This window comes from Sus scrofa, chromosome 9, assembly GCF_000003025.6.
Source record: "Sus scrofa isolate TJ Tabasco breed Duroc chromosome 9, Sscrofa11.1, whole genome shotgun sequence".
NCBI classification, from domain to species: Eukaryota; Metazoa; Chordata; class Mammalia; order Artiodactyla; family Suidae; genus Sus; species Sus scrofa.
In genome coordinates, this window is record NC_010451.4 from 14406542 (window position 1) to 14478630 (window position 72089).

A 72089-nucleotide genomic window follows, 5' to 3' on the forward strand; every position below is an offset into this window, starting at 1 on the left:
GACATTTTTGCTTTCTTCTGAAGATCTACTCTCTCTCCCTTTCCACTCTGCCCTTTGTCCGCTTCGTCAGTGATCTCCTCATGCTCTGGCTTCTTGTGGGTTTGGTCAATATGTGTCCCAGCAGAAGAGGAGAGGGGCGGAGGGGAGATAGTAAAGCTGTGGTATTTATTGCCAGGCTCCCTTCCGCCAGGGTCACCTGACAGGCTTTACTCCTCTACCAGCATCACTGACTCTCTTCAAAAGCCAGCTCAGTAGTTTTCTCTCCTTCCTGCTTCCAGTGATGTTTCTGTCCTCACTATTCTACCTTTAAGGATGGTGCATCTCACCGTTGTTACCCTTGGACTGTGCTGCAGTCCTGTCCACACCATTTTAAACAGTCTCCTTATTAACCCCACCTTGAATGAACCAACTTAATATGCCATTTGTTTCCTGTCTGGCTCAACTCAATACGATAACATGATCAGATCTGGTGGCCAAAGTGGGACACACATTAGAGAAGATGTGGTTACAAGGGAGGAGATCAGGGTAAATGTACCAATTCCAGAAAGAGACAGAGATGGCCTGAACTAGTGCATGGCTACTGGAGCCACTTAGTTTATCTCTTGCAAGTGTAGCATCCATTCCAGACTGTAAGCAGCTCCTTCTGAATAAGAACTTTGCCTTATACACTCTACTCCGGCCACACTCCCTTCCTGCCTTCATTTCTCCATCCCACTCTGCTTCTGCCCACACCACCCAGAAGCTGGGCCACCTGGCACAAGCCCACCTTGGAGAACAATGAAACCCTACAATAATGAAGATTTGGATTATTGACCAAGGATTGGCTTTCAGACGCTGCACCAAGCTTGCCCTAGTCCTATCATTCACCTCGTCATAATAAAATTCTGCACTTTGTGAGGCAGATTTAGGGTTGCTGAAGGAACAGAGGGGTGACTGAATATTGGGATTTGGAAGGAGGTTGTCTGACCTTTAAAAATGTGAAAAATGGCATCAGCTGGCAAAACAAGCACCTTAATATTCTTAGAAAAAGATTATGTTTCACAAGAGGGAGGTCAGGTGAATTATAGATTAAAATGTATTTTATCAGTGGCCACAACTAGAGGAGAAATAGTAGCTGTCACACAAACACTTCATCAGCCCTTTTAACTTTTTAGTTCACAAAAACTCTTTTTATATCTTTTATTTTGTTTCCAAATTTATGTCTGAGTTCTTTAAGTGAGGAACTAGAACTCAGACCCAGGACTTCTAATGCCCTGCCTTTCTGAACCTTCAAGAAGCCCTCTTTCCAACTAGCCTTGATGCTAAGTGTGAGATTCTGCTTCCCTAAATTGACAAACGTTAGAAATAGAGGCCCTTTGGTTGATCGATAAACTTAGGACTCAACAGGAAGGCAACCTGAATTAGTGTCATCATTAAGCCATTATGAGAAACAATATATTAGCATAACATCAATACCTCATTTAAAAAAGTCTGTATTTAATAGTCTTGCATTTAACAAGCTCCACTCACTTAAGTTCAATCTTTTCCTTTTCCAGTTCTGAAGAGTAAGAAGTTATGCTTGACATAACTGGAAAAAAAAATGTTCCTTGGGGAAGGAGAAGAAGGGACAGAGTCAGGGACAGAGCACCAGAAAAGTCGTATCTGTAATACTGCACGGAATGCTGGTTTCAATATTTGTTTAAGTGCTCTGAGGATGTAGATAGGACACAGATGGGACCAAATTTCTTGCTTCACTGTTTACAAGCTGGGTAACTTCTCTCAGCTTCCTGATTTGTAAAATGGAAATAATAATGCACCCCTCATTGAGATGCTGTGAAGATTAAATAAAATAACACTTGAAATTTTTAAAATCAGTGCTATGCCTGTGATGCATGATCCAGCTTATACCTTTAAGTCCTTTAAGTAACCCAAATGTCTCTTGTGCCACAATCCTGCAAAACACCTGCATATTTCCAAGTGGTGAGTTGGAGGAGCTCTTTCAACCTTTCCTGTGAACCCTGAGGACCCTCCTGGCTACTGTGCCAGTTCAATCTCTGCCTAGATCTTGGCACTTAACCATGTCTTCTCCGGATGAACATGCATCCTCATTTAGAATATACTCTTGGCATTTTGTTTCTCTAGACGGCACCTGCATTGCTCCCTAAGGTTCTGGGCCTGGCTCATCCCTTCGCCAGCTGTCTCAGGGAGGCAAATAGGACCACATTTCAACTGTTGGAATCCCAATTCTCTATGACAGTTTTCCTTTTTTAGCTGGACTATTCCCTGGAGATAAGAGGACATGCAGATTTCTAACAGGTACTTCAGATAATTCGTAAGGGTTGAATTTGAAAACAGACTTACATTTCAAACTGCTGCAAGCCCCTTCTGAAGTTATTTGATCCCTCTCTCTTTTTCTTGGTTTTTTTTTTTTTTTAGGGCCACACCTGTAGCATGTGGAAGTTCCCAGGCTAGCAGTCCAATTGGAGCTGCAGCTTCCACCCTATACTACAGCCAAAGCAACACAGGATCCAAGCCTCATCTGTGACCAACATGACAGCTCATAGCAATGATGGATCCTTAACCCCTGAGTAGGCCAGGGATCGAAACTGTGTCCTCATGGATTCTAGTCTGGTTTGTTATCGCTGAGTCACGACTTGAACTTCACTTGATCCCTCTTTCAGTAACATTCTCACTTTACTGTCTATGCCCTTCTGAACCTCACACTGGCTCTCAGTGCTGAGTATTCAGAGCTTTGGAAACAAGTGGGATAATTCAGTCATGGAGGGGACATGGCCCTGAGCAGTGTCAGCCTTCCAGGTATGTATGCAATACCACCCTAGAAGTCATTGCTCTTTCTTTTTTTTTTTTTTTTTTTTTTTGTCTTTTGTTGTTGTTGTTGTTGTTGTTATTGTTGCTATTTCTTGGGCCGCTCCCGCGGCATATGGAGGTTCCCAGGCTAGGGGTCAAATCGGAGCTGGAGCCACCGGCCTACGCCAGAGCCACAGCAACGCGGGATCCGAGCCGCGTCTGCAACCTACACCACAGCTCAGGGCAACGCCGGATCGTTAACCCACTGAGCAAGGGCAGGGACCGAACCCGCAACCTCATGGTTCCTAGTTGGATTCGTTAACCACTGCGCCACGACAGGAACTCCCATTGCTCTTTCTATTTAGCCCCAAGATAAATTTAATGCTCTTTGGAAACACTCCCCCCCCCACCTTTATGTTGTTTTCATTATTATTTAAAGTAACTATAACTTACACACAATGGCCTAGATTTATATCCACTAGTTATTTAAAAAAAACTAAAGTATAGTTGATGAAAGTGTCCTTTTAGCTCTGCTAAATGTGATCATTAACTGTATGAGCCTGGTCTAATTTCTGAATCCACTGGGGACTCTGTTTTTCTTTTTTGTTGTTGTTGCTTTTTTCTAATGTATAAAGAGAAATAAAATCTACCTCCTAGGTTGGTTGTGAAGACTAAACAAGTCCATCACTCATACAACAAACCTTATTGCACCACTTCTGTACACCTGACTCTTAGTTCAGTGATGGAAACACAAGGATGGAAAGACAGGAGTGAGACCTGGTTCCAGCCTGGCAGGATCTCCAAGTCTAGCATGGGAGAAGCGCATCCTGTTGGGAACTCTGGAGTGAGTGCTGGAATAAAGGAAGAAGCTTGTTAACCCGTCTAGGCCCCCGGGCCAAGTCAGGGAATGCTTCCTGAAGGAGGAGTCTTCTGAGATGACCCTTGAGCTAATAAGTAGAAGTTCTTTAGAGACTGGTGGGCACATGTCTATTTTGGGAGTCATTAAGATACCATTCCAAGTGGAGGAAGGAGATTTTGTGGAGGTCCGGAGGCCAGACAGTTTGGAAGTTCAGTAAAGCAGGAGGGTGGAGTTAGAGCAGTGTGGTGAGGAGGGGCTGGCATTGGTGGAGTTAAAAGTGGGATGAGAAGGTGGAGGCAAGTTTTCCCTCTCTGCCTATCCTTACACCTAGTGCCATGAGTTAGACCCTTGTTTCTCTTCGTAGGGGTTTGGGCCTATCTTCTGGTTTCTAAGCTTGATTTTTCCAAACTTCTGGGAGAATGATTTTCATAAATCTGATGATGTGGTTCGGCTGTTAGGACCCTTTACTAATATCCTTTTCTTTCAGGAGCTGTCCTGTAAAGCTGTTCCTGGAAATGTTTGTCCTGGGAAATTCTGTAGGGTTGGAAGTAGAGGGGGTGGGAGTAGGATGGTGGGCATGAAGGGTTCCATGGGAACACCTCTGGGAAGCACTCATTTTATTCCTACCTTTTGCAACACATATCAGAACCTTAAAGGTTCTGACAAGTCCTGCAGTTAAAGAAACATTTTTGTTTAACTTAGTATTTCATATAATTATTTTAGTCGTTGTATATTTTTATCCTTTCTATCTTTGTTTTCCCCATATTTTTATCTGCTGGCAGGAGTCATTCACAGAGTCCAGTGTGGGACAGGCTGGTATCTGGGATTAAGTGAATTAACTGTAAGCCTCTGAAAAAGGCATTTATGACCCATTTCCTCATCAGCCTCATTTTCCACATTTTTTTCAGCCTATTTTTAGCCCCACTGAGTGACTTTAGGTTTCCTAAACTGCTCATGCTGCTGTGAGGATCTGAGGTGCCTTTTAAACCTCTTGGGAGGGAATTCAGCTGTGAGAGAGAAGGATCCAGATGCAATCAGCTTGACTCAGAGCTACAACCTTAGTTGTGGAGGGAGACAGAAGTTGTGAGTACAATACGGCGGCTGCTATTGGATACTACTCCAAGCCCAGTTCAACAAATAAATACCAGAAGGGGTGGACTTCATGTGCCAACTGTGTGCATTTGCTGAGTTATTTACTTCTCTAAGCCCAATTTCCTCAGCTATGATTGTGGAATAACAATAATTCTCTCAAGGGCTACTGAGGGGATTAAATATAAAATGCCTAGCATCCTAGTTGGCACAGAAAAAAGTCAATGAATCTAGCTATTATCACTTATGAGCAAGCATTGCTAATTAATTAACAATAACATTAATAAGAGCTAACATAAATACAGTGCTTACTTTGTGTCTGTACTGTTCTGAGCATGTCACACATATTCACGCACTTAATCTTCACTACAGCTCTATGAAGTTGGAATTACTATTATCCCCATGGTACAGAGTAATAAATAATTTGAGAAGTCACACAACTAGTAAGTGGTGGAGACAAGTTTTGATCATAGGAAGTTTGACTCCAACATCTATACTCAGCTACCATCCTAAACCATAATAAGCAAAATAATAAAAGAGCTATTACACTAAAAATGTTATAAGTGGCTTGAGGGCACAGAGAAGTGTTCCTATTCCAGACTCTTGCTTCTAGAAGAGAACAAGAAGGAAAGACGGAATGGCAAGTTCCCACATGCTACCAGATACCCCGTGCAGGTTTGGACATCTGTAGCCGGCTAGGTCAGAATTGCTAAATAGCACACAGGGATATAGCCTGGAAGTTTCCAGAAATACTTGTAAGGGTTCTATGGGAAATGGGAGGTTCTGTGCCAGCCAACTGGGACAAATACTTGTGCAGTTACTACAACCCTACCTGTATCTCTGAGGAAATAGCCTGGCTTGTTCCAGGCTTCCTGGTTCTAGGTGCACCATTTTGATTCGACAGTGACCCTTAACTGGGTGGGTTCTCTGAGGGAAACGGCCTGGGTGGACCCTTTCACTCACTCCCTCATATCTTAATGCTCTCAGCCTTAACCAAAATGGCTCTTCCATAAATGCATTTTAAAGTAAATTATATTGAAAAACAAAAGTCCAAGTTGATAACTGAAATGTTCATAACAATTGGTCACCTGATACCATGGGGACCTTATGTGAGCTTATAAAAACCTGTCATGGAATACACATAATTTGCTTCCAAAATAATGGTGTGCAGTTTGGAAGTGACACAAGCCAACTTGCAATATAATAGCAGTTGGAAATTAATGTTCATCTCTCAGCCTTTTATTAAGTTGGCTAAAAACCAATGTAATTGCATAAAAAGTTGGTTTTATTTTATTTTTTAATAGTACTTTTTATCTTTAAAGAGATCTCTTTGAAAGTGGCAAAGCCAAGTTCTGGGCCTTGAGACAAATGAAATAACAAGTCTATTTTGGATATATTTGGTGCCTAGGCATCTTTTCTCCTGCTAAGTACTCTCTGATTTATGATTTGATTAGGTCCAGAAAGCCATATGATGCAGGGAAGATCTGTCTCCTGCTTGTGGGATTTGAATGCCACCTTCCCGCTGGTCCCTTCCTATCAGTAGGGTGACCTTACTGGAAGCAGCCAGCAAGGACCTCCCGTGTCCCCCCTATGTGCAGCCTCAGCACACATTCTAGTTACTGTGCACACAGCTGGCCTGGTCCCCGACCTCCTGGAGTTCATTCTCTAGGAGGACATAGCTAACCAGTTGACCTAAGTCTTATTCCCCTTTACAAGAAAATGAGAACAACTCTAGTGTTTGAGCAAGTGGAAGGGACCTTGCAGAGCACACATCACACTGTATGTGAACTCCATTTCCATCTTCCTTTCCTTCTCCTTCTCCCCGTTCCATCCCTCCATCCTTTTGGCCTTACACCTGGGAACACGGTCTTCCCTCTTCAGTCTCTGAGACCCTGGTTCATCTCCATGCTCCATCCTCTTTGCACCCAGATCCAGATTTTTAGCACTTTCCTGGGCTTACAATTCTCCTGACCACAGGGTCTGCCTGGAGCCAGGCACCCCCAGTGTTCCAGTCCGCTCACAAGTTATACTTCTCTGACTCACCTGGGCTCCTGGCTTCTCTTCCAAGACAAATCCAAGCTGCTCTCACCACCTTGGGCCCATACTTCCTCTCTCCCCACTGAAAAATCCTGACACAAGGGCTGCAACAGAAAAGGTTTCTTCCTAAAAGCCTAAAACTGGACAACTTCATCCTCCTCCTTTTACCTGAGGCTGGGATATCTTGCCCCACAGGTGTCTCATTTTTACACTTGAATCTCAGAAGGTCCTCAACCCCTCACGGTGCTGAAGTTCTCAGACTGTGAGGTGAGAAGAACCTGAGGATACAAGTATTTAGCTCTGAATCATAAACGATGGGAATCCAAAGAAGCAGTTGAGTGGTTACTTAGGAAAACCCCAGAGTGGCTCTGAGGCTCAATGAAATCATTTGGACCTGTGAAATTACCCAGCAAATTTCAGAGAATAAAGGATTCCAGACTGTCAGTGTGTGGTGCTTAATGGCCTGGAGCCAGGGCAGCCTCCCAAAGTCCAAAGCACATTTCGTAGGAAAGGGGGAGCCCTGGGGGCTGGGTTCAGTTGCAAGAGTAGAAGTGACTTGTTTCAACACGCTGGACTGTGGTGATTCAGTCATTCATTCATTCACTGCCAGCAAGGATTTATTCAATGTCTACTCCACTTGCTGTGGCCTTGATAGAACTCTGGGCAGGCAAACCCAGCCCTGGTGCTCACAGAGATGATAACTGTGTCAGGGGAACAAGAGCTAACATCTACGTGAACAAACATGTATGCTGAAATCAGTGAGTCTGATAATGGAATGGTGACTGACCAGGGGGTGCTGTTGGAACCAGACAGGAAGGAAAACATTGATTATCTATTTCCTGCTGGGCACTAGGGTTAGGGGAGGGTTTTTCAGCTTCCACGTTATTGACATTTGGGCTGGATCATCCCTCATTGTGGGGGACTAATCTCTGCCTTGAAGAATATTTATCAACATTCTAGATGCCAGTAGGCCCCACTCCCCACAACTGTGACAAACAAACACACCTCCAGACACTGAGACATGTCCCCTGAGCACTGTGGGTGCTAATGGATTTTTGGCTAATGTCTTTCTTCACATCCTTCCAAACATTGAAGCACCAAATGTGGAAGAAGGATGTCCTTTTGGCTCAAGCATCATGAGATTCCACCATATCTGGTCACAGAGAGGGACAAAAAAGATCTTAAGCTGTAAGAACTCAAGTATCAAGCACAGATTTGGATCCTTCTACTCTTAGATCTGAAGGAAGTCAGAACAAAATAATGGAATGACAATGGGTTTCTCACAGAGAGAGTGGGAATACCAGGTACCATCTGTGTGACTACTAGCAGGTCACTGAGGCTGGCTGCTCCTCAGTTTCGTTATTGGTCAATGGGTCTTATATTGTCCTCCTCATGGGCCATGATTGCAGAAGTTTTGCTATGAGGCTTAAATGAGATGATGTCTGTAAAAGACCTCGATCATAGCAAATGCTTGATAAATGACAGTTTGTATGATGGTTATCATTGTGTCCAGCACGTTGGGTTATTTTTATTTTTTTTATTTTTTTATTTTTTTTTAAATTATGTACCTTGTTTATTAATTGACCATTGATTCTGTTCCTACTGTTCTCAACATTCTGAGTAACTGTTCTTGCTGAAACACTTTGGGTTATTTCTAAATCTATTCTCTACTTTGAGCTCAATCTGAACACTGTTGGGTTTCCTGGGTTAACAAAATAAAGTTGTGTAACTGCTTTTATTTATACATTTGACATTTTTTTCTCCACTAGCTGAAAATCTCCAGTAATACTTAGCACCCCGGGCTTTTGACAAGAGGCCCCAATTTTCCCCACTGCTGGGCATCGTGGCTTTTTGGAGTCTGTGGCTCAGGAAACACCACTGGCTCCAGTCATGGGCTCAGATGTTTGGATTCCAGTGTAGTCAGCAGACTTTCGACAAGCTGTCTGAAGCTTTGGGCTCTCAACCTAAGGAGAGTGGGATGAAATGCAAGTGTGGCCTTGTGGAGTGCATCCTGCCTTGTAGAATGTTTATGGACTTTCTGGATTCTGGTAGTCCCACCCTCTACAATTGTGGTAATTAAACACACCTCCAGGGCTTTAGTTCAGAAAGCCCTGGGCTCACATCGTAACAGTGCTTTGGACCCTTCAAGGTGCCCTGTGCAAGTTATCCTACTCCCAGGGCTCAGCGTCCTTGTCAGGAAAATTGACATGATGATGATGCCTCTCAGCTCATGCTCCAAACCTGACAAAATGCAGCATCTGACATCCTGGTGCTCCTGGAATACTGTGTGCCTTCCTTTGCTGTTTTAGTGCTGTGGAGACTTTGTAGTACAAAAGAATTTTATAAACCAAGACAGGAGCAAAAGGAAACTTTACAAAACACTGGAAACCGTCTGTTGAATTCCGATGACCATAACTCCATTCTGAGATTTCAACTGATTCCCAAGCAGGGGTCTCCCCCGAGAACAGCAGACTAGCTGGCAGAGGGAACATCGCATGTTTGACAAAATCCTTACAGAGCCTTTCTAAACGGTAAGAATTTCGAAGTTAGAATCCTAGACAGAAAACCTCCGGTACTCTTAGACATCATTCATTCCTTTGATTTGCAAATGTTTTTAGAGGTGGAGCCTTTTCCTGGCAATGAACCTTTGTTTGGATGCTCTGTGTATAAAAGTGATACCGAAGCACAGAGGCAGGAGTGGGGTGTACCAATCAGGTGAAGAAATAAGACTTAGATGGTTTGCACGTTAAGTCAAAGGCAAAGCACAGGCTAACACCTGCTTTAATTTTGATGGACTAGGATGTCTCCTATGGTCTTCAAATATGTGATTTTGTATCTCAGTGGTGGGATTTATCCTAAGAAACTCTTGAAAGTAGAAAATACCACCACTGCTTCCTTGCAGAAGGATAGTAGATTGGGGAGAATCTTAAGTCAGTTTCTTTTATATGCCTCATTTAACTTCACTCTATCTCACTCTGTAAGTGGGTGAAAGCCTTCTCAATTTCCTTCAAGGAGCCTCTCCATGTACAAATACCCCCCCCCCTTCCACCAGGGCACTTAAGCTTTGAGAAAAGGGAGGGAAGTACTCAGTGAATTTCTTTTTCACACCCATGCTTTTCTCGGGCCATCCTTCCCCACTTACGAATTTGTTGGGGAGACCAGAAGATGTTTTATTTTTCTGAATAAAGTGCTCAGCAACAGTCCTGTGCACAAAGCCTAAGCATTTGCTAAAGCCCATCACCCCACAAGTGTCTCTTCTTCTCTGAATTCTGAGTACTGCTGCAAAATGCTTGCTAAATAAGTGTGAATAAGATAATTATCTACATCCATTTCCAAAAAGGCTTGATGGCAGGTAGAGGTAGTAAGACAGAGCTCTCACATTCAGTAATAACTTTGGAAATGTGGTCTCCTGTTTAGATGGAATAAAAAAATAATTTCCAGTTTCCACATAAATGTTATCAAGAGGATGTTAATTGACATGAGAATGTCTTATCCTTTACTGTCTTGGTAGCAACATTTTAAAGTAACCAGTTTAAATAAAAACTGTTTCAAGAAGAAAAGAGTTCTAAGGGTGTCGTGTTGAATATGTGGTTTCAGGGAACTGAGATGTAGGCCAGACACTCACAAACAAGGTGAGACATCACTTTTGTGAAGATAACAATGCTGTCCATCCTTATCTACCTGTCTCCTTCTGGGAATCCAGGCAACATCTCTATGTCATCTTCCTAATCCTGCCTCAGCAGAGACTGTTCATCTGTGCTGTGATTCAGAAATGTCCTTAAGGTGAAGGTGGTCAGAAGATCGGCTTATCCAACTGAAGAATCATGGGATTTCTTTCTTTTGAATGTTTGGTCCTTTGTCAAAAGAAGGAATTTAGGATAATTTTCTAAATCTTTTCCCTGAGATTTTCTCCCTAGATCCCTGGATCTAATCTATAATTCAGAGCATCATAATGTCACAACCAAATCTAATCCATCTCCTTCTTTAAAGATAGGAAAATTCAGGTGAGTTCCTTGAACCTGATTAAATAATATGTTACTGGTTAAAGATGGACTAAGAACTGGTCTCGCCATTGTTTTTTCTGTGCTCTTTCAGCAAGGATGCATTTCATTCTGGATTCTAAAATGCATGGCTTTTCTGCAGTCTCTCCATTCTCTGGGTGATCATGAATATTCACTGACAGTCTCTGGCTTAAGACAAAGAAGGGAATCTTACAGTGGGGATGGGGTGCAGGGCCACTGACTGTGTACTTCAAAGGCTGGTAACATAGAGAAGGACCTAGTAGGCCTGTCAGAATGGATACCCTAGAAGATTATCCTACATTTGTTGTTTCTGTTTTTGTCAGTATTCTGGGTTCCACAAATAAAATACATTCGTATTCTTTTGCTAACTGAATTATTTAGAAACAATAGTAAGTTTCTCGTCTAATATGTTCACATGGTCCCTATACTAAAATGGTATCAATTATGTAACATTTTTACCCTGCCCTAGATATGAAATACAGTCATTTTTTCTATTTGTTTTGTAGTTGGTTGGTATTGGATTTTTTTTTTTTTTCATTGTTAGCTTCATTTATTTTGTTTTATCCTAGATATTCCTGATGGGAACATAGCAGGACTCAATGAATGCTTGTAGAATTAATCAATCAATGGCTGACATGTGTGACAATCTTTGCAATGGGCATGAGTCCAAGATGGCAAAGTCAATAGATAAAGGGAAGAGAAGTCAAACGAAGCTTGGGAGTGGAAGGTGGTGAGTAGACAGATTTGATCATGGAAAGGCAAGAGAGTTGGGAGTTCAAGGCTGAAGCTCTAGACTCCAGCTACATTGCAGTAAATCCCGATCTAACTCATTCTTAGCCATGTGAACACGGACAAGATAGTACCACTGAGCTTATTGACACATCTTCAAAAAGCAGAGAATTATAATTCTAACTTCATAGGACTATATGAGGTCTTCACCAAACATAAAAAAACACCTATGACAATACCATGCACATAGTTAAGATGTCAAATAACTATCCTTTATTAATCCCTATTAGTCAAAATATGTAGAAAATACCACAAATTATTTATTTATCCTCCACCCCCAAAAGTAAACAAAATAAAAAAAAATTAGTGACCTATTTAGACCAAGACTCAACTAACATAATTTTGGAGGACCATAACTCACACATAGATTAAGGACACATGAATGTGTGTATATATGGAAGGACACTTCAAATGGCTATTAATTTTGATAAATAGGGTCCTGTAGGCTCACATGTATTATGTCATTGGAGAAAAGTAAAGTAGGCTATTTAAACTCCCCACTTTACAGATGAAAATGCTGAGGCTCAATTTTATATGAACGGAGACTGTTGGAACAAGAATTTCATCTAAAATCTACAGGTATCCATGACCCTGTACGTCCCCATGGCACACCTTGCTCTGCCTTGCTCCACCACACCACCCCCTCTCAGATAGAGGGAGAGGAAGAGGGATGAGGACCAGGTGAGATGTAACTGGAAGATGGAGAGGAGGAACACCAAGGGGACAGGATTCCAACAGCCCCGTCTCCTCAGAAGTGAGAGGAAGACATCTTCTCAGATTAGATGTTCAGAATAAGGGATTGGTGGGTCAGGAGAAAGGGGGGCAGAGGAAAGCAGCTGGGATTTAGAATAGCTGTAAAGGAGAATATGAGAGGACGTTAACATGAGACGAGGGATGGCAGCTTTCTCTGAAGCTTTCTTTGTGATCTTTTCAGAGGCTGTTTGCTTTTTATTGTACTGTATTAAATTTTCATTATTTATTTATTTTTATTTTGCTGAAATAGCACCAGGTCTCATGAGAAGGGCACATTTTCAAGTTCTTCTCCCAAGAGTCACCCTAACTTGAGTAAGTGAAAGGCCTTGGCTTAGTGACAGGTAAGCTCCCTAAGTTTGAAGGACCAGATAGGCAGACATCTAATGGCTTGGCCTCTTGTCAGGGGAAGTCTGCAAGTGCATAGGTGGGCTTCTCCAGTGGATCCTACACACATTCTGAACCTTGGCCCTCTTCAGGTCAGATTCCTTTGCCCAAGTCATCTTTGCACAGTCATCTGCATCTTTTTCTCCTTTTGAGTTTTGGAAGTTAGAAAAAAATCATTTTTTTAATTTTGATAATACCTTGTATTTAACCTAGTATGTCCAAAATACTGTCACCCAACATGTACTTGATATAAGAAATATTGAGTGGTTTTAGCCATTTTCTCATATGTCCCAAGACATACTAAATCTTTGAGGTTTATGTCAGTTTTTGACACTTACACTGCATCTTATTCTGGATGAGCCATATCTCAAATGCTCCATATGCACACCAAACTAGTGGCTGCTATAATAGACAGCATAGCCATTGACCTTTAGATTCAAGGAAACTGGGGGGGGGGGGGACCTTGAGAGATCTGTCTGGTCTTCCCATTTATATGACTTTCATTACATAGAAGAAAGTTGTTTTATGTCCACTTACATATTCCTTCATTCATTTATTCAACAAGCATTTATTTGGTGTGAATTATGTACTCATTGTTTTCCATATAGCCTCTCATTTTCATCTCAAACCTGAACTCTGGGATGGATTTTTCTTCTTGCATCTTACAGGCTAAGCAGCAGGTCCCAAGAAGTGAAGGAATGTGGTTCCACAGATGCCTATCTGTGATCTGATCTGACCTCAGGCTTGTCTCCTTGCCTTTACTACCTGTGCTGTGGCCTCTGTGCTATGATGGGCTACTTTTCTGGCTTGTCCTGGCCTCTAGGACCCAAGGAATTTAGATGGACTGGTATCATTGAATTTGTTCTTGGAGGGCAGAGAACCACACCACATATTATATAGGACTGGTGGGACCAGGCAGACGTATTATTTTTCAACTTTGGCCTTCATTTCAATTTTGCGTCAAGGCCAAGGACATTTTCATATTCTGAGCCTTAATGGAAACACCAAGGCACAGACTTGAGTAATTTCCAATCCTAAGAATTATTACAGTAATTAATCACATTTACTATTGCATAACTTGAGCCTTGCTGTGGGGGTTTTGGGTGAACTTTTATCTACAGGGTATTTTAGCTTTTCTCCTGGATCAGAAATACCACATGCTTGGGAAACAAAGAGGTAAGACGGAAAAAAATTACCCTCCTTTACTTATTCTTTTCTAATTCTATCATTTTTTTTTTTTACTAAGTTTAGAGGTACCTCAGGAACTCCAATCATCAACGTTTTGGCTACTTCTGAAATGAGGGATTCAGAAATATTTAATAAGAGAGAATGTAGATTGACCTTTCCAGGATACTTTGGACTCCTTTCCAGGTAAGACATAATTGAGAGAGAGAGAGAGAGAGAGAGAGAGAGAGAGAGAGAATAAAAAGAAGGAGAAAAGGAGAGGTTAGTAAGAAAGAGAGAGGAAGGGAAAGTAGGAAGGAGTCTTCTCTTTGCTACACTGCTGCATGATCCAGAGTGATCTTTTCTAAAATAAAAATATGATTAGTCTTGTTCCTCTCCTCCTTCATTGTTCTCCATTGCCAGTTAGTGAAACTCCGGACTCCTAAACACATGACAAGGAAGGTCCTTCCAAATCTAACAGATCTACCTCTCCACCCCTCCTGCCCCACCCCTGGCACTATCTCCATTTCACTCGATATGTCCACCATACCAACAGGCCTGCACCCTTCCCAGGAAAGGCTTCCATGACCATGAACCCTGGAAGGTTCTCCTCTCCCCTCATTTGCCTGCAAGATCTGATGTATTCTTCAAGACTCATGTCAAACACCAGCCCCTCCCATGAAGCTCCACCCCTACCCTCTGTGTTCTTCAGTTAGACTTTGGCCTTCTTTTTGCATTATGTATATACCTTCATTCTGGCTAGACCTTCATGTAGCATCACACGTGTCTGTTTGCCTTTCTGTTTCTCCAACTAGGTTTGTAAGCCACAGAAGGTAGGATCATGTTTCTCTTGATTCTGTGCCACCAATCTTAGAATAGGATCTAGAATTTTAAAAAAAGGTACTCATGAACTCTTCAAATACGGGTGGAGGGAAGGAAAGAAAGAAGGAAGGAGTAAAGGAAGGAGGAAAGGCAGTCACATGAGTAAGAATGAGTTTTTCACAAGCTTCCCTAGGCCTGGAAGTGAGCAGGTGCATTTGAGACAGTACCTACTTCAGTACTCACAAGAGCCTTGCAATGTGTTCATTATTCCTCTCCATCTCAGATGAATAAATGGATGCTCACATTGGTGGAACATTTTGCTCATGGTCACCACTGATGATGTCAGAGCTCAGATTAGAACCCAGATGTGTCTGGATTCAGGGCATGATTTAGACCTTCTTCTCAGATGTATCCTGCTTCCACACATTTCACCACCCAAACTCTTTTCCTAAGACTCTGAAACCAATAGAGTCATTCTCCTACAACTCTGTTAACATTACAACTTGAATATTTTGGGGTGAAATTGAAATACTGAAAAAAAATCAGGCTTCATGTGCCCTCATTTATATTTAAAAATGCACAATAAGAACTAATATTTATTAGACACTGTGATAGCTAATTTTTTGTGTCATCTTGGCTGGGCCACAGTATCCAGATATTAAGTCAAACATTATTCTGGTTGTCTCTGTGTAAGTGTTTTTTGGATGTGATTAACCTTTAAATAAGTGGATTTTGAATCAAGCATCCATAATAAGGGTGGGCCACATCCAATCAGTTGAAGGCCTTAATTGAATAAACAGTAACCTCTCCCAAACGAGAAGGTATTCTGCCAGCAGGCTATTTTTGGACTCAAACTTAAACTCTTTTCTGGATCTCCACCCTGCTGGCCTATCTTATAAATTTTGGTTTTGCACTTTCATAATCACATGAATCACTTCCTTAAAATCTCTTTCTCTTGCTCTCTTTAGCTGTCTCTCACACTTTACATGTATACATACACATGCATGCACGCACACATGCGTGCACACACACACACACACACCCTCTTGGTTTTGTTTCTTTGGAGAACTCTGACTAATACAAGCATCTACCAATTCCAGAATCTGTGTGATGTTCTTTTTATCAGCACTTCTAGAACTTTGATATGCATTTGAATCACTGGAATTTTGTTACAATTAAGGTTCTGATACAGTCTTTCTAGGGAGGGACTTGAGATTCTTCACTTTCCATAAGCTCTCAGGTGACTGATGTTGCTGCTGAGGGAATTCCACTCTGTGTGGATTGGTTTAGAGCACCAGATGTGGGATTGAATAGCCTGAGTTCAGCTCTGATACTGGTAAAGTTAAACCAAGATGACAAGAGTACTTACTTTATCATGTCTATCATGTGCCTGTTGTGACAATGAAGTGATAAGGTTGTATAAAGTCTTCAGAAAAATGTCTGGAACACAATATTCATGCAATGAAAAACGTATATAATTTTCTATTGTTGTTGTTTTCTTTAAAATAACCTGGTGGATCTCGATGGTGGTCTGAGGATAGAAGGGGAGCATAATTTTTGTTCCTTGGGGGATATTTAGAAATATCTAGAATCATTTTTGGCTGATACGGGTGGGTAGATAATGAGTGCTGTTGGTATCTAGTGAGTAGAGTCCAGGCATGCTGCTACGTATCCTACAATGCAGAGAAAAGCCCTCACAATAATAATTAACTGGAGCAAAATATCAGTAGTGTTGAGGCTGAAAAACCCTGCAATAATCTTACAAATTAGGGATTATCACTCCCAGTTTTAAGATGAAGGCAAAGAGATCCAGAAATATGGCTAAATGCACATATTTACTAACATCCAACCTTTTTTTTTTTTTTCCCTAAAGCTACAGACCCAAAGGGGATGCTTTTGTAGCCTCTTAAGTCCATGTACATAAGAGCAACAAACCTGTACTTTCATATGGTTGGACTCCCTTTTGAACTCCTAGGACTATAAAGGAGCTTTCAGCCAGTATTGTTCTTGAATTTCAATCAGAAGTGAAGTCCCAGAGGAGGCCACTCAGTCATGAACCATTCTTTGCAGAGCCAGTGGAGTCACACACCACTTGTGCAATTCAAATCCCCTCAGACAAAGGCAGGGCGATTATTGTTTTTTGAGAAAATGAAAATCCATATGGAATAGTGTGTGGGATTCAATGCATGTTTCAGACTTTGCACAAATGAACAACAGGAGTTTATTTTTATTATTTTATAATCGCAGCATGACATATGTAACAACCTCGGCAACTCACTTCTCTTTTCTCTTCTGATTCTACAAATACTTCTAAACTGTCATTGTCCATCTAAAAAGGGTTAGAAAATTTGTAGAAATAAAATCCAAAATTTCTCAGACTGATCCATAAAGTTCAAACTAACCAGCCGACCAACTAAACAAATAAAACCATAAATAAAAATTAACCTGTAACAAAACTCCAAGAACTTTTTGATCACAATGAAAGAGATTGTGCTTTTATTAAGGTAGGGTTGACTCTAGCACTAATTAACCATATGACTTCTTCTTCAGAGCTTATATAAAATATCGGGATGCTACAGATGCATGGTAAACTGTGGAGGAAGGGCTCAAAAGAGAGGTAGCATGCTAAAATATATCTAATATTAAAAATGAAAAAAAACTACCATCTACTTATGTAATTCATGACAGCCCAAAGGACATTCTATTTACCAAAGTAAAAATGAATGCTCCAGTTCTGGGGAAACCAGTATTATTAAGAAGCTCAGCAATAGCTGTTCTCTGAAGTCCTGAGTTAATAGTAATAATGCAGCTACAGAAATGAATTCCCCAATAAAAACCGCAATAGTAAAATCACAGAATACCAAAGGTCAAGTGGTAGATTTTAACTTCCAGGACCAAATGAGTATATTCACTATAAGGGAAAGCAAGATCAGAATGGCTGCCAGGGGAGCCATACCTACAGAGACCTATGGAGGTGACTAATAGAGCATGATGTTCCTAGGGAGACTAAAGATAGATGGACAGCCAACGAGAGTGTTACTTAATATATATACAACCAAGAGATCAGGAATGAATGAGCAGAAAACTGAGGTTGGCTAAACTGATGGAAAGCCATGATATCTTGCTATACATGCATGAAGTTTCTGTATGTGCTCTGGTTCTTGTATTCAAAGTTGACCAATGGAATGGGAAGTAGGATTCCCATGTGGAAGAATTCTAAAGAAACATTGCAAATATCTAATATTATGATTCCTTAGCCCTTCCCCCAAAGAAACCTGTAGCTATTTATTGGGTAACTTTAAACTGAGAAACATGAATATGCAGATGTTTTGAATAATGTTGGACACATGATCCAAGTTGATGCCGATATCTAGGAACTCGTGCTGTCATGGCTTATATTATATTACGGGCATAGTGAGATCAGGTAATAAGTGGAATCCTGACACAGGTTTATTTTGCGGTGTGTTCATCTATCCTGTGTTCACGTCTTTGGATCCCTGAACATCAAATTCAAAAGAACATCCTCCAAAGTTAACAGAATAATCATTAATATTGGCCTTGCAAAGTAAGAGCAAAGGTAGTAGGTAAGACCAAAAAAAAAGGCTCCTAAAATCATTGTACCTATCCCCATCTTGGCCAAGATAGTAAGTAAAAAACAGCATTGTAGATATTTTACTTGAGCCCATGTATCTGTAGGAGTTGTTGGAAGTAGCTGCTGTCTGATCAGGAAGATTCCTCCATGCAGTTAAAAGGAGGTTTAAAGGTACATCAGACCAAACTTATCATATGAGAACCTTGCCAGGTCAAGGAGAGACTTTGGTAATTTTGGAAGAAAGAGTAGTCATGTGAAACCCTACAGATAATAACCATAAAATACTGGATATAACTTAAAAACAATGAATAATATGTAAAACCAGATAGACTATAGAGTTTATAATAAATCCATCTAGAAGGGGTAAGAATTGGAATTTGTGACTCTCTGGTTCAAGGGCTGTCTAACACATGCAGCTCTAGTTGTAGAAAACCTCAGTGGGAAAAACAGCAGTTCAGAAAAGGAAGAGCAGCCGAAATCTTATAGTAAAAGATCAGGCAGGAAAAGCAGTAGAAATTGATAGAATATTGTAAATCAATTATAATGGAAAAAATAAAAATCTCAAAAAAAAAGATCAGGCAGGAAAATAAGAGTTCAAAACTGTCTAAGGTGCTAGTTGGCAACGAAATTACACACATGTGGAAGAAAATTCAGGTATCTCCATGGTGAAGGAGAAAATATCTGAAATATATTTCAGAATATAGAGGTATGTGATGCCAGATATGAGAATGATATTGCCTTTTACTAAGTGTATCATTCAACCATGAGCATATCAGATGGCAGAAACCTAAAATTCAACATTCTTGAGGTATCATAACACAAAGAATAAAGCTGGCAGAACAGCTGAAAATTATGGGGAATTTCCAGAGACAAGGAAATCATAGAGAAGGTAAATACTATATTTGACTAAATCCTTGCCTGATCTCCAAATTTCTCAGGCACAGGGAAGATACAGAGGGAGTCAGACTGAAAGACTAGCAGAAGGATGCCATAGGAACTGATATCAGTAGCTGTATACTTTGGGGGAAAATAAATTTGCAATTTGAATGTAAATAGGTTAGCCACCTAATATAACCCAGTAATCCTCAGGAGAACAAGAAAAAAAATTTCTGAGCCAATAGGGTATTATTGACATGTCTAGACTTCAATCAAAAATTACTAACCCAGAAACAGAAAAGTATGAACCATATCTAGAAAAATATTTTTTTTTAAAAAGGAAGGTAGTGAATAGAAACTGAATTTGTTCAGGAAAAGATGCTGATTTTCATAGAAAAAGTCTTCAAAACATATGTGACACAAATATTTAAGAAAATAAAAATATGTTGAACAAACTGAAAGAAACTATTTCAAAATGAACAGGGAGGAAATCTCAACAGCATAATGTAAACTATTTAAAAGTGGAAAGTCTAGAGTAGGAAAATAAAATAGCAAAAAATTCCCAATTCAACGAACAGAGGGAAAAATTAATAGAAAATCAAACTGACTCTCAAAGAGACCTGTAAAGTAATGTGAAGCATTTTGACATATATTTAATTGAAATCCCAAATGAAGATGAAAGACAATATCATAAAGAAAAATAACAAAGAAAACTAAATTTAAAAATAGATTCCTAAATTTGGTTTAGAATAATAATTTGTATTAATAATATTAAATCATATTAAAATATATAATAGTTAATAAATCTCAATGAAGCATGAATAGGATAAACACCAGAAAGTAATCTTTAGAGATATCAATGCCAAACTAATAAAAGGTCACAGTAAAAAAAAAAAAATCTTAAAAGAAGCTCCCTTAAACAAGTCATTGAATACACACAAAAAAAGCCCAAACCACTGCCATCACCAACAATAACAGACATGTTATAAAGAAGGAATAATGATAAAGATAGCTGATTTATCATAAGAAATTATGGAAGCTATAAGATATGGGAATACTATTTTAAAATGCTAGGGGGAATAGCACTTGGAAAATGAAACCAAAAGAGAACAAAAAATAACAAACCAAAACAAGAAAACCCTGTTACTAAAAGTTCTGTATCTGGCAAATGTATCCTAAATGAACATAAATTTCAGATATACAAAAACTTAAGTAATTTATTAACAGCAGATACATACTACAAGACATTCTAAAATGAGTTCTTAAATCTGAGCAAAATGATACTAGATGAAACTCAGATCAACTGAAAACAATGAAGAATATCTGAAATTATAAGTACATATGTGGGTAAATATTAAAATATCTCTCTCCCCTCCCAACACACAATCACTCTGTTTTTCACTTTCTTTAAAGCATACATAACTATATAAAGAAAAATATTTCACTGAGAAAGTCTAAATTAAAGGAAACATACTGATGCAGGTTCTTATATTTTAATGTAATTAAATATTAATCAATCAGATTGGTATAAACTTAAGATTTATGTTTAATCTCTAGAGTAAACCCTAAAATTATGAAAAATATAGCTAGAAAGCCAATATAGCTACTAAAATGGAATACTAAAATATGTTGAATTAATACAAAAAGGCAGAGAGGAGAAATACAGAACAAAAAACTAGATTAGACAAACAAAAAAAATAGCTCGCCTAAATATAACACATTAAATAGACTAAATATTCCATTTGAAACACAGAGATTGCTGGAGTTCCTGTCATGGCTCAGAGGTAATAAATCCAGCTAGTATTCATGAGGACATGGGTTTGACCCTTGGCTTTGCTCACTGGATTAAGGATCTGGTGTTGCCACGAGGTGTGGCGTAGGTGGCAGATATGGCTCAGATCTGGTGTTGCTGTGGCTGTGGTGTAGGCCAGAAGCTGCAGCTCCAATTTAATCCCTAGCCTGGGAACTACCATATGCTGTGTGTGCTGCCCTAAAAAGACAAAAAAAAAAAAAAAAAAAAAAAAAGGATTGTTGATCAGGATAAAAAGGTAAGAATCTAGTGTCTCCTATTATCTCATTTCTATAAGAGACAGTCTTTAAATACAAAGGCACAAACAGGCTGGAAGTGAAATTAAAACATGTATTAAACAAATAGGAAGCATAAGATAGCCAAAATGACTATTTTACTTTTTTTGTCTTTTTAGGGCCACACCTGTGGCATATGGAGGTTACGAGGCTAGGAGTGGAATTGGTGTTGTAACTGCTGGCCTACACCACAGCCATAGCAATGCCAGATCCAAGTCATGTCTGTGACATACACCACAGCTCATGGCAATGCCAGATCCTTAACCCACTGAGTGAGGCCAGGGATTGAACCTGCATCCTCATAGATGCTAGTCAGATTCATTTCCACTGAGCCATGACAGGAACTCACAAATTGACAATTTTAATTTCAGACAAAACATACTCCAAGTCAAAGAATTTTACCACAGACAAGCAGAAGCACTTCATAATGATCAGGATGCCAATATGCCGGGAAAATGTAAAATTATAAATAAAAATATATGTAAAACAAAACTTAAAAATATATGCAACCAAAATTTATATACCTAAAGCTACACTTGGAGTTTTTTTTTAACTTTTCCTCTCAATAATTGGTAGACAACCAGACAAAATATAGATCAATCCCCTTAATCAAACTGACATTTACAGAACACTCTATGTACAACTGCAGAATATACTTTCTCAAGTATACATAGAATTTTCAGCAATATAGACCATATTGTAGGACATAAAACAATTATCACTAAGTTGGGAAAAACTGAAATCTTAGAGAGAATGTCCTCTGGTCCCAACTGAATTAAATTAAAATTAAATAAAACATCCAGAAAAGTTCCCAAATATGGAAATTACAAGTTTCTCATTTTGGGGAGGAGATTGATTGTATGGCCATACGAAGAAACAGCAGAGTTATGATTAAGTGACCATACATATTTTTCAAAACTCATCAAACTTTACACTTAAAATTGGTGAAATGTACTTTATGTAAGTTACAATTCAATTAAAAATATATCATTTATATCTGAAATATTCTAAATGGCACAAATGAATCTATCTACAGAAAAGAAACAAACTCATGGACATGGAGAACAGAATTATAGTTGTCAAGGGGAGGGGGAAGGAGTGGGATGGACTGTGAGTTTGGGATTAGTTGATGCAAATTATTGCATTTGGAGTGGATAAGCAATAAGATCCTGCTGTATAGGATACAGAAGTATATATAGACACTTTTGATGGAAAATGATGGAGAATAATGTGAGAAAAAGAATTACCAAGGACATTTTTCAAAGAACTCAAACAAAATATTTTAAAGTTTGTTTGGAAGCACAAAAGACCCAGAATAGCCAGACATCCTGAAAAAGAAAAATGGAGCTGGAGGAATCAGGCTCCTGGACTTCAGACTATACTACAAAGCAACACTCATAAAAACTACATGGTACTGGCACAAAGACAGAAATATAGATCAGTGGAACAGGCTAGAAAGCCCAGAATTAAACCCATGTACCTACAGCCAACTCATCTATGACAAAGGAGGCAAGAATATACAATGGAGAAAGGACAGCCTGTTCAATAAGTGGTGCGGGGAAAACTGGACAGCCACATGGAAAAGAATGAAATTAGAACACTCTCTAACACCATATACAAAAATAAACTTAAAATGGATTAAAAATCTAGATATAAGACCAGACACTATAAAACTTAGAGGAAAACATAGGCCAAACAGTCTCTGACATAAACGACAGAAACATCTTCTCAGATCCACCTCTTAGAGTATTGACAATAAAACCAAAAATAAACATATGGTACGTAATCAAACTGAAAAGTTTCTGCACAGCAACGGAAACCCTAAACAACACGAAAAGACAACCCACAGAATGGGAGAAAATCTTTGTAAGTTAATCAACTGACAAGGGATTAATCTCCAAAATTTATAAGCACCTTCTGCAACTCCATACCAAAACAACAAACAACCCCATAAAAAAATGGGCAGAAGATCTAAACAGATAGTTGTCCAAAGAAGACATACAGATGGCCAAAAAACACATGAAAAAATGTTCAACGTCACTCATTAGAGAAATGCAAATCAAAACCACTCTGAAATACCACCCTACACCAGCCAGAATGGCCATCATCCAAAAGTCTACAAACAATAAGTGCTGGAGAGGGTGTGGAGAAAAAGGAACCCTGTTACATTGTTGGTGGGATTGTAAATTGGTACAACCACTACAGAAAACAGTGTGGAGATTCCTCAGAAAACTAAACATAGAACTACCATTTGATCCAGCAATCCCACTCCTGGGCATCCACCCAGAGAAAACCATGACTCGCAAAGACGCATGTACTCCAATGTTCACTGAAGCACTCTCAATAGCAAAGACATGGAAACAATCTAAATGTCCATTGACAGAGGAGTGGATAAAGAATAAGTGGTACATATATACACAATGGAATGTTACCCAGCCATTAAAATGAATGAAATACCAGCATTTTTAGCAACACAGATGGACCTAGAAATTATCACGCTAAGTGAAGTCAGTCAGACAATGAGATACCCATCAAATGCTTTCACTGACATGTGGAATCTGAAAAAAGGACAGAATGAACTTCTTTGCAGAATAGATACTGACTCACGGACTTTGAAAAACTTACGGTTTCCAAAGGAGACAGTTTGGGGGGTGGAGGGATGCACTGGGGTCGTGGGTTGGAAATCCTATAAAATTGAATTGTGATGATCATTGTACAACTATAAATGTAATAAATTCATTTAGTAATAAAATAATAATAATACTAAAAGAATATATATATGTATATGTGTGTGCGTGTATGACTGGTTCACTTTGCTATGCAGAAGAAATTGTAAATCAACTATAATAGAAAAAATAAAAATCTTACCAAAATATAGGTGCACTGGGTAAATGGCAATTGAAGGATGCAATACAGGGTTGGTATTCCTTCTCCTTTTTCTAATTGTATTTTCCATTCAGCTTAACCCATACACAGAATCTATTGGAATCCTGTAGTTTTCTGGTAGACTACCACAAAATTAACTAAAGATTTAGCAGCATTTTAGCTATGAGGCAAGCGTTTATCTTTACTAGAGAAACCAAGTCTTTGGTTCATAGTATAGATCCTATGAATCCTTTTTCAATTGCTGTCATGAAGGATGATCACAAACAGTTCACATTCATAGAACAACAGTGTAGATTCATGACCTTGACCTAGGGCTCTGTGGATTCTCTGGCTTTCTAAAACAATGTTGGTCGATGAGATCTGGACCATTTAGACTTTCTGAGGAATATCACAATGGCCTGCTATACATTTGGTAATCAAATGTATCTGATGAGAAAGTATTCTGGATACATTAGTAAGACCCATGAATTCAGAGGGAGGGAGATAAAACCTACAAAGATTCAGAGCCTATATGCCAGTAAAATTTATTTATTTATTTATTTATTTATTTATTTATAGCCACATCTATGGCATATGGAAGTTCCCAGGCTAGGAGTCAATTGGAGCTGTAGCTAGGGCCTATGCCACAGCCACAGCAATGCTAGATCCAAGGTGAATCTGTGACATATGCTGCAACTAACTAGCAGCAGCGCTGCATCCTTAACCTACTGGGCGAAGCTGCAGATCGAACCCATTTCCTCACAAAGACAACGCTGTATCCTTAACCCACTGAGCCAGAACAGGAATTACCTATGCCAGTAAAGTTTGTAAGGATCCACTTTGGTACCTTGTTCTAAAGCACAAATATTCCACATTGTTCCTGCCATTAGGAAAGAAGCCTCATGCTTGGTATGCCTCTTTGGATTTTGAAAGCTTCATATTCTGCAATGGGGAATATTGTTTTAACTCATTTATTGGTGATGCAGAAGATCAGTTTGAGTGGGACCCACAGCAATATAGGCTGTATTTGAAGCATGTATGCTGCTTGGACCATGTTATTCCATAAATTGTATGGTACTAGAGGTATCTATTGTGGATTAAAATGCTATATAAAGCTGTTGTGAGGCCTCAACTGGAGAGTTACAAAATAGATTCTCATAGTTCTGGACTAAGGCAACAAAGAGAACTATAGTCCTTTTGAAAAACAGCTGCTAAGATGGAACTCTGCGCTATGGAGCTGCTATGGAACTCTGTTGGAAACTGAGAATCTGACTATAGAATGTCAAGAGACCATGTGACCAGAACTGTGCATCATGATGTGGGTACTGTTAGACTGGTCAGTCAGGCAGGGTTGAAAAGCAATGGGACCAGGACTATCAAAGGTTGTGAGTGGATTTTGGTTTAGATGCAAGGTGAAATTCCCTTTGGAGATGATCATCAGTCCAGACAAGACAAAAGAGAAGGAGCTGGTGACTGCAGACAAAGCCAAAGGATTCTACAGCAAGGCACCAGCATCTCAGGTAGCAAGCCCAGCACTTGGCACAACCTGAGCTTTCCATCCCCTTGCCATTATGTATCAGTCCAGCCTGTATTCTCCTGCCCTTTGCTCCAGTTAGATTTGATCACTAATACACTATTTCAGTCCTATTTACTCCAATGGAACTATCAACTCATGGGATTACCTCCATTTACTCAACCACAACACTCCAGGAAATCCTAAAGAGGGACAGTTGAGCCACAGTGAATAGTTAAGGAAAGCGAGGAAAATAGAGTTGAAGTGATTTGCCTAGTGTCACAGATAGTATGCTGTGGAGCCAGGACTCTGAGGTCCGTTGCTCAAGACAATTTTAGGATGAGCTAGTATATATAACGGTAAGAAACACAAGACTGTGAACTCCTCAAGAGCAGGTATTTTTTTATTTGGGGTTAATGTTATTTCCAAGAGCCTCTAAAAATGCTAGTCATATGGTGGGTATTCAATATTCACTGGATTTGGATTTATCTTTCATAATATTATATTAGAGCTGTAACATGATACTCGCTACTGCCTTTAATAGGTATGTCACTTAAGAACTTGGCATGAGATCTGGCTCTACCACCTACATGTTTTAGGACCTTTTGGAGTCTTGCATTTTTAATAATCTCTAAAAAGGAAACAATAAACCCTTTTATCCAGAGTAATGTGAAGTCAAGTTGAAGGATATGAACGTGGTAGCATGCAATTGACATGTGATAACTTTTCCAAATACTTTTCTAAGCAGCTTCTACCCAAGACTGCCATGTACAGGTATGCAAGTTGTACAGACATGACTTCAAGAGGTGTCATTTACTTCATAGTCTTTGTAAGGAGTGATCCGAGATGTTTTAGGGAACAAACGTTTGTGACTTTCCAAAGCAGTTCTGAATCTAGAACAGTAACCGGAGCATAATGAGAACACAATAAATCACTTTCAAGCAAATCATTCATCATTTAATGAATTAATGACATATATATCAAGATCTATTGTACCCTGAAAGTCACCCATTCCAGAAAGTTTTAAAACCAGTGATAAAAACCCCTCAACCAATCCTTAATTAAATATATGCCCAGCCCTGCCCAGGCATCAAAGGAAGGAAACCACTGGGTTAAAAACATGATTCACATTTACCGCTCCATAGAAACTTCCACTGATGTCACCAGGAAATTCCATGTCACCACATCCATAGGTCCCTTCTCTGCTCTGATTATACCTGGCCTCTCAGCAGCATTTAATAGTCTTTCCATATTGAAGCCTATCTTTTCCCTCTTGAATTCTGCTTTTTGGATTTTTCTCAATCTCCTTTGCTGGTTCTTCCTTCTGTAGCAGATTCTAAATGTTGACAGTGGTCCAGGGCTCAGTTCTTGAATCTCTTCTACCTACACTTTCTCCCTCAGTCAGTGGTTCACAACCGTGTTGGATATTAGAAACATACAAGAAGCTTTTCCCAGACTACACTTGAGACTTACATAAGAAACGGAGGGTTACTGAAACAACAGTATTTCTTAAAGGCTTTCCAGGTAGTTTCCATGTGTAGTCAAGGTTGGGAACCAATGGCTGGGTGATCCCATTCATTCTGCAGCTTTCCCAAACTTATGATCCTAGCCATGGGTCAGATTCCCAGCTCTGTTTTCAAAGCTGGCACCTGTCCCTGATTCATTCCATACACTTCTGACTTGTTTTGGCTTTAGTACTTGCACAAGCTTTTCAGCTCTGGATGAGAACTCCCTGGATCACACATACAACCACCCAGGAGCTTATTAAGCTTCTCATTGCCATCCACTTCTCTCCAATCATGCCCCTACCCCCCCATCAGGCATTCAGACAAGCTGCTAATATTACCATAGCGGCTCAATTTTATTACATATTACCATGTGATAAGTACTGTACATAGGCTTTTATATATTTTACCTCATTTAATACTCAGGAAAAACCCCTTGAGGGAAGTATTATGCATGATCTTATAGGAAATCAAGTCTTTAAAAGATGAACATAATCAAAACATGGGCAGAAGACCTGAAAAGTTATCTCTCCAAAATAAATGTATGAATGACCAATAGGCACAGGAAAAGATGCTCAATATGGCTAATTATTAGAAAAACGAAAATCAGGAGTTCCCGTCGTGGTGCAGTGGTTAACAAATCCGACTAGGAACCATGAGGTTGCGGGTTCGGTCCCTGCCCTTGCTCAGTGGGTTAACGATCCGGCGTTGCCGTGAGCTGTGGTGTAGGTTGCAGACGCGGCTCGGATCCCGCGTTGCTGTGGCTCTGGTGTAGGCCGGTGGCTATAGCTCTGATTCAATCCCTAGCCTGGGAACCTCCATATGCCGCGGGATCGGCCCAAGAAATAGCAACAACAACAACAACAACAACAAAAAAAAAAGACAAAAGAAAAAAAAGAAAAACGAAAATCAAAACTACAATGAGGTATCATCTCACAACCATCAGAATGGTCATCATTAAAAATTCTACAAATAAAAAATGCTGGAGAGGATGCAGAGAAAAAGGAACCCTCCTAAAGTGTCAGTGGGAACATAAATTGGTGAAGCCACTATGGAAAACAGTAAGGAGGTTCCTTAAAAAACTAAAAACAGTACTATCATAGGATGCAGCAATCCCATTCCTGGGCAAGTATTCAGAGAAAACTCTAATTTGAAAGATACATGTGCCCCCATGTTCATAGCAGCATTATTTATAATAGCTAAGACATGGGTGGAAGTAACCTAAGTGTCCATCAACAGATTCATGGATGAAGCGTACGTGGTATGTACATTGTAATGTAATGTTACTCAGCTACAAAAACGAACGAAATAATGCCATTTGCAGGAACATGGATGGACTTGGAGATTATCATACTAAGTGAAGCAAGTCAGACAGAGAGAGACAAATATCCTATGATAACACTTACATGTGGAATCTAAAAAATTTAACACAAATGAACTTCTTTACAAAACAGAAATAGACTCACAGACATAGAAAACAAACTTATGGTTACCAGAAGGGATAGCAAGGGGGATAAAATAGGAGTTTGGGATTAACATATACACACACCACTATATATAAAATAGATAAGAAACTACTGTTTAGCACAGGGCACTATACTCAATATCTTAGAATAACATAAGATGGAAAATAATATAATAAGGAATATATATGTATAAATATATATCTGAATCACTTTGTTGTACACTTGAAACTAACACAATAGTGTCAATTAACTAAACTTCAATTTAAAAAAGGTGAACAAATTTATGAGAAGTCGCATGACCAGTAAGTATAGGAATAAGGACTCAAGCCCAGGTCAGTTTTATTCCACAGTTATATATAATCATTAAGCATCCTGCTGCCTGCCTGTTGACTTTCAGGCTGACGAACCATACCCACCTCTGAGAACATATTTATACTTCCTATCCCACTATGTACCATCAAATCTTTGGAATTCCAGCAAGTTAGCTTTAGATGGGGCTGGAACGTTCTTAGAATTCACTTATTTCATTTTATAGTGGAGGATATCAAGGTCTTGAGAAAGAAAGTTACTTTCTCAAGGTCAAACAATTAATTAGTGTCCAGGCAAGAATTTAAATTAGGTCTCCTATGAATCCCATGCTCTTCCCAGAACGTAATATCGCCTCCCACTAAAATGGATCATTTCCAATAATTTATTTTTCCCTTCAACTTCTTCAAGGACCCTTCATAAAACAGGCTGTGTGTTGTTCAGCTGCAGAAAATAATTATTTGTTACATTTGCTGCACCCTTTTTAGTTTTAATTTCACTCAATTCAAATAGCCATTGCTCGCCAAGCTACTTTAGCCACAGAGCCCTTATGAGGCTTATTTGTCGCCGAAGTCTTATTTTCTGAGGTAAATTAATGATGTGTTATTCCCAGAGACTTTATGGTGCTTATCACTATATTAACTCACATCAAAAAAATCACAGGGAGCTATTTTTCAAGCCCTGCCTAAAACAGCCTCAAGAAATTCTAGTGCATTGGGGGCTTTGAAATATAAACGCACATACGGATCGCATATTTCTCATAAAGAAAATGTTTTCATTTCACATTAGGTAAAAGCTTTCTTTAAAAAGTTGTCACTTAGCATAGGAAAAGATTCATTCCTTCTTAGCCTGGTTTTCAAGAGCAGAAGGACCAGTAGCTTTGCAAATAAGAAATATGATTGTAAGTGGTGGTTTGGTATGGAGTTGGCGAGATTGCAGGTTTGAATTTCTGACCTCTGAATGACCAGTTCTGCATTCTTCAGTGTGTGCTTTGAAACATATCACAATCAGAGTGATCAGTGCCTCATCTGTAAAATGGGCAGGGAAATATTACATTAAAGTTGAGGGAATTAAGTGAAGTGGGTAATTAAGCGAAGCAAAGTATCCTTAGTGTCCTAGATCATAATAGACTTGAGTCAATGCAATTTTTCTTCCTTGAGAAGACAGTTTGTCCCTCTCAGCTTAAAGAAACTGTCACTTTTCCAAACTATTCTAAGTAAGTTCCACCCTTTTCCTTTTGTTACTCGTCACCCACAAAACACCTCTTAATTGTGAGCCAGCCATGCCAAACACTGTGCAAGCAGCTCAGTATCCTACCTCCTTCTAAGAGCTTGGAATGCGGTGTGCACACTAGACCAGGAAACGGGAGATTGTGCTCCAGTGCACTCAGAACTCTGCTGGGTGAGTAGCAGGCATTGTGTAGCCCCCAAGTCATCTCTAACTAGGGCGTCTTATTGACAGAGAGGGAGTGAGCATCCAATAATGCACCTCTGGCTTTGGAAAAGAATGACATACACAACTGGTTCCTTCAGGGCTAGGTTAGGTGGACAGAGAATTTCTTAAAAAGTGAAAGGTAACTGTTGAGAGATACTGTTTATATATGACATAATATGTTTGTTTAAGAAAATTCTATTGAAGTCAGCTCCCAATGAAACAGCAGCAGCAAGGGAAGCAGAGAAGAGAGGCCAACCTCCTCTAAAGGAATATGGTGGGGAGAACAGAGGCCATTGTGTATTTGGAAGCCAGGAACTGCAAGGAAATCTGTTTGATGGCATTTTCCTCTCTCTCTTCCTCTATCACTCTTGCTCTCTTTTTTAAAAAAAAAACATTAATTATCACCATAAATTATGAAGGCTGTGTTATTCTCATTTAGCATAGGAAAATCCAGGTTTCAGAAAGTTCATGTTCTCTTGCCCAAGGCCACACACTAGTACGTGGCCAAGGCAGGGATTGGGATTCACCCAGACTGGCTGGGCAGACTGTGGTCCCTCTGCCTGGTTCTCAGGGTCTCAAATAGGTGGGCTGGGTACAGTGTGGCAGGTCTCAGAGCCCAGGACTGCTCTGTCACATCAAGTAGGGATATAAAAACCAACAGTTTGCCCTGTACATGCTACATATCTTGTGATCAGTAAGACTAAATTAGGACTTCACCTTGGTTCAGTAGTGGGACCTTCACAAAGGGCCAGGCAGGTGATCATTTACTCAGGAGTGAGCTGGGCACAAGGATGCTGGAGAGGCCTTGCAGGGGGTTTGGTCCGATGGTCTAACATCTCTGGGCCCTTTAGGGCAACTTTACTCAAACAGGCAGCAAGTCATTGGTGGCAAGAAGGATCAAAAGGGTTCTTCCTTATTTAAAAGGGGAAGATAAAGTTGCTGACTGAGATAAATCATGGATAATGAGAACAGGGACTGGAATAAAGGGAAAAAAATGGAGTTGGGATGGAGAAAGTGGCAAGCTGCTGAATCAGCTCTCTGGCAGAAAATGGAATTAAAGGGTTTTCTTTCTCTTTCTGACAAAATGGATGTTAAGGCCTTTCTTTTTATTTCTTTTTCCTTATTCATCTAAAAGGTTCTCTTTAGGAACAATGCATTGGAAATGCAAACCAGGAAATCCTGCCAAAACTCTTGACGAGATAGATGGTGGGGAGGGGGCAGTCATTGATACTGAACTTGGCCCAGAGGGATAAAAAAGTGTCCTCTCTCACTGAGAAAAAGGAGATATTTCCCATCCCCTGTACCAGGAATGAATCTATGATGTCTGATTTTCCCCTGTACAATGGAAAGAGAGGGAAAAGCAGAAAAAGCACATTAATATTTGCTGATCATTAGCCATAGTCCAGCAATATACTCAGTGACATACAATATTATGTCATTTAATCCCTAGCGACGCCCTGTGGGGTGCATCATATCAAAATGTTCCCATTTTGCTAAGAAGAAAAATTAGGCAAAGAGAGGTTGTTCAAGGTCATTGTGCTTATAAATTGACAGACCTGGGATACACACCGGGGGCGGTCCAGCTCCAAAGGCCAGATTCCAGCCACCTGCCTCATCAGGAGAATGGTATCCCTTTCCTCTCTGCCTTCGCAGTGCTTTGCAGCAGACAAGTCCTTAGGTAGGAGTTAGCTTTCAGCCTCCCTATCATCAAAAGGGTCAGTTTTTCTAATTTTGCTCCTTAATCATGAAGAAGAAATTTGGAAGAAACAAAAGAGTTCTGAGATGGATTCTGAGGCTGAAGAGGCTTCTATTTCTGGAGTCAGCATCTCTAAACCCAAATCTGAAGGTGAAGGTGATGGGTCCTTCTCCAACCATTCACCCCACCCATCTACAGACAACTATTTCATATCTGCTATGTGACGGACCTCATTCTAAGTAAGGGGCGAATGTTCCTTTCTCCTCTTTGGAACCTTCCTAAAAAGCAGAAGTATCAGACAAAGGCACACTCCATAGTATAATGGAACATAAAGTGGTGACATGAATAATGGGAGGTTATGCAAGAGCTGTTTGAGCCACAAAGAAGAAAGGATACAAACACACACACACACACACACAGTCTGGGGAATATAAGGGGAGGTTCCTCCAGAGTAATGTCAGATTGGAGCCAAGAAGATGACGTAGAGTTGGCCAGGTGGAAGAAGAGGTCAGTGGAAGTAGCATGCAGAAGGAAAGATGTGGCTTAGGAGAGCTATCACTGGGTGTTCTTTGGGTGGGGCTGTGCACAGAGGCAGGAGAGGAAGGCAGTGGGTGCGTCAGGGAGGCCTCGTGGAAATTTCTATGAGTCTTAACTATTCTATTGGTGATGAGGAGGCACTGAGGAATCTAGTTTAAAGCATGACCAGATTATGTTTATATTTTAGGAAGTTCTTGCTAATACATGGTAGATGAGAGATTCAGAAAAGAGCTAAGAAGTAGTTCAGCCTTTTAGATGATATTTATTTATACTTATATCTTGTTTGATTTTATATATTATTTGCACTTATATATAATTACTTGCATTTATTTATCTTCATTTATTTACTTATTTGTTCCTGCATTTGTTAAATGTTCATGGAATGCCTAATATGTGTCAGATACTGAGCTAGACTCAAGGGCTATAAAGGTGAGCGAAACCAGGTGTGATTCCTGCCAACACAGAATACTGAATCTAGAAGAGAAGCCAGAAATAATTTAAATAAGCATAGAAATAACGTTACAGCTGTCACAAGAACTCCAGAGGGGAGTATATGGTGCCACAAGAGCCTTGAGGAAGTGATCTGTCCTTTTCAACCTCCACAAGCAAGGGACGCATGTCCTGCTTTTGCAGGATCAGTGGCGGTGAGCCGAGAGTCATGAGAAGGGAAGAGTGTTTCAGACAGGTTGACAATATGAGAAAACCCTGTCAGGATAGGAGTGCGGAAGGGACAGGGGTGGCTGGAACCAAGGAGGTGAAGGAATCAGGATGTGACCTGAGGCTGGAGGTCAGGGACACGTTGCCTTGATCAGTGAATTGTGAGCCAACATGATGCACTTGCCTGTGAAGTGGGGCTGACTTTCCCTCTTGCCCCTCTGCCATGGCCAGGAGAACAAGCCCACCACAGAAAGATGAGCCATGCATAGCAAAGCCAAATCATCCCACCCATCACAGCAAAGGCCATCCTATCCTAGACAACAACCAGATGAGCCCAACATGTGAGTAAGACCAGCTGAGACCAAAGGAGCCACCAGCCAAACACAGCCTTAAATTGCCAATATTTGTTCTTCTGTGAAATAAATGCTTATCATCGAAGCTCCTGAGTTCCTATAGTTCAACGTGTGCATGTGGAGTGGGAGATGGAGAAGCAGTGAGGAGTCAAGGATCATTTTAGATCCCTAATTTGTGTACCTGGACAAATACTGGAGCCATGCTGTGAACTAGGCTAAGATTTAAGGAGTCATGGAAAAAGCATTTCAGTCATGACTAGGAAAACCAGAAGGGTGCTTTGCCCTAAGGATGGAATTGCATCCTGAGGCATCAATTCAGCCAATTTGGATTGTACACAATTCTTAGATCATTCTTTACTCTTGAGTTTAATTGACTTGGGTTCAAATTCTAACCCTCATTTTTTTTTATGTGACTATGGTGAGTTAATTAACTTTCCTGAATTTAAGCTGGAAATAAAAGCAATCATTTGGATTTGCAAAGTTTTGTGAGGATCACCCAAGCGGCAGTTAAAGTGTGAACCACATTACTTGGCCTTTGTTTCATACCTGAAGCATATTTGCTATTAGAATATAATTATACTAATCTGTGTTCAGGCTGTTCTCCATCTGCCAGAATACTTTCCTTGCTACTCTAAGTCCTCTTTATGCTTAAACTTCTCTCTAGATTCACCCACAAGCTCTGCTCCGGAAGCCCTCCCAAAAGATTTGGTTTTTCTTCTTTTTTAGCTGCACTTGCCTCAAATGGCAGTTCCCAGGCTAGGGGATCAAATCGGAGCGGTAGTTGAGGTATAGGCCACAGCCATGGCAACACTGGATTCAGGCCACATCTGTGACCTATGCCACAACTTGCATCAATCCTTTAACCACTGAGTGAGGCCAGGGATTGAACCTGCATCCTCACAAATACTATGTTGGGTTCTTAACCTGCTGAGCCACAATGGGAAACTCCCCAAAGAGTCTAATACTCCATGGACTCTCGGTTTTCTGAGTCTCTGGATTTCTGTATTTTTGTATATACTCATTCATCCTATATTTATCCAGCACCTATCATGTGCTAATTGCCAAGAAGAATAGCTATAAGACACTGCTTTGCCATACTCACAGGGGGCAAATACCACCTGATCTCATTTTTTAATTTAAAAGTGAGTATTCATTTCACCTTCTGGGTTACAAACTGCTCTGATACACAGGGTTTTACTTCCTGTCCACAAAAGCCCTGTTGAGAGGCAGGACACGTATCGGTGGCCTTATGTCCCCTTCGCAGATGATTGTCAGCAGGTTGGCCATGCTCCCCACCCGCTTGTCACTTGGTAAGAAACTTTGCTTATTAGAGTTTATTAGAATTTATTTATTTTGGAATATATTTGCCTTCCTCATTAGTATGGTGGCTTTTGAGCTCAGGGGCTACAGGTTATTTACTTTTGTATCTCTAGTGTCCAGCTAAATGCCTGACAAAGAATAGGTACTTAATAAATATTTGCTGTGTGAACTAGGGTCAGAGGGTTTAAGGGATTTGCTCAAATCCACATGAAAAATCAAAAGTAGACCCAGGGTAACAGTAGCTTTTCTTCCTCCCAATTCAAGAGCCTCCTCCATGACAACACGTTCTTTCCTATGAATTTCTGTGACTGGTTTTAGGAAGCAGATGAATGATGTCTCAAAGAAAGGGTAATGTGTTAAAAGCATAATATGCGTTCATTAGAAAACTGTTAAGGAAGAAAAGAAAGTGGAGACCAAAGACATAATATTTCTTGGGCATCTACGATTTACATGAAAATGTTAAGTTTCACAGCAACTTGATGAAGTCAGCATTATCCCTGGGTACAGATGAGAAAACAGAAGTTCATGGGAAAACTTGGGTCTGGTTCTATAGCAGGTAAGTCATGGGGATGACAGTTATAACCCAAGGGGGTCTGAATTCAGGGCCTGCTCACTCTTAATTATAGCCTATAGCCAAAAGTGACAGTGCTGACAAACGGATGAACAAATGAATGGGGGAGGCTGTAGATTAACTAATTTTCATTTGAGGAAGCGGTCCTAAATATGACAGCCTTTTAAATTCAGGCGCTGGGCTTCCTGATCCTCAGACTGTAGTGTTCACTCCTGTGGCTTTGTAAATAATGTTTCTTTGTCATTTTGTAAAATGACTCTGATTAGGAAGGGATTGATCATTTCCTAAGACTGTTTTGTTAAGAAGTGCCCAAAGCCACTCAGCATCCCCTGTTGGTGCTTATTTCTCTGTGTTTTGATAAAATATAATTGTCTTCAAGTCTCTCAGGATTGATTAGATGGAATGTTCAAAAGGAAAGCTGTCTTATTACTGACCCTGCATCTTTTAGTTAATAAGTTTTTTTTTTCTAATTTTACTTCAAAGATGAAAGTTTCTTAATTAACCATCAGAGGTTCTCTGAAGCTAAGTATATTAAAATCATATTATGCCTTCCTGAGGCTCTCCTTAGATTTTTTATTAAGCAAAGCTATTGGAAGTAAAGATATGAGGGTAATTGTATCTATACATAATAAAGATACACTTATGAGTTTTCTATTCTCATCAACATCACTGCCATCCTGAAAAAGTCAATTATTTTGTAATATTTAAGGATGCTAATAAAAATGAATGTTATTTAGCTAAATCTTGTTAGCTCTGGAAATGAGAAACAAGAATATCAGGCTAGAAGGAAAAAAAGATCATGGCTTAATTCTAAGTGCAATTTAGCAAATGTGCATCAAAACAGCTCAATCTATTTCAACGGTTATTTCTTGAGAACTGCCATGTGCCAATTTTCATTGATTCTGAGAGGTAGAAAAATTCAGACACTGACTCTGCTCTCAGGGATCTCACAGGCTCATAGGAGAAAGTGATCCTTTCACTGTAACACAGATGGGAATGGACAGGTGCATTAATAAAGGCATATGCAAAGCCATGATATGGTGGGAAACTGATTCTCTGGGGGAAGGAGGAGCACTGATTTGCCAATCTCTATGGTGTAAATATTTCCACCACAGTTTATTTGCCAGGTTCCAATTTAAAAAACTCCCCAACTGAAAAGCAGCTTAAAAAGTCTTAAGTATTTAACAGTTGGGAGCTTTATACGTTGGCTAGGCTCTAACACACCCCTGGAAGTGTGGGGGATGCAGAAAGGAAAACGGTAGTGAATTCTGCTTGGACTGGAGCAGGAACAGGATGTAGAAAGGAGGACACCTGAGCCATACCTGCAGGATGAGCAAGAGAGAACAGAGAACAGGAAGGAGGAATGTTCCAGACAGAGGGACTGCCTTGTGCCAGTTTATGCGGACTGAGAATCTGTGGTGTGTTGGAGCATGAGTAATCTGAATTGCCGAGGCTGGGGCTCTGGAAGTTGATATTACACTGGAACCAGGTTGTGAAAGACCGTGTATGCCACACCAGGAGTTATAATTTCTTTCTATAGAAAATTGGAGTCTCTAGAGGGTCTCACAAAATCTATTTGAAGAAAAACCACTGAAATAGCCCAAGCACAGATGGATTCTGCCAAATGGCCAGGCTTTCTGCAAACACAGTTATTTTCAAAATGACTGATTTCTTGGCTAAATTTTATTGTTTTTCAAAGAATCTAGCTTATTTAGTACCATGGTCATAGGAGAGTAGAGAAAGGAAAGATAGAGGTAAGAAATTGAAATGCAGCTGTAAACAGAAATCTAGAATTATCTAAAAAAAAAAAAAAAAGCAATGGGAGCTAATACAGAAAATATGGAAGATATAGGTATGAGAAGAAAATAAGAATTATCTCACATCCTATCACTCATATGTAGCTGTTTTTATCATTTTTATATTTGTCTTTCTAGTATTTTATATGTATATTTATAATGCACATACTTCTAAAATTGAAACAGTTCATATTATGTACGTTTCACTAAAATTACTTATGAACAATTTCTCAGATCATCATGTATTATTCTACACCCTCATTCTTAAAGATTGCTTGATATTCCATTGCATGAAGATAACTTTTTATCCAATCAACTATTTATGGATATTAAGGTTGTTTGCAAATTTTTACCATCCCAAATGGTGCTCTGACAAAGCCTCCTTTTTATTCTTGGCATACATTTTGACAGAACACTTCATTGGATATAGATGTAAAATTGTTTTTAGTATTTTTTTGAAAAGCAAATTTTAGGAACGCAAGAAAATAAAATGCTACTTTGTAGTTATCTCCTAATCACTTCCTGTCCTTAGCCCTTCCTTACCCTTTGATAGAATTTAATGTTGAGATGTCTTCTGTATTTTATATAGAAGAGCAAGTTCTCACATGTTTCAGGATGTATATAATCTTTCTGTGATTCCAGCTAAGCAGTGTTCTGCTGGTTACTTCTTCCTCTACTCCATACATGCAGGACATGGTTTTATGACAAATATCTCTATGACCACATATCCCCCACTGAAAATTAAGTATCAACTTGAGATTAGTCTTGGCCCCATATGTGTGAGGGGTTTGTCTTTGAGCTATCTGGATATTTAGAGCACTGGTTGGACATCACTGATGCAGGAAGTAGATATTTACATCAGCTGGGAGCCTGTGGTTCCTTCAGGGGCACCATGAGAAATAGAATTCATATAATACATTCTGCGTGAGGGCTTGCCGTATGTCAAGCATGGGTCTTGTAACACTGAAAATTCAATCCAAGCTTTGGCTGTCCTTGAACTTCAGCTTTAAGCATTTGGACTTGATCCTACAATTTACATTAGTTATCAAAAAGAGTCTTCTATAGGAAAAGCAGTATGTGAATCCAAGCACAAGAGAGAAGAAATCATCTTTTACAAATGACCACTTGGGTATTTTGGGAGAACGCCTTTCTTCTCTCCAAGTGATACATTGCATCACTGAAGTAATGAAACAAACTTGGAAGATATACACCTGCTGTAGAGCAGACACTCTGTGAGAAACAGAAGGGAGGCAAAAATGAAATCACAGCCTTTCCTAGAAAAATGCATAGTGTATTAGGGAATGAAGTACATAAGCCAGCAGTCACAAAGTAGCACAGAAAGTGTCATCATAGAAACACATAAAACAGAGAGACATGAGGGAGCAGGACTGACTGATTGATGGGAGAGGTGGAAGGAAGAATCAAGCACCACCTCATGCTCTGGTGATGCCTGGAGTGGGTTTTAAGGTAAGCATGAAGATGATTTAGGAGGACAGAAGGCATTCCAGAGGCAGCAAACGATATGTGCAAAGGCAGAGAGACTAGAAACAGTCTATATATTTATCATGAAAGGGGCTATATGTTTCCCCAAGCATAAATTTGGCTGTAGATTTAAACCTGAGGAGTGATGTATATATATATATATATATATGGTCAGATCTGAGCTGTAGACAAAATCTCAACCTGTAGAAGATTAGTTATAAGATGAAAAGACTCAAAATAGGAGAACTACACATTTAGCCAGAGAGAAAATGGTGGCTTGGGTGAAGGAAAAGGCGAGAGAGGGAAAGCAGACAGGCTAGGTATGAGAGGTATTTAAGAGGTACAAATGGAGAAGCCTTGGTGACTAATTAGATGAAGGGGTGGTAAAAGAAGATAGTATTTTGGTCTCTGATTTCTGGCTGGGGTGGCTTGGTGCATCATGGAGATTGTAAAGAGACTGAAAACAGCAGGGGAAACAAGTTTCATGACTTCAGCTTTGGACATAATGCTTTTGAGACACTGTGAGGTATCTGAGTGAGAAAAGTCCAGGTAGTAATGGCTTATGTTGCTAGATCTTGCTGAAGATCATTAGAATACTGCAACTCATGAAAAGGTTAACCTGTTTTAATGTTCCTGTTTTTTATCAAGATCACAGCTTGTGGTCTTTCACCATGTACAGACCAGAGGCTAAAGGACTTTGCAGCTTCACAGTTGGAATCTATGGTTTTTCTTCTCTGCAGCAGAGTCCCATAGAGTATCTGGAGTAACTGCTGAGAACTTAATGTATGACATACCCTAATTAAAGATCACGGTCAAGTTTGGGATCGCTGGAAGCAGGAAAAAGAGGTAAAGTGCATTTATTATCAAACAGAAACCCACACCAATTCCAGCAGTGATTCTCCTGAAGTGGTAGCATTTGTCAAGATTGGCTTTCATTCTCCTTTGGAGAACTGCATTTTTCAGGAAAACACAGGTCATTGTCCTTTTAGCTTTGCATCTTTGCATCTTCACAGGAAATAGGTTTACATGGCAAATTCATTCATTCACTCAACCAGCTTTTGTTGAGTGCCCATCATTTCAGATTCAACTTTTTTTATTTGGAGGATCAGAGATGGGTAAGATTTTCATGGTAAATAAGATTTGGCCCTACATCTCCAGGAATACAAAGTTGTTGTTTTACTTCATCATTATTGTTATAGCTCTTATGCTTGTTAATAATTAATAAAGTTAGTAGTTATACTTTGTGGTTTTGACAAGTAAAATCTTGATCTCTCTCTTTCCCAGATAAGGTACATATCCTGCTAGGCTCAATTATTATCCTTTGATTCCTTTCAACCAGGAAGAAATGTGAAGTGATGCAAGGGTTCCTCCCGACCATACTTAATATCATATGTGGGGGCCTTGCTTTTATGCAGATTCCCAGATTCAAGCTCTGAAAATCCTGCTTCATTAAGTCTGAGGTCTAAATCTGGCAATTTTTAATTTTTACAAGCACCCCCAGGAAATTCTGAAGTACATGGCTTGTTGGGTACACTGTTGTGTTTAATACAACAAGGACTGTGAAGTCTCACTGACGAGAATGTCAATTCCAACTTTATCAGTGGAAAGTGGTGTGACCTTGGATAGGTTTTTATGAAAACTATTTGAGCCTCAGATTATTCATCTTGGAAAAGTAACGTGATGGAACATTTCATAGGATGAAGTGAAATTTTATATCTAAAATGGAAAACATATAATTGGCACTTAACTTTTAGGTTTTCTTCCTCCTTTCCCTTTTTATATCCCAATTAGCACCCTGTATTGTACTTCTAATTTAGCACTCGCCCTTTCTTCCTTTAATGAGAATTCCTTTAGTGAGTGTCCCTTCTCTTTCCCACTGGACTTTGCACTCCTTGAGTACAGGGGTTTGCCCTCACTTTATTCCTATGTCCCCAAAACTTGCACGCAGCAGGAATACACTCAAGTCCTTTCTTAGAAAGTTCTCCTTAGACTTTGGTACTTTTTTCCTCTTACGATCTCCTACCAAAATGACCATTAACATTTCTGCAAGATTCACACCTCTGAAAATCCACTAATTCTTCTTTGTCTTTTTATAGCACAACATATTTAACGAGCCACTGGATCACGCATTCTTTAATTCCCTAATCAAGAGGAAATGCCTGACTTAAATGAAAAAGCGATAGAATCAATGGCTTGTTTTGACAGTTCAGAGAGACTTATTCATTTTATTTACCACATCTAATTACACTGATTCCTTTAGGGAACACTTATTGAGCTCACACTCAATAAGTGTGCCAAAGTACTGTGTTGGGTGGTAGAGATACGAAACAAGCACAACAGTCCTCATGCTCATGGAGTCCATGGATTAGTTATGATAACAAATGCATACAGAGATAATTTCAACACAATGTGGTATATACTCATCTGGAGGGAAGTGCAGGATGTTTTGGGAGAGAGAAAGTTTCTCGATAGTGATCATTTCCAAGATGAAAGCTGAGGAGTGGACAGTAGCAAGCTGAAAGAATAGAAATGTGCTCTGGGGAAAATCGACAACATGTGTAAAGACAAGGAGATGAAGTGTTCTTCATGCCCGTGAAAAGCAAGTGGCTCCATCTGGTTATGAAGGAAGAAATTGGAACATATATGTGGAGAGACTTATTTTGCTTGGCCTAAGGAATTCACTCTGTCATGAATCTGAAGGGAAGCCATTAAAAAGTTTTAAGTACAGATATGACAAAATTGTAATTCTAAGTTCTTGTTTTCTGCCTGCCATAACTTTTGCCTTTAACTGAGTTTTCTTAATCTTTATTAAATGCAATTATATATTTTCCTAAGAAATCTGAGCTTAACTTTCACAATCACCTGTGAGTTAAATATCTAATAAAAACTGGTAACACTCAATAATTGTGTATGACAACAGTGTCATCTCAAGCAGTTGTTATTTATTTTAAGATAACATAGTGTCTTTAAGATTTCATTAGACGATGCTAATGTAAAATGGCTTTTTGCTGGTATTACCACACACAGTCTCTCCTAAACTCTCAATATTATTGGTCAGGATAGGTCTCAATACTCTGCTGCAGTAACAAATAACCCCCAGCTCTCAGCAGTTTTGAAGAAAACAGAATAGTAACCATTCTATAAGTCTATTGTGAGTGACTGTCCTTGAGAATGGGCTTTGCTGATTCTAGTCTCTTTGGTACTTAGGTTCATGGAGAAGGTGCCTTTTTCTAAGTTGCTGATCAGTGAGTGAGAGGGAAGGCAGAGCTCTGAAAACTCAGTGCACCTCACAACACCTTGTCCAGAGCTGTCCTCACCAAACTAGAAGGAAGCCAAAGAATTCAAGCCTACCATGTACCTTGGGGAGGAGAAAACCAAAAATATTTGACAAACATTAATATTGCTACCATATCAGTAAAATAGCTATGAAATCTAGGGGGAAAATAAAGATAAAATCTCATACTACCACCTAAATCCAAGAATGACCAACATCCTTTTCCTAGAATCTTGGAGAAGAGTTTACTACTGTGGAAAGGCAATGTTGTCTGCCACGCCAGTTCTACAAGGACCAAGTGACCAACCACTGCAGCCATCCCACACCCCACCCACCATGGTGAGCCCTGAGGGGAATTCAGGGTAGAGAAAAACAGGAAGCATTCTGTGCCATGGCACAAGATAGTCAGTTGATGCATATCAGAAATAATTTCAGTGAGCCCAGACTCTTACATTTTCCTATATGTAGTAAAGCAACTAGAATCATTAACTTGAGATGTTTGCTTTTTGTGATTAGCAGTATTCTTTGATGTTCAACTGTAAGTTTTTTTTCTTTTTTTGGCAAAAAAACTACTATATATATATAGTAGGATATATATATATGTATATATATATATATAGTAGGATATATGTGTGTGTGTGTGTATATATATATATATATATATATCCCTCTTACCTCCTAGGAACAGTTCCTCAAATTCAACAGAGGCTGTCTTGTGACTCTCCTCAGTAAGGTCCCAGAATAAAACTCAATCCATAAGTTTTAGGTTATGTGTTTTTCTTCTGTTCTCACTGCCCAGAACACCAATGATGGCTTGTTGTGGGGCAAACAAAATAGGTGGCTTCTCCTGCAATCTTTGGTTTATGAAACTGAGAAGCCCCATCTGCTAAAGTCATCTAAGGTCGCTCCATCATTCCCAAGCTATTTTCTCCATGGAACACAGCCCCAGGGTCTGCAGAAAATTAAAACTCAATAACTCCCCATCCATCTCAAGGTTTCTTCTTTTTTGGAGTGTGTAGAGTCCTTTTCCCTCCCACGATTCCAATTTTCTCATATGTCATCAGAGGCTATGATCACTAAAAGCAAAATACGACAAAAAGTACTATGCTAAGTGAGGTACAAATCTTCATTTCTTTTGAGTCTGGCTGTGCTCCAATGAAACTGAATACTAGTAGCACTCACCAGACTCTCAGTCCCTTGTCATGGCCAATAGGGTTCAATATTAGAATTTATAATATGAAGCCAAAGCACTGACTCTGTGATTTCTGCTTGTTGCCAAAGGAATGGTTTCTTCCAGCCAGCAAAACTGAAGAGGCCTCTGAGTGGGGTAATGAAAAGGTCATGTGGTCATATAGATAGGGACTTAGATTCTGGCTCCAGCTGTGCGGACTCAAAAATTTTAATCTCCAGCGCTTCAGTTTCCCCATCTGTCAAGTGCAAATCGTAACGGACCCACACCATGAGGTTGTGATGAGACAATCTTATATTTAAAATACAGACAATGCCTGGCTAGGGTTTTGAGTGGTAGCATCACACTTTATAAGCATCCAGAGAGGGTGTTTCCTGAGTTACAGTCTATTCATGTGTGAACTTTCAGGAAAAAATAGAATACTTCCTGTAATGCCATATTTCCTGGTCTTCTAGGTAAGCCACCTGTGATATTCTTGATAACCTGTGCAGGGATTTGAGTCTGTTGTCCCCTGAACTTCATTCCAGTAAAAGCCGTTTCTGGCTCCTGCTGTAATGGTCAGTAGCTTGAAGACATGAAACCAAAATTGGTAAAATAACAACAAAAAAGTATAGTAATATTTTTTAATTTTCTGAAGTCCCAAAGATTCAGGGAGCTAATTGTCAATGAACATACACCAGGTACAATGTACTATTCTAGGTTTTTCTCCTGTGAGATTGTAAATTCCAGAAATGCAAATATCTTGTCCATCTTATTGAGTCTGGTCTTAGAAGAAGCCAGTCTGACATGTAATAGGTGCTCAGTAAGCATCTGAATAAATACTTCATTGAGTCATCTAGCGCCATACTGGGTACGCAATTGACCCAAAATAGGTGGTAACATTACATTTTTCTGCGCTTTAGACACCTTATTTGGTAAAACAAAGGAGTGAGTCTCAAGGATTACAAACTCAGATGCTTTGAGTGGTCTGGTAATGTTAAAATAAATGTGTAAAGATAGCTGATACAATGCAGGAAGGAGGGGTGGGGATTATGGCTAATTAGAGAAGGGCCCCAGGGATTTATATACAATATTGCTTTTAACAGTCAGCATACCAAAGAAAAACCATCCCCTGAAGAATTAACTCTCCCTGCAGGCTGCTAGTTTGTGGTCTTAGTAGTGACAGTGCAGGTCCTTTCCTACACTAACATTCTCTGTTTGTGTGAGTCAACGTTCCCTTGAAGCTTTACTACCTGTTCACAGCTTGGCTCTGGCAGCCTTGTTAACTTCTATTTTTTTTTTTTAATGAGATACTTAAAAATGTTTGCATGTAATTCCAGATGACTTTGTGGCCTTATTTATTAAGGATGCCTCTCTCCCCAGTAACTGATTTTGAATTTCAGATAACACTATTTATGTCCAATCCTGGGCATGAGGTCAAATGGCTAAACTGTGGCTTATTCACTTACACCCCAGCCACAAGGTTTCACTAGATCCAAAAATGAATTATCCCCGATGGGGTCTCTTTGACACATGGCTTCGAGAACTCATCATTTCAACGTCAGTCATTCCCTCCACCTGGCTCTGATGTCTCACAGGTTTCCTGACAACAATTAGGGGACTAAAATCACTCATAATCACAATCACACCTGCCTTCCTTATTGGCTCACAGGCAACTTACTTCTCTCGGCTTCTCTGTCATATAACACACCCCGGGTGTTACTTTTCCAAACTTCAATTATAGACATTCAATCCGACAGCTTCCCTTAAGTTATTATTCTGCCCCCTATTTTCTGATATTGATTCCAAATGTTTCGGTAAAAATCAGCCATCCGGGTGTTTGAGAGATCCAGATGTGTATCATATGTAGACTTGCTTCTAGGATGTGATCTTGTAAACTTTGAAGAGATATGAATCAGAGGAGAAATTTTCTACCACCTGCCTTTCCTTGCATATCCAAAATGCATGAACATATCTGCAAACAGAAATGTCCCTCCAAGGAGTTCCCATTGTGGCACAGCAGAAACAAATCTGACTAGTATCCATAAGGATGCAGGTTTGATCCCTGGCCTCTCTCAGTGGGTCAGGGATCCAACGTTGCCATGAGTTGTGGCATAGGTTGTAAACCTGGTTCAGTCTAAACCTGTGGTGTAGACTGGAAGTTCCCCTAGTCTAGGAACTTCCATATGCAGCAAATGTGGCCCTAAAAAGCAAAAACAAACAAACAAACAAACAAAAATAATGTCCATCTATACCCAAGTCATTCCTCCACCCATGCATGAGACATGGTAAAGGTATGAAATTCCAGGCTTTGTTCTTCTTCCTCAACCGTTTTCTAAAAGAAGATTGGAAGAGCTTTGACATTTATTTTCCCACTGGTCTGACTCATGCTGCCAGTTCTCTTAGAAGGCAAAAACAGCTAGTGTCAGTTTTATTTGAAACAATTTTCTTTCCCTGTTATGACAGTAACAACAATTACCACCACCAATTCCTGAATATATAAAATGTATTAAGCACTCAACCAGTGTCTATAGATCTCTTATGATATCAAATTCTTATAAAGCTGAGATGGCTGGTCTTTGGTTCCCATGGTATAGATGAAAAAACCTAACCAGCATCAAAGCTCACTGTCCTTAAGATGATGCATGAAGAATACATACGAAATTCAAATGCAGTTCAGTCTAATTCCAAATAAAAACATTAACAACAGAAGCTGTAGGTGTTACTCTGCTGTAGGTCAAGCCTCAGCACACACTATTTCACTATCCTTTGAAACACCCTGTGAATTATATATGGTTTTTCCCATTCTGTGGGTGAGCAGAATATTTACCTATTTTTATTTTAGTTCCTTCTAAGTTTGTGTCTCTGTGAGGTTTTCTCACTTTCACTCGTCTTTCTTAATTTCCTCTAATTTAAACACTGGCTTGATTGGTGAACCAATGTACTTTTTTATTTAATGGGATACATGATGCACACAACATATTGCTTGGGTTTATATAAACTGATCAAAGAGATTAAATTTATTGGTGGTATTTATTATTCAAGTAGTTCCCTATTTAGCACTTCCATAAAACTCTGCTTTTTGTGTAAGAGTGTCTCCCCTGAGAAGCTTCCACACCCCATATCTTAAAACAGTGTGATAGAAAGAACACATGAAAAGATGCTCAAGATCACTAATTATTAGAGAAATGCAAATCAAAATTATGATGAGGTACCACCTCACACCAGTCAGAAAAGCCATCCTTAACAAGTCTATAAATAACAAACGGAGAGGGTATGGAGAAAAGGGAACCCTCCTAAAAAAACCAAAAAACAAAAGATGCTGCTTCTCACCCTAAAACATCCCTATGCACTCAGTCTGGGCCCACAAGACATCTATCCCATGGTAGAAATGTCTTTTGTTTTTCAGCCTCCATCCAAGGACAAATGGCTTAGTAAAGGGTCTGACACAATATCGGGAATTCAATCCATATTAGTTCCTTCTTTATTTTCTCTTTTTTCCCCCTGATTTTTGTAACCTGTACATGACGTTTGAGACAAAGTAAATGTTCCAGAAAAATTGACTAAATAAATGAAATAAATGACCTGGAGCTATGCCCTTTGTCCATTTATTTAATACTCAGAATTATTATGTAAGATGGGAGCTATTATCTCCATTTTAACAATGAGGAAACTGAGGCCAATGGTTAATGAAAATCTGTAAGGCTACACGGCTAATCATTTCCAGAGACAGTTTTAACCCTGGCTTTCCTGTCTTATTTCAAGTCCCCTTATCTTCTTAACACATAAATCTCTCTCTCTCTCTCCCCATTATAAACACAGCTCGACTGATTCTGTACTTAAAAATTTAGTAATTTATTATAAATATTTGTATTAATTAAAATTGCACTCAGCACTATGTATCATGATCACTGAGATTTTTTGCATTCTTTAAACTGGGCTCCTGGTGAGTAAGACACCTCATCCTTGTTCCAGCCCTTTACCCAATTTCTCATGACAATTTTCAACTGTCATGTTTTTGTATACTGTTTAATTCATTAATTCCCTCATCCCTTCATTCATTCAGAAAACTACACACAAACCATGTCTCCATAAAGTATGAGCTGTTGGTCTTAACCTGATTATAAAAAGCCCTCGCTGTTTTGTAGCCTGGGGCAGGTTCAGGAGCCCACACTTGAATATTAATGAGAGGGAAATGGATGATTTTATGATTCCTGACCTTTCTGCTTTAATCCATTAGGAAGTATAGATTGGTTAGTAGTTAGCACAACTGGGCAAAAGCTGTCTAAGAGGAAAATTGATCCTGGTAAGTGCACACAGAGCGGTTCCGCCCGTTAATTCTTCCTATTTTAGCATCCTGAACTTCTGCTCACAGATACCTCAAGTTCATGTCCCAGCATGCCAGGCTGAATGCGGGGGAGACTTGGCAAGAGCTGACAGAGATGTCATTTTTTTACATGTTAATTAAAGGGATAAGTTAAAGGAAATGGCATACAAATCAGCAGATTGGCACCAGGCTCTAGGAAGCAGCCCTGGTTGTCTCCTCACCCAGGTCAAATGGCCTCTTTCCCGAGAAAGTTTTGCAGATACTTGCAAATCGCTGTGGAGGACAGATTCTCTTTGGCTCCATAGAAGAATCCCAGGTCTGGTGCCTCTACATCATTGCTAAGGGCAGGTCAGGGAGAGGGAACAAGCTATGTTCTGGTGGAAAGGGCTTGGGAGACCTAAGTTCTTGACCCACTTCTGTCTCATTCACTACCTCATTCACTTCACCGTTAGAAAAGTTAGAGATGGATTGGATGGTCTTTAAGGACCAACCGAGAACTCCATGATTCCCTTGAACTCCCATTCCAGCTCATATATGTACCTCAAGGTCTGCCTTTGCACTAGACAAGGTCCCAAGTACTAAGTCAATTAATTACTGAAGCACTGTGTTGAGGGATTTCTGAAGCATGTATGACCCCAGAAGGTCAAGTTTCACAATGTGCGCATGGAGTGGAGTGGGACTGGGGATAGGGTTACACTGTTTTCCTGAATGCACGTAATTGCCTTCCTTGCACTAGACGGGGAACTCATTGAGATAGAAATTATCTTCTTTCTTTATCCACTTGGAATTTAGCTCAGGGTCTTGAAAATAGCAGATGTTCCATCAATGTTGAAGGATCTTGAAGAAATGAAGGAACACTGCTCATGAAGCTTTGAGACTAAGTAGGGGATAAAGGGTATTTATTTCAATGCCTTTGTAACCACGTACAAGGAGAGAGCCACCAAATGAATCCATTACTGAATCCTAGATCTTTGCCCAGCGTAACACTGAGCCTGCTGTAGTTCTCAATAACTATATTTTGGGGGGTGAAATAATGAATTCTCGAAGCAAAATGAATATAAACAAGAGGTAATAATATGATTTCTGAAGTCAAAGTGCATGTGTTCAAATCTAAGGTTGATAGCTTGCTAAGTGTTATCCCTGTGCAGTTTCCTTCACTTTGCTAAGCCACAATGTCTTCATCTAAAAAACAGGGATAATAACAGTATCTAAATCCTTGGTAGTTAAAAAAAAATGAATCATATGGGAGTCCATATTATAGTGCCTAGCATATATCAAGTTCATATTCACTTGACTATGAAAACATATTACATACTCTGCTGGAGACAAAAATATTTCATGTTTTCATAGTACTTCTAAGGAAACAAAGGCTATTTTGAGGAAAAAGAGCAAAAAAAAAATTCTTATCCTTCTGGGAGGGAGTGGAGCTTTGGAAAGGGAAGCTGCAAGAACAGAAAGAAAAGGGAGTCCACAACTCAGAGCGTGATAATTATCTACGGATGATTTTCCCGAAGCCCCTCACCCCCTGTAAACTTTCCCTCTTTGTAGACAAGTTCAAGGTGAGAGGCACTAAATGCTTCCATTACTGAGTCCTAGATCTAGGCTGAACTGTATTCTCAAAGATACATCTGTTCTTACTTATATGGTGTTTTCTTAAAACACTTGACACCCATCACATTTTTAAAAGACCATAATCTAGGCAAAAGAAAATTACCAGAGATGTTCGATTCAGGGCTGGTAAGATTGTGGAGTCCTTTATCATTGCATGATCATTATCCATGTATATATATCAAGTGGCATATATGACATACTCATGGGGTATTTAAGGGAGCTATACAAAAATGCCTGGATTAATGCAGCAATATGGCTAGCTTTAGAAGAAAAGGGAAATATCGTGATGTGACATGGGTCATAAATCTGGTTACTTGGCCAAGTTATTGAATATTAAAATGGCTAGCAGAAAATTTGTAATGCAGGAGATGCTAAGTATGTTACTCATTTCCTTTACCTTATATCTTATGACCATTATTCACATCAGTGATGCTCTTCACACTCAATTCAAGACTTTATTTTCACACCCTCCTCTATAAGCATCTCACCCACTTCCTTCTGTTGCTAAGTATGAATTGAATTTTCTCCCCACTCAATGGCAAATAACGCACATGCAACACATATCCATAGGCTCTCTTCTGAATGTTAGGCATTCAGTAGGCACTGTGAAGGACACAAAATGAACAAGACATTGGTCCTCTTTCTCGAGATTTAAGAGCCGAACTAGTTTAGTGTTGAAAGAGTGGATGGGATTAACTTGGATGGTTATAACACAGCATAAAAAGTTATCCAGGATCTGTAGACTTGGACATGAAAATATAAGTCATAAAAAGAAAAGGAGGAAGCAAGAAGGAGGGAAAAAATAAATGAAGATATATTTAGTAGCTGCCATCTACCAGGCACTGTTCTAGCCCCTTAACCATGTGTATGTCTATATTTATATGTTCACCTCAATCTACATCAATAAAAGTTCTGCTTGCCATCTTTGACTACATCATAAAACAAAGGGGCCTCAGCAAGTTATTGTCTGCATTTTAAAATGAGGAGGCTGAGGGTCAAAGAATTGAAGAAGTACAACTCAAAGGTACTCTTAGCAAAAGGGGAAAAATGATGGTCAGTAAACTTGTCTCTATAACTCATCTCTTGTTTGTTTTCCTGGCCTCCACATCCTTTTCCAGAATAATAACTTATGTTTAGTAAATGTCAGGCCTGTGTAACCTTTTTTTATATATCATGTTACAATAGCAATGCAGTAAAAGGAATGTGGTTGCCCTTCCTCACTTCATAAAAGGGAAAACTCAGGGAATTAAGGAAGGAGGGATTTCAAAACAGGATCCCAAAGTGAGGCATCCCCTGTTATCTTATGCCCCCTTCTCCATAATCTGAAAAAATATGTATATACATATACATTTACCATACATATATGTGATAATATTTGAATCCATCATGTTTTGTCTAGGTTTTTATTTTTTCTATTATAGTTGATTTACATTGTTCTGTCAATTTCTGCTATACAGCAAAGTGACCCTGTCATACATACATATAAAAATATATATATTCATTCTTTTTCTCACATTATCCTCATATTTTGAGCTCTCAGTATGTGTGGAGTTTTTTTTTTTTTTTTTTTTTTTTTTTTTTTTTTTTTTTCCTATTGGGTGAGGTTTTCTTTTTTTAATTAAAAATTTTTCTTATAGTTGATTTACAATGTTCTGTCAATTTCTGCTATAGAGCAAAGTGACCCAGCCAAGTATGTGTGGAGTTTTAAGCCAAGCTCTTTCCATGTATGATGAAACTGTATCCACTTGAAAACCCCATGACAAAATCCTATCAGCTTCCCCACTGTAGAGATGAGAAAACAAGCCCAGAGGAGTGAAAAAAAAAACTTTGAAGGTCACATACAAGGCAGAGAAGGGATGTAGGCCTGTGTTGGCAGTCTGACTTCAGAGCCCCTGCCTTTAAGAAGCTGAGATGAAAAGGAAGTGAGTACAATGCTGAGGTATATTCCCCTTCAGAAGTAGAAGCAGAGAATTGAAAAAATTCATGAAAAATATGTGGCTTGTTTCTACCAGGAATCCCTTCAAGCCCTGGATAGAACGGCAATGGACATGCAGGCAATGCCTGCTTTGGACGCTCTTGCCTGATTTCTCTAAGGTCTGCATTAGCATGAAGCTGGAAGAATGTCCGGCGCCCACCAGTCCTGTCAGCCTAGCTTGACACGTTCAGTTCCCATTTCTGTGAGTGACAGGCACTGCCATTCTGTTTTTCTTATGGTAAGTCCTCCTTGTCACTTCTTCCCCTTAGGGAGGTCAGCTCAATGTATTGACAACCCCAATCAGGAAAATCCAGGGGAAAATCCAGTCCGGGTTGTGTCCACCAGACCAAACTTCCTGCCTGGAGATAAATGCAGCCACTTGGTGTGACTGCGGGGTGAGGAGGAAGACAACCACAGGGACTTGATTCTTCTGCCTGGAAACAGGGAGTGTGTGATTTGCAGCCAGGCATACAGAGCTGAGATCAAATCTCTAGTTTATACTTTACTAATCACACAGCCTTAGACAAGTTACTTAAAATTTTTGAGCGTTTGAGTCCTGAACTAATAAAATGTGATGATATTGAGCATTACTATGGGGCTTACATGAGACAATTAATGCACAGACAGGTCCTGGCATATTTCCTGGCACGGCATAGTTGTTAAAATATGATCAATATAATGCTTATTATCAACATATTACCACCTTCATCCTCCTCCTCCTCCTCCTTATCAATCACACAGGGTATTAGCCACAATTCTTCTGAGGCCCCTTAGAATATCTGGATCTGCCACTGTCACATAGTTTGGTCAAAGACTCTGGGTAGGTTGCAGAAAAGATCCTCTCTCAAGTTCAAATATTTGCTCATCCTGGAGGCAAAGGAGGGCTTGCTTTAGAGATTAACAGGAGATCCAATTTAAATTTCCCATGTTGGAACTGAGGATTCTAAATAATGACCCGGAGAGTTGAATATCAACATTCCCCAGAGAGGAAACGGCCGAATGGCATTCTCTATTGCTTTCAGCAAATCCAATTAGTTGAAAGCTCAATTTACAATGAATCATGGGACTGATTTGTGGAAAGAACACTGACTAGGAATCAAGACAGCTATGATCACATCAAAATAACACTCGTAATTAATATTTGCACTACTCTGTGCAGTTTAAAATGCATTTCATGCATGTGATCTTTATAACAACCTTCTGGGCACCTGCTATTATTTTCTCAGAATTCAGGGGCTAGATCCTGCTGGCTAATGCCTTAGCTGAACCTGGATTCCCACCCCTCCTCTCCATAACCACAAGTACCATCCTGGACTGGGTGGATCACCCCTTACCCCCTGTCCTGGTGTCTTTTAATGGCCTCCTCACTAACCTTCCTTCCTCAGTTTCACATCTTGCATTTCATTTCCTACCCTAGGAAAGAAGGCTGTTTCTAAATCACAGACATAATCATTTCACTCCCCTGTAGAAAAACTCTCGAATTCTACACCTCTCAATTGCCATGGTCGCCTTCCTCCCTCCCTCTTTCCTTCCTTCCTCCCTTCATCCCTTTCTCCTTCCTTCCTTCTTCCTCTCCTTCCTTCCCTCCCTTCCTCCCTTCCCCCTCCCTCCTTCCCTCCCTTCCTTCCTGTGTGCTGTTGGCCAAATGCTGCCTCATAAGGGTCATATGAGAGCAGCGATGAACAGGGATGCTTCAGGGGAGATGGAGGTGAAGCACCCAAACAGCACTTGTTTGCTGCCTCCCTACGTCCATCCTGCTCTGTTTCACTCCTCCCTGCCACTAACCCAAGTGATTGATGGAACTCAGTTTGAAATGTCACTGGCCTGTAGAATAAAATTCAGACTCCTCTCTGAGGAAAGAATCCACATTTAATCCTGCAATTCTCAGTGTGGACTTAGCTCAAGTTACAGAGGCAATCCAGGAAGTGGGCTTCCCATGGTGCAGAGCTGAGCTGATAGACTCAGAGCAGAGAGAACAAAATACACTCAGAGCAGAGAGAACAAAAGATGAATGGCTAAAATGCCTGCCTTCCAATCTTCTTGTGGATCAAATGGAACCGTTTACACCTACAGAAATGAAATCTACATGTTTACACATTTTTTAAATTATTTTTGACCATGCCTGTGGCATGCAGAATTTCCCTGGCAGGGACTGAACCTGCACCACCACAGCAACCTGTGCCACCAAACAGTAATAACATCAGATCCTTAACCCGCTGAGCCACCAGGGAACTCCTATGCTTACACTTTAGAACCCTCACAGGAATTTTTTTTGACCCAAATATCACGTCCTCTGCACAATCTCTTTAACTTCCCTGTCCCTCCTGTACTCTGTTTCATCTTGTACATGCTTTTACCGCTACTTTGTGCTTTCGTCTATGATACCACAGTCCCGTGCACTGACACTGCAGTTCCACAGCTGTCTCTCCCCCTGGTCTTAAGAACAGGAAGCATGACTTATTCATCTTTTGATCAGTACTACAGCGATTGACACACAGAAGGTGCACCATTAGTATTTGCTGAACTGAAGGCGAGGATTTATTTCACTAATAAACAAAAGGACAGAATGTATGCAGATACTAGCTAATGGTGTGGATGAGATTACTACCTGTAAAAGATGACAATTTTCTTTTTTTTTGTCTTTTTGGTATTTCTTGGGCCGCTCCCACGGCATATGGAGGTTCCCAGGCTAGGGGTCGAATCGGAGCTGTAGCCACCGGCCTACGCCAGACCAACAGCAACGAGGGATCCGAGCCGCGTCTGCGACCTACAACACAGCTCAGGGCAACGCCGGACCCTTAACCCACTGAGCAAGGGCAGGGACCGAACCCGCAACCTCATGGTTCCTAGTCGGATTCGTTAACCATTGCACCACGACGGGAACTCCGACAATTTTTTTAACGGAAGAATTTGATTGACAAGAACTGAATTAACAGGTGACTCTTCTTAAAACTGTTGCCTCATGAGACATGAGCCATTACTTCATGTATAAAACAGACTGACTAAACTTGAGGTTGCAAACTAATTGTGGAGCTTGCATGGAGTGAGACAATGTTTGTGAGGGGAGGAAGAAAGTAAAGAAGCAACATATAAGCAGGATGCAGGGCTTTCTGACAACTGTAAGCTGTGCCCTCAGCAATCTGAGCTTTTGACCAAGAAAATCAATGCATAGCAGTGGAGAGCTGATAGATGGGTGATCACCATAGAAACACCATGGTTCTCAGAATAGGTCAAGACTTGACTGTATCCAAATCAGCATATTATCATATCTTAAGAAAGAATACAGAGAACAAAAGTGGAAGATTCCCCTCACCACGGGAAATAGAAAGAAAAAGAAAACTGACAGCTCACTGCAGCAATTCCCAGAGGAAGAGACACTGAATCTGGAAAATAGGAACGTTCCGTCTGCAGACAGAGAAACTTCATCAGACCGTATCTAACTCTAACGAAAAATCGGAAAATCTTCATTTCTTTATTTTGGTTATATTTTCCTTTTTCTCTTTAATTATTTGACACAAGTATGTAAAAAATAGTCATTAAAAGTGTGTGCTTTGAAGTCAAATATACTTAGGTTTGCGTCCCGATGTTGTCCCTAGTGAAAAATGGGAGCCTGAGTGGAACTCTTCCTGTGTCACCTTAGTATTTCCCACTGCAGTGAACTCCACCTGTCTACAAACTGCCTGATGGTTGCGTCTGCTCTGAGGAAGGCTGGAGAGTTATGCCCCACAAATCCACTCTCAGCAGACCTCAACCAATGACTTATGGAAGGTGGTGGTGTATACCCCAATTCCTTGAACCTCTGATGGGAAAACGCTGAAGGATGTGTTCTCCAGACTGTCTGAGCTTTACCAATGGGATTGAGTTCCAGTAACCCACAGCAGATTTTGGCCAGGTGATACACTTTGTATGTGTGTGTCTTTTTAGAACTGTGCCTGGTGCATATGGAGGTTTCCAGGCTAAGGGTCCAATCAGAGCAGAAGCTGCTGGCCTACACCATAGCCACAGCAATGTCAGATCTAAGCCATGTCTGTGACCTACACCACAGCAACACTGGATTCTTAACCCACTGAGCTCACTGCAACACTGGATTCTTAACCCACTGGAGCAAACCCAGGGATCGAACCTGCATCCTCATGGATGCTAGTTAGATTTGTTTCTACTGAGTCATGATGGGACCTCACAGACAATACACCCTTAATTGCCTCCTTTCCTCTTCCTGTCTTACTTCCTCACTCCATCATGGGTATTTCCTAGAATCACCTCCCAACTAAACTATCTGCACTGAATCTTGTTTTCAGCATTTATGTCTGGGGAGCTCAAACTAAGAGGGAGACTATATCTGTGAGTTTCATTTTCTTTTTCTGCAAATGGTCACCATTGTACATAAATGCAAGTTGCAAAGAGTATATAAGCTAATGCATGAAACATGCTTAGCGTGGGGCCTGGCACATTTCAGTTTTGTAGACATATTAACCATAAGGTGTGCTATTGCTCTCAAGAGCATGATTCATGCTAGGTAGGCTAGCCTCCTTGTGAGGTCCTGCAGAGAGAAAGGCAGACAAGATGCTACTCATCTCTGTCCACACAGAACTTACTGTCTCATAGGTAAATATAAGTTACCCATTATTCTTCATGAAAAGGGCTATATCATACACATAGGAGAGAAGTGTGTGGTGCTGTAGGAGCCTCCACTAGAATCTGGCGGACTACTGGGAGAACACTTGGTAGGGATTTGACATTTAAGGAGTGGATAGGAGTTGGCCAAAATATGTGTGTGTGTGTGTGTGTGTGTGTGCGTGCGTGTATGTATGGTAGTGTTATACGAGGAGAAAATCATATATCAAAACGCAGGTGAAACTCAGGAACATCATGCAGAGTGGAAGAAGTTAACCATCTAAAAGGATGTTCCGTATAATTCCATTTATGTAAAACTCTAACACATACCAAACAAGCCCCAAATGGCAGAAAACAGATCAGAAGGTGCCCGGGGGGCTGACTGCAAAGGAACACAGGGTGCTTTCTGGGGTGATGGAGGGCTGGTCGTTACACCTGCGTATATGTGTGTCAAAATGCTCTAAACCATATAACTTAAAATGGGTGCATTTCACTGCATGCAAACTGTCCCTCAATAAAGATCCTTTTTAAGGGTTTAAGGGTTTAAGACTTGCATTAAGGAGAGAAAAATAGAGGAAAGCAAAAAGAAGGTAGGGACAAAGAGAAAGAGAAAGACTTCCATAATTGCGCTCAAGGAAGAGAAAAACTTCTCTTTAATCTGATCCCATAGGTATTTAACCACCACCATGTCAGTTCTCAAAGTTGTTTCGTTTTGTTTTTTAATATTGTGGCAACAGTCATATGTCTGGTGTGCTAACACTGCCATTTAGTCACAGAAAGGACTACTTTGGCTGTTTAAGTGGATATACTGAGAGATGTTCTGGTTTAATTGAATGTATGTCTTGTGAGTGAGGGTGCAATTTGGCAAAGCCCTGGAGTTAAGCCAATTCTGAGCCACTAAGGAGATGGAATTTATAAAGTCAACAGGCTGACAGTGCCCCCCGCCCGCCCCTGGAGCCTGAACCTATTCACAGGGCAACTGCTCACGAGTGTTCCGGGAGGACCATCTTTTGCTGGGGATGGCTCCATCATGACAGTGTGCCCTCATCCTAGTCAGCACCCAACATCCACCCCACCCCAACTATAGATTTCAGATTTCCCTCTTCTAATGCCAGGAAATAACACCCTCAGCAATTTTATCAACCAAGACCATCAATGAGAGCCTCAGAGATCTTCCTTCCTCAAGCCCCAGGCCCTGGAGAAGTTATAAATCAGACAGCTATGGTAGGCAAGAATTAAATATTACATGGTGCAGCTCTTTGAACTCAGATGGAAAAGTGCTCAATAAATGCATGTTATTATTATTGCTTCTGGCTATAGACACTAGGACATCTGAGACCCTTACATTGAAAGTGTTTCTCCCCCACCACTCCTGGACCCCTGCTGGTTGTAATGAGACTTATCTGCTTACAGGTATTACCCTTATAGTCTATGTTGCCTTTAATGTTAAATAATCTCAAGAGCCAACAAGCATTGAAACCACCACTGCTCAGACATCATCGAGAAGACGTATGTTTTATTCTTAATTGGGTGGTATGGATTATTTTTCTTTTCTGTATTACTGGAAAGGGGTATGAGTGGATTTTCCAGAATGGGGCAATAAAAATAAAATTCAATTGATTAATTTAATAACTACAGCGAGGAAGCATCTTGTGCGGCTGTGGAGAGGAAGTGTGCAATGCCCTACAGAGGGAGGCTGAGTAACTCATGTCTATTTGAGAGACAGACTCCTGAGCTGGATGCTGGCTTTTTGGAGAATAGTTCCTTCTTAGAAGTATCAGCCAGGTTGAATGGCTTATTTTCCTCCTGAGATCCACCTCATGAGTTATAAATTTGGGGCATCAGGGTATAGATTGTAAATCATATTTGTATAAAGTTCTTTAGCAAGTCACCCTCCACTGGTGCCATGATTCTATTCTAGAAGCACTTAGCACCTGCCTGTGGGTGGAATTCAAGGCAGTCCTGACCCAGTGGGAGGGCTGCTGAAGGGATCACTGGTTCATTTTCATGGTAGGGAATTTGAATCAGACATCATGGGGCTCATGATATTGTCAGCAAAATCCTTCTGTGCACATTTGGCTGTGGAAAGAATGATACTTATTCCTCCAAGATGTCTGTGAGTCCCCAGAAGGTTAAGAACCACTGCAGTGAGCATATATTTATGGGCTGGTGACAAGGGAACTTATGTGGTGTTTTTAAAATGTATCTGTGAACCTAAAATAACCATTTGACCTGAAATGCCATTTCACCCCCAGGAATATTATCTAAAACTGATGTGATATACAAAAATGTTGGAAGTCTGATTCAAAAGGAGGTGGAAAAATTGGACTCTTACTTATCCTTCAGGGCTCATTTCAAATGTAATTTCTTCAAATGGAATTCCATCATAACATTTTGCCGACATGTCCTACGCACACGTTTCTTTTAAATGCCTAGTTTCTGATCAGTGCTGGAGCTCCTTGGGGCAGAATCTCAGTCTTTTTTAAGATTATGCTCTTGGACCATAGGGCCAGATAGACTCCATAAATGTGTATGGATTGGATAAGCAAACACAGCTCCCTGTGTGATGAGAGTGGCATCCGAAGGGACCTGGGAAATCGGTGTACAGCTCTGTTATCCACACCGCTTTACAGCGTGAGTGACATCTAACCTTCTAGGTTAACTCAAATCGGGAGATTAATTTTCACAAATATATTTACAAATAGTGGGAAAGGAGGGGGTGGGCTGGCTTCAGAAATGATTGGATACAGAGCTCAAAACATCGAGACCTTCACATGGCCTTCTTCTCTGCTTTTGGTCCTCCACTGGCTCAATGAGTTCCCACTACAGAGAGACTTTTTTCCCTGAAGTGATGAACAACTAAGCTCCTTTCTCACTGTTTAAATTTATTACTTCCTCTGAATGGGAAGCAACTTTTTCAGAGAAACCGGCTAAATCAGCTTTCATTCATCTTGCAAATGGGGAAACAAAATCAGAGGGGTCAACTTTCTGAATAATGTCACACAGCTAGAAAGCAGTGGAGCAAGAAATAAAGCCTTGCAAAAAAACTTTTGTGGACCTGGGAAAGCCAGAGCTTCAATACTGCTTACATCATTATTTAAATATTATGAGTCTATTGTGAGTGATAATATGCAAATAGCCATGCCTTTCTGAGCTTTGCTCTTCCTAGCCAATAAATAGAGGACAAAATATGATTAACTCCTCAGACTTGACTGATAGCTATATATATATATTTATTTATTTATTTATTGTCTTTTTAGGGCCGCACCTGAGGTTCCCAGTCTAGGGGTCCAATTGGAGCTGTAATTTCCAGCCTACTCCCAGAGCCACAGCAATGAGGATCCGAGCTGCATCTGCAACCTTTACCACAGCTCAAGGCAACACTGGATCCTTAACCCATTGAGAAAGGCCAGGGATCGAACCCATGTCCTCATAGATGCTAGTCAGGTTTGCTAACCGCTGAGCCACAATGGAAATTCCTACCTGTCTATTTATCTATATCACACACAGTGTATCAATGTATAATATGTTAATATATTATACAAACATATAATGTATCTATACCTATATACGTATAAAGTGAAATGATATATTTGAAAGTTTTGGCACATAGTAGATTGTCAAATAAACACTGACCAAGTCAAGTACATGACCCATCTAGAAATGTACAAAACATGATCATGAAATGAACTTCATGGAAAATCCCTCCCACTAGTTTAATTTGTATTTGCCAAAATTTAGTTTCTCTTCTCTCTCACATTCATATATACTTTCTTTGGTATACCTAATGATATTGTATTTGACATTCTATTCCAAATACAAACACACATCCTTAGAAAGAGCCTTCTATTCTTCCACTCATCCAAAAATATGTATAGATCATCTACTATAAAAGGTACCAGACACTAGGGGATACAACAGAAAATAATGTAGATCAAGTCCCTGCCCATGCAGTTTCTGTTCTATAGGAGAAAGAGATTACAAACTCGAAAATAAATAAATGCATAGTAAAGTTTCAGTTTGAAGAGAAATGTCGTGTGGGGGAAAAAAAAAAAAAAGGAAAGCGGCAGGAGATAGAGAATGAAGAGAAGGTAAACTTGCAGGAACTAGACCATCAAAGCTTCTATTTGAACAAAATCTTGAAAAATAAAAGAAGAAACTGGATATGTTAGAAGACTATTTATGGCATAGGACATAGCAACAGCAAAGGGGTTAGGGCACAAGTTTGTCTTTTGTTAAGATCTGGGAGAAAAGTAGAGTGAGGAAGCGGGAGGTGAAAGGAGATGAAATTGAGAGGGTGGCCAGGGTATAGACCTCGGGGGCCCTTGCAGCTACGGTAAGGTGTATGTGCAAGCTTCCACGTGCATTGGGAAGCCTTGGGGAGTGTCTGAGCAAAGAAGGGACTTGTATGATTTTCTGGGTGATGGACACGTTGCCAGGACAACAGTGGGACCAGAGATACTGATTCTGGTGCTACTGTGATAAAAGATGATAATGGTTCCAACAAGGAGTCCTGGAAGCAGTGAGACTTGAATGGGTTTAGGCCATACTTTGTAGACATTAGCTGACAGGATTTAATGATGGAAAAGAGGAGATTGCAAGGGTTGTGTGCATTTTAAAGGAAAAGAGAATTTAAAACTCTGTTTTATAATAATAGCCAATATTTAATGAGCTCTATAGGGCATGCCCTGTGCTAAGTGCTTTGTACTCATCATGTCATTTAATGCTGGTCCCCCACCACAGACGGTGGTTTTTTTTTTGTTTATTTTGTTTATTTTAAAATGCTGACTCTGTTTATATAGCTCTTGCTCTCCTTGGCGTTGTGTCCCATTTCTTGCCCTGGGCGTAACATTTAAATCTAATGGCAGATTCAGGTTTTGAAAACCTGAATCCCCTAAGTGTCTTATAGGGGAGCTTCCTTCCACACTCACACACTAGTTCTCTTCTCTTAAATTCTTCAGATAATCACTCTTCCAAGCCTTGGCCTGCCTGCCTATGTGGGCCCAGATGCTGGGACAGGAGATCAGCACCTCTATTCCTGGCATCCATGCTCTTCAGCATTGTGAAGGTCAATATTATTATTATTTTATGCATTCAATATGCACAAAAGTAGAGGCAGAGTGATTTGCACTGCATGAGAAAATTAAAAAAAAATCTTTAAAAATCCATCCATCTTAAGTGGATACTGTGAAAATGTTTCATTAAATCCCGTACTTGGAGAATCAGATTGACTTACTAACTGGTTTTCTTTACCTGAAAGTTCCCATAGTAAAGTGCTGCTCTTGTCACGTTTATTGTTGCAGGTGAGGGTGAGCATCAGAATACTTGGTTTACAGCGTTACCATCACAGCTCAGCAGAAACAAACCTGACTAATATCCATGAGGATGTGGGTTCCACCTCTGGCCTTGCTCAGTGGGATCCAGAGTTGCTGTGGCTGTGGTGTAGGCCAGTGGCTACCACTCCTATTTGATGCCTAGCCTGGGAACCTCCATATGCATCAGTGTGGCCGTAAAAAAAAAAAAAAAAGGAATATTTGCTTTGGCGCTGACATGACATGATTTTGCGGTTGGTCTACTGGATGACAGGCCTTGATCATCCAGTGCAACATAAATAGCCATCTTCAAAAATCAATGAGATTGATCTTTACCTATACATAATCCAGTTTTCACGTATTGAAGTCATTATTATTTCATGTTTTGGTAATTTTCATATGAATAATTAAACAAAAGAGTAACACACTCAGTTGGGTTTAGGGCAATGCTTCATGATGAAGAAGGAAGAATTAAGGATCACTGAAAGTGCTGGGAATGGCTCTTAACTCTTCTTCGATAGCAGGCAAAGTCTAAGAACTTCAGCGATTTGGTAAAATATCCCTGGAACCTAGAGCTGAAAGGCTGACAGCTATGTCCATTAGACCTCCTGGACACCAGGATGCTCTGTGCATCAACCCACACACTGCAGAGGTCAGGGTGCCTGGGAGCCAGGAGTGGGCAGTAGCTCTGAGGTCAGCAAGGAAGAAAAATACATGCCAGATGCTCCACTGCTATGCTTGTGTTAAACAACACTCTCTATTACCTAGGTTGAACTTGGTTTTTTCTGACAATGTAGCTTTTATAAACTATTGTATCACCTGACCCCTCCGTTTTCCCACTTCTAAAATCAACAGACTGGACCAGATGATCTCTCATGTTCTTTCAGGCTGTGATTGTTCAGGGAAACTAATTGTTTCTCAAAGCATAATTTCAAAGATAGCGCAGTGAAAGATAAACTGGTGAACATTTGGGCCCAAATCAAGTATTTTCATAATGAAGTCCCAAGTTAAAAAAAAAAAAAAAAAAGACAATTAGGAGAACAAATAACCCTCATAATTCTGCAACGTAAAGACGTATGCATTCACGGCAGGGCGGGGTAAATACATCTCTGCCCTTTAGTCTTTAATCTTTTCAATCTAATAAAACATAATCAAGTTTGGCAAGTTACAGAAGAAACAGAAAATCAGAACAGGGTTAATAACTGAGGACGAGTCATAGAAAGTCCTTTAAAAACTATCTGTCGAAACATTAGATCCTGAGAGATTTAATTGTGATTTAATTCAAGTATTCAAAAAATACTGCAGTGCATTCATTATAGAATATCCTAGAGAGTAGAACATAGAGAAACTATTCAATTCATTCCACAAGACTGATTTGTTCTTGAATCCTAAAGGTGACAAGATATTATGCAAAAATAAAAGGAAAACAAAACAATCTAAACCATGAACATAGATTTAAAACTGAAAATTAACCTCCTTAAAATGGAATTTCACAGTCTAATACTGAGGATTGAATAACTCGATAGGAACACGCCCAGTTTCAATATAAGAAAGTTGAATATTGCAATAGAATTTTATCAGCAGGTTAATAATAAAAAACAAGAGTGGATGGTTATTTTAATACACCTAAACGCATTTGATGAAATCTAATAATATTTTCATTTTTTGAGATGGAATAAAATAATTCCTTCTTAATATGATGAATACTCCTATTTTAAACTCCCAAACAAATGATTCTTTATTAAGAGGCACAAGACACAGATCTCTAAATTAGGAATGAAACAAAGTTGTCCACCCTGTCCACCACTGTTTAACATTATTTAAGTCGAGCTAGTGCATAAAACAAATAAATAAAAATACATGTTAGAACAAAAAAAGCATCATAGATCCACAAGTCTTGCTTGAAAATCTGAAATCCAAAATATTCTGAAGACTAAACATTTTGCATCAGTCATTTAATGCAAAAACTAATGTGAGCTGGTATAAGGCCATTTAGTGTGATTGTTTATATTGCTACAGAAATATTAATATGTATGATTATGGACTTCTTCCCTAGACCCTGCTATTCGTTTTTTATGGTTTTCTTTTTGTTTTTTCAGGGCCGCACCCATGGCACATGGAGGTTCCCAGGCTAGGGGTCGAATCTGAGCTGTAGATGCTGGCCGATGTCACAGCCACAGCAACACCAGATCTGAGCCGTGTCTGCGACCTACACCACCGCTCACCACAAAACATGATCCTTAAGCCACTGAGCAAGGCCAGGATTGAATGTTCATCCTTATGGTTACTAGTCAGATTTGTTTCTGCTGAGCCACAATGAGAATTCCTCTGCTGGGGGTTTTAAGTAATATATGGAATATATACAATATTATCATTCAAAATTCTGAATTATAAGACATAGCTATCTCCAAGGATTTAAGATAAAATGCTGTGCATCTCCATTATGTGAAGATTATACACCAAAGACATTTTATGAAGCCTATGACATTTGTTAGAATTCAATAAAATAAAAATTAATAAAAATTTTCAGTAAACAGCTACAGTAAGCAAGTCAGGGTTAAAATTCTTTACTTATGTATACATCTACCCCCTACATTGGTAAAGTGCTTGAGGTCACATTTTGTTCATTTCTCTATCCCTTGTGCCCAGGATATAGAAGTAAACAGATATTTTATTTTAAAGAAGAGATGATGTACAAATAAGAATATTGTTATTAATTTTTTCCAATTTTTATTTTAATATATATAATTCCAATCAATATTCTGACAGGAATTTAAATTTTCATTAGCTTTGTTTTAATTTCAAAACCCAAGAAGAGGTTGATCAAAATTTTTTTTGGAAAAGCAAAACAGGTAGAAATAACAAAAAAAATTATTTAAAAGGAAATTAACTAAAAGAGAAATCAGGTTCATGTGGGAATTTTCCACTTACTCTTTGAATGAGTTTTAACATGTTACCTCTTCTAAGTACCAATGACCATGTATATAAAATAATAATAATTAGACACAACCAGAAAACTACTGAAGCGGCTCAATAAATTTAGGTTAAGTTGCAGAATATAAAATTAATATGCAGAACTCTGTTGTGTTTCTATACACTATCAGAAAAATAAATTATAGAAATAATCCTATTTATCATCATATCAAAAAGAATAAAATACCTAGGAATACACATACCTAAGGGGGTAGAAGACTGGTACTTGGAAAACTATAAGACTCTGATGAAAGAAGTTGAAGAAGACACAAACATATGGAAAGATATACAATGTTCTTAATTGGCAGAATTAATATTATCAAAACTTTCATACTACCCAAGGCAATCTACAGATCCAAGGCAATCCTGTCAAAATGCCAGTGACATTTTTCATAGAACTAGAAAAAAATAATTTTAAAATTAATATGAAATACAAAATATCCCAAATAGCCAAAGTAGTTCTGAGAAAGAATGACAGAGCTGGAAAAGTCATACTCCCTGACTTTAGACTACACTACAAAGATATAATAATGAAAACAGTATGATATTGGCACAAATAGTACTGACAGCTACAAATAAAAGAACAAAATTATGGCATTTTCTAATACCATATACAAAAATAAATTCAAAACAGATTAAAGACAAATTCAAGACTGCACAAAATAAAACTCCTAGATGAAAAGACAAGCAAAACACTCTGACATAAATTGTAGCAATCTTTTTTGGATATATCTCATAAAGCAAAGGAAATAAAAGCAAAAATAATAAATGAGGACTAATTAAACTCAAAAGCTTTTGTACAGCAAAGGAAATCATCAACAAAATAAAAAGACAACCTATAGAATTGGAGAAAATATTTGCAAATGGTGTGATCAAGAAGCAGTTAATATTCAATGTATATAAACAGCTCATACAATTCAACATCAAAAAAAACCCAATCCAATTAATAAATGGGCAAAAAAAAACTGAATAGATATTTTTCCAAAGAGGAATTGCACATGGCCAATAGGCACATGAAAAGATGCTCAACATCACTACTCATTGGTAAAATGCAAATCAAACCCACAATGAGATATCATCTCACACCTCTCAGAACGATTATCACCAAAAAGAACACAAATAATAAATGTTGGCAAGGATGTGGAGAAAAGGGAACACTTGTACACTGTTGGTGGAAATGTAAATTGATGCATCCACTTTGGAAAACAGTATGGAGTTTTCTCAAAGAACTAAAAATAGAACTACTATTTGACCTAGCAATTCCATTCCTGGGTATGTATCTAAAAAAAAAAAATACCAAAACGCTAATTTGAAAAGAAAACTGCACCTCAATTTTCATAGCAGAATTATTTGTTAATTGTCAAGATATGGAAGCAATCTAAGTATCCATCAACAGATTGATGGATAAAGAAGAGGTGGTATATAAATAGAGCAGAATGCTACTCAGCCATAAAAAATGAAATATGCCATTTGTAACAACATAGATGGATTTGGACAGCATTATGCTAAGTGAAATAAGTCAGACAAATACTGTAAGATTCTACTTATATTTGGAATTTAAAAATACAACAAACTGGTGAGTATAACAAAAAAGAAGCAGACTCACAGATACAGAGCACAAACTAGTAGTTCCCAGTGGGGAGAACAAAGGAGCGAGAAACAATACAGGGATAAGATGAAGAGGTACAAACTATTAAGTTTGAAATGTTATATTTTATATTAACTATATTATATATATTATATTTTACACTAATCATGAATGGAGTATAACCCTTAAAAATTGTAAATCACTCTATTGTATACCTGTAACATATAATATTATACATCAACTATACTTCAATAAAAATAAAAATGATAATCAATAATAATAAAATAAAAATTAAAAAAATATAGCGAAGCTAAAAAGCTTTGAAATATTTTCCCCTGTAAATTGCTTATTTAATAGTTCTTCAGCCATTTTCTCCAAAAAAGTGTGGATCTCTCTTCTGTAAAATTATTTACTGCAATTGTTTACTGCAAACATTGTACATGTCACATATACTGAGTCACCGGTCTTTACATCCTGTCATAGATTTTTTTTTTTTCTTTGTTTTAGGGCCACACCCACAGCATATGGAAGTTCCCAGGCTAGGGGTCGAATCAGAGCTGCAGCTTCCGGCCACAGCCACAGCCACAGCAACCCCAGATCTGAACCCTGTCTGCGATCTATACCACAACTCATAAAAATATCAGGTGCTTAACCCAATAAGCATGGCCAGAGATTGAACCTGCATCCTCACGGACACCAGTCAGGTTTATTACCAATGAGCCACAACTGGAAATCCAGATTTTAAGTCTATTCTGGGTTGCTCTTTTCCACTGTATTGATATTTACAACTATTTCTTCCCCAATATAAGACATTTTTATATAACTTTATATTTCAATGTGTGGGTGAGTTAGCTAGAAGGAGAACTGAGACCTTGAGGAAGCAAGTTCAAGTTGCTCTTGAGAAATGTTTAAGGTAATGTTATGGGCATGGACATCCTAAAAATACAATAGAAGTAATGGAATAAAACAGCATTTTGTATCCAATTCCTATGGATAATGTAATCCCTTGAGGGAGGGATTGCCATTCCCATTTTACACATAAGAATCTGGGGTACAAAGCATCTAAGTCCCCCAGTTTTCATTGTTCCTCCCTGGCAAGTCCAGGATTCACACCTAGAGGTAATTTCCCTACCTGGTTGGTATAGAAGTGTTTTCCATCTACTGTTAACATGAGTCACTCAGACAAAATAGTGCTGGAAAAACACCAGAGATAAAGCCTCACCTACAGAAAGCGATTAGAACTTTTTCAACTATAAACTCAGAAACAAAGAGAAGGAGGTTGCACATTTGGAAAACTAGCCATGGCCAATGAGCACAGAGGAACCAGGGACAGAGGAAGCAAGCCCTGGGCTCAGAGGGTAGACTTCACACGGACGAGGCAGCATCTCTACTCTCTTATTTATTTATTTATTTAATTATTTATTGTCTTTTTAGGGCTGCACTTGAGGCATATGGAAGTTCCCAGGCTAGGGGTCGAAACAGAGCTGTAGCTGCTGGCCTACACCACAGTCACAGGAACAAAGGCTCTGAGCCGCGTCTGCAACCTACACCACAGCTCATGGCACTGCTGGATCCTTAACCCACTGAGCAAGGCCAGGGATCGAACCTATGCCCTCAAGGATGCTAGTCACCTTCATTTCTGCTGATCCATGATGGGATCTCCCTCCTCTCTTTTTAAATGCAAGTTCTCCATAAATGGATGGGACTCAAGCTTACTTTTCCTGCTATAAATGCTAGGCAGCACCTCAAGAATTTAAAATTGACCTTACTACTGACTGTGCTTCCCTATATGAAGGTAGGCAGGAGGGAGGGAAAGGCTCTATTTTCACAAAGAACTGTCATGGTTAAAACAGGCTCAGTGGTAGTACTCAGAACCAGCATTTCTGAAAATTATAGAGCATCACTCTTTTCTCTACCCAGTGACAGGCTGATCCAGAAAACTTGGGTTTCTCCTCACCTGGGATGGTCCTGCAACCCACATGGCACAGTCTGCATGCAGATTTAGTTTGCCTGGTGCACAGTCCTCTTTTCAGAAGGTCCTCCCTAATCTAGTCCCAAGACCTGTTGGTTAAAGCTTCTTCACTTCACACGTTCTTTTTCAGAGCAGCTGTAACCATCTCATCCTGTCTCCTCTAACCACTCTTCAGTTTCCCTTAAGCAGCATTTGCTGAGTGACTGCCACAGCCCAGCACTCTGCTGAGTCCCAGGAAGACAGTGACAATTTAAAAACAAAGACCTAGCTCTCAAGGGCTTCTCAGCTACAGGGTGAAAGACATACAATGCTGATAGCATCAATCCTTAGAAATAAGGCCAGTGATTTCAATATATACAAGATACAGATATTTCAGTTGCATAAGGAAACTGATTTGACGAAGGAATTGAAACATGAATAAGATTTTGTCAGACATGCAAGGCAGTAGAGAACAAAGAGCATGCTGAGGCAGAAGGCTCAGAATGTGTAAAGTCATGACGTGTGCAGAAAAATAAAAAGAAAGTACACGAGAGGCTCAGGACCAGCTTGAGGCTGCCTCTTGAAGGGCGTGGTGTACACTGAGGAGTTTGGACTTTAATGTAAAGGCAACCAGGAGCCACTGAGATTTTACATGTAGGAATGGTTACATAGGTCTTTGGGCATGGAGATCATCTCAAGACTGGTTTCCCCACAATCCTATCCCAGAATCACAGCACGGAATTTCTTTTCTGTCCGCTCCACACCATCGCCTTTGGACCCTGTCTCTCTAATGACCCAGGCTTTCCTTTCAAGGCCAGACGCTGCAGCAAGAGTCTTTTCTCCTTATCTACCTGCCTCCCCCATATTGTTACCCAGTTCTAGTTGGTTCTTTATATGAAAAAGCATAGTCCTGGGACCACAAACATCTCTACCACCCGGGAGCTAGTTAAGAATGCAGAATCTCAGGCTCTGGTCAAGAGCAGCTAAGTAAGAATCTGAATTTTAATAAGATCCCTAGGGAATCCTGTACCTGTTAAGGCATGCTTCCATGCACTGCAGTAGGTTTCATCATGGAGCTTGTTTGCATTGTGACAGAACCCCATCTCTCACGCACCAGGCATTCACAGTGAAGAGGGGAGACAGGTGGAAGCAATGGCATCCTTGAGGAATGCACTCTAGGTTAGTTAATGCCTGAAGCTGATGAGCTAGAAACACCCTATGTTATTTCATGTTCTTGCTACAGGAGTAGTAGTATTCTCATCTCAGGTGACGTTCAGAGCATCTAGAGCCACGATCATTTATTTATAGAACACTGTGTGTTCTCTTCTCTAGAGCTCTTTATGACACTCGAGAAGTATGAAACTGGAGCTCCCCTTGTGGCACAGTGGAGACAAATCTGACTAGTGTCCATGAGCATGGGGGTTTGATCCCTGGCCTCGCTCAGTGGGTCAGGGATTCTGGCATGGCTGTGAGCTGTGGTATGGTTTGCAGACATGGCTTAGATCCTGCATTGCTGTGGTGTGGAGGAGGCCAGCAGCTGTAGCTTTAATTCAACCCCTAGCCTGGGAACCTCCAAATGCCATGGGTACAGCCCTAAAAAGAAAAGGAAAAAAAAAAAAAAGGAAAGAAAAGAAGCACTACCATCTCTACTGATCCAATGAACAAGACGCCAATCCAGAAAGGAAAGATACTTGCCAACCCTTCATAACCAACTCTCCATCCTGCAGCCTAGAACAGACAACTCTCCATCTCCACCAGCTTGCTCTGCCTTCAGCTGAAATGCAGAGGCTTTTGTGAGATTCCCCCAGCATCTCCCTCCCTCTCCCCTTCTGTCTTGTCTTTTCCTCCTATACAAATAGTGCAGATGGATTTAACATTCCATGTCGCACATCTGAGTTCCAGATTCTTGGTTAGCACAGGCCTATTTCAGAGAAAGAAATCAAGCAACCGAGAAGCAGACTGCTCTCAGAGAGGGAGGGGAAAGCAGGCAATGTGACATAACTGCCCAACAAAGTGTATTTATGAGCATCATTGGAACAAATGTCTCCCCATAACTGCAGCCATCATCTCCTTATGTCACATCATAGAGACACTGGGAAACAAATAGGACTTATAACCTGATTTTCTATCAGTTGGTAATGGCATCACCCACCTCCAGCCTCCCTAGCTAGGCAGCATATGACTCACAGCTTCCTTCTGACTTCAAAAGCACTTTGGGACCAAAAAGAAATAAAACTATATGAAAAACCACATACGTTCCATCAGGAGCTTGTTTCTTAATGCATCAGGCAACTGATCACCACAGATGCCTTAAAAGGTGCTGAAATGAATTACCATGGGCTTAAACTCCTTGGAAATTGATCTGACAGTGGGAAAAAATATGACCACTTTGATTCAGATAGTTCAAAACTATTTTCTTAGAACCTTGATTTTCTGAGTTTCTCAGCTGTCCCCCTTACCTTTTCTGCAAGCTCTCAGTTCAATTACCTACCCTCTTTCTCTGCCCCATTTCTGCCACCACTACCCTCGTCTAGCCCTCCTCCCCTCTTGCTCTCGTTTGAAATGCTGCAAACATTTCTGCTGGCCTCTGACTCTCAGCTCTATGATCTTCAACCTGCCCTCTGCTCTGTATTATTACTGTTTGTGATATTTGTCTGTTCGCTTTTTTTTTTTCATGGAGCATCCATATCTCTACCTTCTGCCTCTAGAACTCAGCATAAAACATAGCACGATACTGAGGAATGGAATTAAAACTACTGTTCAAAGAATGATTTCAAGAACATGTTGCAACAGCTATGCTCTGAGCACCAAAAATGTGCCTTCAGAAACCCAGTACAGTACCAGCCCCTTGTGACAAGGAGCACAATGGGAGACGGTCACCCCGTTGTCCTACCTGCCCCTTCTCTGCCAGTCGGGGTTCCTCCTGGATCTATACGCATAGGGGAAATCACATAGGCGGTAAATTTCACAAATTCTAATATTACAGGATTTTAGTAATCTCTTCCCAGTTTGGAATTCCTATTAAATGCAGTTCTAGTTTAGGTCAGTTTACTTCTTTATATTCCTAGAAAACCTCCGGGACTTCTGTTTTAAGTTATGTGTTATATTTTATCAATAATAATGTTTCTTATGATTTAATAAGAATATACCAGGAGTTGTATTAAGTGCATGCTATCATCTGAACTTTTGTGTCTCCCCAAATTCAGATGCTAAAATCATATCCCCCAAAGGTGATGGTGTTAGCAGGTGGAGCTTTGGGAGGTACAGAAGTCATGATATAGAACCTTCATGAAAGAAATATGTGCTTTATAAAAGAGGCTCCAGAGATCCTTAGCCCACTTCTACCATATGCGGACAATGAAAAGGTTCCAGCTGTGAACCAGGAAGGTGGCCCTTACCCAAGCTTCCTGGCACCCTGACCTTGGACTTCCTAACCTTTGAAACTGCTAGAAAGAAATTTCGGTTGCTTATGAGCTACCCAGTATTTTGTTATAGCGGCTCACATAGAAGGAGATAGTGCATTTCGTGTTTAATCTCACGTAACTCTAAAAATGTTTAAAGATAGATACAATAAAATTCCATGGCAAAAATACCCCACGGTAACACGATTTCATACGATACAATTGGCAATTTTCTCTCGCCCAACCCCATTTTTAGATAGACAGTGGTAGGATAAAGTTTTTAGTTTCTGCAGGTGAGATTGGGCAATGAAATATCAGACAACCTTGTCTGGGTGTTAGAGAGGCTAAGGATGTGTCCCTGAATTTCCAACATTCTCCTGGCTCAACAGGCTGAGACAAGAGAGACCACAGGGAAGGGCAGGAAATTCCAGTGATTCAGTGGGATGCAGAATCTCCCCATCGATATTTAAGCTGCAGGGGATACTTGCCACCAGAGGATGCTAAATCGAAGTCAGAAGCCAGACAGGTTTAGAATGCCTAGGATGGACTCTTCTACCTTCTAGCCAGCCTACTGAAAAAGACTCACTCCAATTATTTCCCTAAGGCAACCCCTTGTTTTATGTGATTAAATTTTCGTGCCCACTTATCCTGTTATGGCAGTCGTCACTATTCTATCATGCTTTTGTTATACTGTAGGAAAACAAGATTCAGAGAAGTAATATTGCTCAAAGGGGCAGTAGGTAACAGATCTGGACAACGAACAGGGGTAGGTCCCCCTCCAAAGCCCACATCTGGCATCACTACAACCATGACTCCTAAACAGGATGATCTCTGAGCAGGTCCCACCCATGTGTCTGACGCTGTGCGGAGCACTTTGTATGCATATGTCACTTAATTCTTAAAATCACCCAGCAGAACTGAAGTAGAATTTCCCTATTGTACAGATACTGAAACCGAAGCTATCTATGTTCAGTAACTGGTGTAAGAATTCACATCTGCTAAAGGTCAGAGACAAGGCTCAAGATTAGATCTCTATGACTACAGAGATGCTGGGAGGTCATGGAGGATGAGCCCGAGGAAAGAGTTAAGAGTTAATTTTCAGGCAAAACAAGAATGACGGTTTTTTCAAATAAGT